At 40.1% G+C, this 72,089-nt stretch overlaps 2 protein-coding genes across 2 annotated transcripts in view; both read left to right on the forward strand.

The window, feature by feature from the left end:
* The first annotated feature begins 3,050 nt into the window (after positions 1 to 3,050).
* On the forward strand, positions 3,051 to 34,208 carry LOC118750490 (nuclear migration protein nudC). The gene is made up of 6 exons (XM_036485203.1): positions 3,051 to 3,189; positions 3,249 to 3,442; positions 17,553 to 17,709; positions 22,570 to 22,764; positions 33,600 to 33,802; positions 34,097 to 34,208. Exons 1-6 carry the CDS (start codon positions 3,115 to 3,117, stop codon positions 34,146 to 34,148), a joined length of 876 nt encoding a protein of 291 aa, XP_036341096.1. The 5' UTR covers positions 3,051 to 3,114; the 3' UTR covers positions 34,149 to 34,208.
* Positions 34,209 to 49,235: 15,027 nt separating this feature from the next.
* Positions 49,236 to 72,089, forward strand: part of LOC118750491 (ferredoxin-dependent glutamate synthase 1-like) — a gene marked incomplete at its 3' end in the record, with an annotated part of 53,695 nt that continues 30,841 nt past the window's right edge. Inside the window, 2 exon segments of the mRNA XM_036485204.1 lie at positions 49,236 to 49,331; positions 49,730 to 50,025. Coding sequence (XP_036341097.1) covers positions 49,783 to 50,025 — 243 coding nt within the window.

Here is a 72,089-nt window from a genome sequence, read left to right on the forward strand (position 1 = left end):
TTCCTTTATTGGTTTTCAGAAGGTGCCCTGCTAACTTCCACGGAAGTTAGCAAGGCACGCGATATTTTTTCAAATGTTTCCGCGGCAAGATAATTCTTTTAACGGATAAACAACGGATAATTTACGGCAAATTATCAGATAGTTAGTTTGGATTTAGCTGGTTTCCTTTATTGGTTGCCAGAAGGTGCATGGAAGTTAGCAGGGCACGCGAAATTTTTTGAAATATGTCCGCGGCAAAATTATTCTTTTCACGGATAAACAACGGATAATTTACGGCAAATTATCAAATAGTTAGTTTGGGTTTAGCTGGGTTCCTTTATTGGTTTTCAGAAGGTGCCCTGCTAACTTCCACGGAAGTTAGCAGGGCACGCGATATTTTTTAAAATGTTTCCGCGGCAAAATAATTCTTTTCACGGATAAACAACGGATAATTTACGGCAAGTTATCAGATAGTTAGTTTGGGTTTAGCTGGTTTCCTTTATCGGTTTTCAGAAGGTGCCCTGCTAACTTCCACGGAAGTTAGCAGGGCACGCAATATTTTTTAAAATGTTTCCGCGGCAAGATAATTCTTTTCACGGATAAACAACGGATAATTTACGGCAAATTATCAGATAGTTAGTTTGGGCTTAGCTGGTTTCCTTTATTGGTTTTCAGAAGGTGCCCTGCTAACTTCCACGGAAGTTAGCAGGGCACGCGATATTTTTTAAGATATGTCCGCGGCAAAATAATTCTTTTCACGGATAATTTACGGATAATTAACGGCAAATTATGCGATAGGAATTTTTGCTTTGAGAAAAAGTTGTCCTGCCAAGTTCAGAGAGGTTTGAAAATGCCCACAAAAGAAAAAGAAAAGCCAAAAAAAACTCTGACCTAGATCGATCCATATGGTACCATTATAGAAACGTAAGTATTGCATAAAATACCAAACATGTGGTAAGTTTTGAACTAAAGCGTTTTTAAATTTGTAGAAATTAACCATTCTTTACTTGCAGCATGAATTAATGTCCGCATTTCACACGCACTGATCTCAGTATTTCAGACGCCTAAAATTAAAATACTTGCCTGCTACGTAAGTCCCTAGTTTTAAAAAATCATCAAGCGTCTTTTATACAAATATAAACTTATTTATTTGCAGGCAAGTAATATGATTTATCCAAAGGCCCTTTTCAGGGCTGCCAATTAATTAACAAAGAGATTAAAATTTTATGCTTAGATAAATACATATATACCAATCAACAAGAGGCCCTTTTCAGCGTTCCCACGACAGTCGGGTCTACGTAACCGGAACGACCCAGATTTATATTTGGCCAAGGACTGTCACTCTAGCAACGCTCCCCAAAAACCCTTTGGGGAGCTTGTATGCTGCTACAACAACAACAACAAAGGCCCTTTTCAGGGCCGCAATTAAGTTGACAAAGACATTAAAATTGTATATCCTATATATATTTATGTTCTTAACGTATATATGTATGCATGTATCTTTTTAATAATTATCATTTAAATTGTGTATTTTTTTACTTAGATTTAATAGCAATTACTTGGTTTTACACATCATTTTGCTTCGTTATAGTTAAACTTAACTAAGTTGATCAATGAAAATATAATATACTGCAAATATATGTATATAATATACTGCAAAATAAAGACTATAGTAGTAAAAATTTCAAATCGAATAAATGTTTATTAAAACTATACCTCATTGCATTAGCTTCCAAAAACAGAGAAGAAAAATAACTATGACGTACTGAGCTCTGGTTGTTGATGCAAGACTATTTTGCTGAGACTGACGCGACACACACCAATACACCAGGTTGGTTTGCAAAACAGAAAGGAGAATTCTACTGCCTGAGGGTTATAATCCCTAAGTGCGGCCGAAGGCCGCCTACGCAGAAAGGTGTTCTCTGCAAAAGGTGTTCAGCTCCTTTTCTTCGTAAAACAGAAAGGAGAATTCTACTGCCTGAGGGTTATAATCCCTAAGTGCGGCCGAAGGGCGCCTACGCAGAAAGGTGTTCTCTGCAAAACGTGTTCAGCTCCTTTTCTTCGCAAAACAGAAAGGAGAATTCTACTGCCTGAGGGTTATAATCCCTAAGTGCGGCCTAAGGCAGCCTACGCAGAAAGGTGTTCTCTGCAAAATGTGTTCAGCCCCCCCTTCATCGGCAACACAGAAATAATAATTTTACTAAGTAACAATTCCGAATTAAAAATCCGCTTTTATTATTCAAAATTCCAGTCTGGTAGCACTAAGTTGTATGTTATTTTGCTATTTTATTCATCGTTTATATGAAAACTTTAACAATAAATTATATAAGAACTATAGGGTTGCTAGAAAAAAAGGGGATATTTTTGAAATCAGGGGGTCCTATTCTACCCCCTCTCATCACCCCTTTTTCTAGAATTTGCCGTCCGTCTACTAAAATTTTCCCAAAGTTGATATTAATGCGACACAAATTTGTTATTACTGCAACGTACTCACCAAATTAAATGATTCCACAAGCACAGTGCATGATTTACAAGGCGGCAACTTAGTTGATTTTTCCTTTTGGTCCTTTGGAGATTTGTCAAAAGCTTCCACAGCTTCACAGTTCTCAAACAGCAACACCACCCCACATACAATTGAAAGCACCACTTTTAAACACGACATGTTAAGTTGAAAACGTTGAAATACCACAATTTACAAATTAAAATCGGAGGTAAGCAAGCATCGACCACTTTCTGCAGGAAAACATGCGATGCGACAAGATATTATCACTTTTCCGGCACCTGCAATTCAAACACAAAATTCTTTCTATTCTTTTGAACAGATTTCAAGAGTGGTTGTATAATTTTTGTTAACGTTGTGCTTAATTTGCTATAAGATGGCTTGAAAAATTGGTGAATTGTAAAGAAAACACGTTTTCTCATTGCAAATTCACAACCGTTAACTCTGTTCTTCGCCAAATTCTTTGTTTACCCGTTGCCGCAAATGTCTCTGCGGGAATGCGCAATCTTGTATTCTATCGTTCTTGGATATTTTCTGCAAAATATCGATATTTTGATAAATCGATATTTGTAACCCAGTTCTATTTCAAACAACTTGGATATTGAAAGACGTAAGTTTAGCACGTTAATGCAAGGATGTCTAAAGAAGAGGATAAATTCGACGGATTGCTATTAGCTATAGCGGAAAAACATACAGACGGGATACCTCAGGTGAAATCTAGTTATATGTACATATATGTCTAAAATTTTGTTAATGTTTTCTGCTTTAGTTTTTAAACACGGTTGCCAGTTTCTTACGTCGGAAGACAGATTTTTTTACTGGAGCTTCTCAGGCACAATGGGAAAAGTTGCTTTTAAGTGTTTTCCATAAGCAGTCTAGTTTAGCAATCGCGACTTCTAATGAACAGAATGAAACATCTATTGACATGGATATCACAAAGAAAAGGCTTACCAAAAACAACAGGTATTGCAAAAATTAATAATGCTCGCAGTGACTGGAGGGATAATTTTCCTATCCAGAATCAGGTTTTCGATAACATTAAAAATTAAATTTATTACAAGTTTTCATTATTCATCGAAGTGTTGATTTTATAAAAGAAAAAACGCTGTAAAAACAGGAGTGTTATTATATGCATTCAACATACATGCAAGCTATAAAAGTGTATACCGTGATATTTTATAAATTGCATTTGTCCTATGAAAAAGCCGCAAAAGCCATCAACAAAAAAATATTAAAAATCAACGCGATTTTTTAGGCGGTTGAGATTTGCACTTCACCAGATTAAGATTGTATTGGATAAAAAACTGCATACTCAAACATTTTCTAAAAATTCAGATTGAGAAAATAAAAAATTGGGATGACATTTAATTGAATTTTTCCCTGCTCTCTCTGAAAATTTAAACTTTGCTTAAAAATTTGATTTTATTTTTTATGAAGATATACCCATAGTTCATTCCATGATACAACTATCGATAAAGAGTACAAGTTGTGATAGTTTGCCAGGGTTCATACCTTACGCCTATTATTTTGTGGACAACTGTATGTAATATTAAAAGCCTAACATAAATTTTGTATGATGCATACCTTCTTTTATTTTCTATCACTAGACTATATCTTATCTACATAGATATACATATGGATTTGTAATATACATAAATATGTACATATATATATGTATATTCGAGAGCATCACTCTTCATAAAAAATTGGCACTGTTTTTCCATCGGAGTTGTAAATTTTACTATATGTTAAGACTTTCGCCAAAATATTTCATAAAATATAAAGATTTACATGAGCTATTTGAAATATACAGCCAGCATCAACAATACACCAAAGGCGTTTAACACCGTCTGCTATTCCACGCTACTAGAAGATATAGAGGCCACCTCTCTCCCACAGAGGCTCAAACGGTGGTCGGCAAATTATCTGAGTGGTCGACATTCGTCGGTAATGTTTAGAGACAAAACGAGCAAACAGAAAAATAAAACAGGGGGTTCCGCAGGGTGGTGTCCTTTCCCCGCTACTGTTTAACTTTTACATTTCAAAGCGCCCTCAACCACCAGAGGGAGTCTCGATTGTCTCTTATGCCGACGATTGCTCGATCATGGCGACTGGGAATGGAATTGATGACCTGTGTTCGAAAGTAAACGGGTATCTCTCCGAACTTTCTCGCTTCTTCACTGCAAAGTGTCTAGCCCTCTCCACTACGAAATCCTCCGCGACCCTGTTCACAACCTGGACGAAGGAGGTCAGGCTACCGCTGAAGATTCACGTCGATGACACACCAATTCCGACGGTGAATAACCCCAAAATACTCGGAGTAACATTCGACAGCCTGCTCTCCATCTCTGCGCACGCAACCGCTATTGTCAATAAAGTACAGAGCCGCAACAAGGTCCTCAAGTCGCTAGCCGGCAATACTTGGGGCAAAGACAAAGAAACGCTGCTGGCAACATACAAGGCAATAGGCCGGCCAGTTTTGAACTACGCAGCGCCAGTGTGGTCGCCGGGGACTAGTAGGACGCAGTGGACGAAGCTACAGACTGCACAGAACACCGCACTCAGGACAGCGACAGAATGCCTCCTGATGTCGCCCGAACACTATCTTCACGGCGAGGCGCAAATGCTCCCCGTAATGGAGCATAACATCATGCTCTGCAAGCAGTTGCTGGTCGGGAGCCACAGAAGTGGCCACCCAAACAGACAGCTGCTTGCAGAGGAGCCGTCGCCTAGGCACGTCAGGAGGCATCTATATGAACTGACGGACGAAGTCCAGAGGTTCATCAAGCAACCTCTGGACCCGACAGCTTATCGACTGGCCCTGAACGGCATTCACTGGGAGTCAGTCTCGAGTTATGTAGACTCTAGACCTGTGAATGCCGTTCTAGACATACCGCCCCCGGACACAGACGCGACGGAGCTTCATCTGCCTCGGGAGACGCGAACTACACTAGCACAACTTCGCTCCGGCTACTGCAGCAAGTTAAACTCCTACCTGAGTAGATTGAATGAGGATGTGCCAAATGAGTGTCCGGCATGCGGAGAGACCCCACATGACTCGAAACATCTCTTCCCATGCCCGGAAAACCCGACAACCCTAACGGCCTTGTCCCTGTGGACCAACCCCGCAGAAGCTGCATGCTTCCTAGGGCTGCCGTTAGTGGAACTTGACGACAACGACTGAGATACCAACCGACCTGAGCGGGGTTGTTGTAGCTGCTACAACAACAACAACAACAACAACAACCTATGCTGACTTTAGTATCAGACCACCTACCCATAGTCATCTCGATAGATAAACCAACCGACTTTGCCTCCGCTAAACACCGACCTATATTAACTTCTCTAAAGCTGATTAGAAAGGTTACGCGGATTTTACTGAAAACACCTTCACTGCGCTTCCCACACCAACCGACGTCCATCTCGGTGAACGTAAGTTTCGCAGGGCTGTCACTGCTGCTGCAGCTCGCTTCATACCGGCAGGATGTATAGCGAACCCACGTCCAAACTTCGTCAGGCCGATTCTGGAGATCCCCGTATGAGGGATCTCAACGCGGAGATTCGGCAACTAGTAAACGTACATAAGCGGGGTAGCGTACCTAACGGAGGTCTCCAATTTGTCTATGGCCACTCTCATCATCCCAGACATCTGGAAGGTGGGGAGAGTGGTCCCACTGCTCAAAGCGGGGAAACCTGCCAACATAGGAGATTCTTATCGTCAGATAACACTCCTTTCCCCGGTAGCGAAGACACTCGACGCCCTACTACTCCCGTATTTCACAAACCACTTGACCCCAGCGAAGCATCAGTATGGTTTCCGTAAAGTGCACAGTACGACAACAGCACTTAACGCCATAAACAGTCAGATAACTCGTGGCCTTAACCGAAACCGTCCCTGTGAGACAACGATTCTAGTAGCGTTGGACTTGTCAAAGGCGTTTGACACCGTCTGCCATTCCACGCTACTAGAAGATATAGAGGCTTCCTCTCTCCCACAGAGGCTCAAACGGTGGTCGGCAAATTATCTGAGTGGTCGACACTCGTCGGTAATGTTTAGAGACAAATCGAGTAAACTCAGAAAAATAAAACAGGGGGTTCCACAGGGTGGTGTCCTTTCCCCGCTACTGTTTAACTTTTACATTTCAAAGCTCCCTCAACCACCAGAGGCAGTCTCGATTGTGCCGTTCGGAGTCGGCGTAAAACTGTAGGTCCCTCCGCTTTGTGTGACAACATCAAGGCGCACGCCACAAATCGGAGGAGAAGCTCGGCCAAACACTAATATATGTGTAAGCGCCCATCTAAAAAAAAAAAAACATTCGACAGCCTGCTCTCCTTCTCTGCGCACGCAACCACTGTTGTCAATGAAGTACAGAGCCGCAACAAGGTCCTCAAGTCGCTAGCCGGCAGTACTTGGGGCATAGACAAAGAAACGTTGCTGGTAACATACAAGGCAATAGGCCGGCCGGTTTTAAGCTACGCAGAGCCAGTGTGGTCGCCGGGGACTAGTAGGACGCAGTGGACGAAGCTACAGACTGTACAGAACACCGCACTCAGGACAGCGACAGGATGCCTCCTGATGTCGCCCGAACATCATCTCCACGACGAGGCACAAATGCTCCCCATAAAGGAGCACAACATAATGCCCTGCAAGCAGTTCCTGATCGGGAGCCACAGAAGTGGCCACCCAAACAGACAGCTGCTTGCAGAGGAGCCCTCGCCTATGCACGTCACGAGCAATCAATATGAACTGACGGACGAAGTCCAGAGGTTCATCAAGCAACCTCTGGACCCGTCAGCCCAACTCCGCTCTGGCTACTGCAGCAGGTTAAACTCCTATCTGACATGATTTGAAACATCTCTTCGCATGCCCGGAAAACCCGACAACCCTAACGGCTGTATCCTTGTCGACCAACCCAATAGGAGCTGCACGCTTCCTAGGGCTGCCGTTAGTGGAACTTGACGACAACGACTGAAATACCAACCGATCTGGGTGGGGTTGTTGTAGCCGCTACGACAACAACAACAACAACATCTTCACATGGATGCAGTCTATACATCCAACGACTTTTGGGAAATTTGCAATCTGATGAAAACTACGATTACCAATTTCCAATTCTGCACTGTTTTTTGGCATTTTAATATACTGGCCGCTGTGGTGTAGTGGTAAGCAGTGCGCGCTTCCACTCCGCAGCACTCTGGTTCAAACCCTGGTCAAAGCAACATCGCAAATATAGAGAAAAGGTATTTTCTTAACAGTGGTCGTCCCTCGGCAGGCCTTGGCAAACCTCCGAGTGTATTTCTGCCATGAAAAACAGCTTCTCATAAAAATACAATCGCCGTTCGGAGTCGGCGTAAAAAAAAGAGCACCTAAATGCTCTAGGAATATTTCTGCATCCAAAAGAAAATTTTAAAATAAATGTCGCTTACGTTATTTTGGCGGTTAGGGCTCGATATGTTCCATAACTATAAAAATATGCGTGTAAATTACAATACATTTATTTTGGATATTTTTGACAGCAGTCAGATGTCACTTTTTGATCGGTGAGCAGCTAACCGGTGGCCATCGCCTGGTAAACAATCGGTTGTTAACCGACGAATTTTGCTAAACTGGCATTGAAAACCCGCTTTTGAGGTTGAGGGAGCTTTGAAATATAAAAGTTAAACAGTAGCGGGGAAAGGACACCACCCCTGTTTTATTTTTCGCTGCTTACTCGTTTTGTCTCTAAATATTACCGGAGAGTGTCGACCACTCAGATAATTTGCCGACCACCGTTTGAGCCTCTGTGGGAGAGAGGAGGCCTCTATATCTTCTAGTAGCGTGGAATGGCAGACGGTGTCAAATGCCTTTGACAAGTCCAACGCTACTAGAATCGTTCTCTCACAGGGACGGTTGCGGTTAAGGCCACGAGTTATCTGAGTGTTTATGGCGTTAAGTGCTGCTGTTGTACTGTGCACTTTACGGAAACCATGCTGATGCTTCGCTGGGGTCAGGTGGTTTGTGAAGTACGGGAGTAGCAAGGCCTCGAGTGTCTTCGCTACCGGGGAAAGGAGTGTAATCGGACGATACGGATCTCCTTTGTTGGCGGGTATCCTCGGTTTGAGCAGTGGGACCACTCTCCCCACCTTCCAGATGTCTGGGATGATGAGAGTGGCCATTGACAAGTTGAGGACCTCCGTTAGGTACGCTACCCCCGCAGGACCCAAATTTTTCAGCATCAGCATACATATTCCGTCGGGACCCATGGCTTTGGAGGCTTTCGCCTTCCCGATGGCCACCTGAACTTCACCGCAAGTGAAAGCAAGGGGGGCACAAGTTGTTGGCAGTTTGTGCAGCCTTCTGGTCACTCGACGCTTGGCTTTGTCCACCGGAGGATGCAGTATGAACTGCCGGCTAAAATAGCTCGCGCATCGCTCCGGGTCCGACGAAGCATGGTCGCCGAAGGAAATTTCGACTCTGTCGTCGTGCTTCGTCGGATTAGACAATGACCTCACGGTTGACCAAAGCTTGCTCACACCCGAGGTGAAATTACAAGTCTTCAGGTGCTCCTCCCACTTCTTCCGCTTATGTACGTTTACAAGTTGCCGAATCTCCGCGTTGAGATCCCTGATACGGGGATCTCCGGGATCGGCCTGACGAAGGCTATCACGCTCATCAGCTAGAACAGCCGCTTCGGCAGGGAAGTTTGGACGTGGGTCCGATATACATCCTGCCGGTATGAAGCGAGCTGCAGCAGCAGTGATAGCCCTGCGGAACTTACGTTCACCGAGATGGACGTCGGTTGGTGTGGGGAGCGCTGCGAAGGTGTTTTCGGTAAACTCCGCGTAACCTTTCCAATCAGCTTTAGAAAAGTTGATATAGGTCCGGTGTTTGGCGGAGGCAAAGTCGGTTGGTTTATCAATCGAGATGACTATGGGTAGATGGTCTGATGCTAGAGTCAGCACAGGTCGCCACGTTATGCTGTTTATCAGACCAGCGCTGACTATTGTGATGTCTGGCGAGCTACTGCAGTTACCCATAATCCTGGTGGGTGCGTCATCGTTCATTGTGCAGAATGTCGAATCGTCTATCTGCTCAGCCAAGTCTGTTCCCCTACGATCGTTTGACAGGCTTGAGTGCCAAAGATCGTGGTGCGCATTAAAGTCACCTACTACCATTCGGTTTTCACCTCTGAGGAGCGCACCTATATCAGGGTGATATCCTGCCGGGCAGCAGGTGACAGGGGGTATGTATATGTTAAATATTTCGAGCTCGACATCGCCTGACCGGATAGCGATGCCCTGACATTCTAGGGTGGTATCCCTGCGGTCGATGTCTGCTTCGATAAGACGATACTGCACGGTGTGGTGCGTGATGAACGCTAAGCCACCACCATTATCTCGCTCGCGATCTCGACGGTGCACGTTGTACCCGGCGCAACTGTGCAACTTCGTCTCTTGGACCGCAGCTATTAATATACCATGCCGACACATGAAGACGGTTATCTCCTCAATCTTGCTCTGTAGCCCGTTACAGTTGAAGTGAAGGAGCTTTATGTGGTTCGGGAGACGTGTCGTGATGTGGGGTGTGAGTGAAGTGTATGTTCTTGCCGCCGTTGGCTGTGTGTGCTGCTGAGGAGATTGCCGCCCTGTGGTGGTGGTGGGGGGCGTCGCAATTGAAGTCTGCGACCGAGCAGCGCAACACGGGCCCTCTTAACTCCTCCTTGATTATATGAGGCCCCACTGCAAGGAAGGGTTCAGGGCCTATGGGTCGAGTGGCTGCGGCCTCTTTTGCTAGTCTGTCAGCCTCCTCGTTTCCCTGTATGCCTTTGTGGCCCGGGACCCACACCAGTTGTAGTGTGTGGTTTTCCCCCAGGGTGTTTAATCTCGCTACACATTCCCATACCACTCGTGATTTAATCTCACACGAGGATATGGCTTTTAATGCGGCCTGACTATCGCTGCAGATAACTATATGCTGCAGTCTTGCTTGTCTCTGCAGAATCGTTTCCGCGCAAACACTTATGGCGTAAACCTCCGCTTGAAATATACTGGGGTAGTTTCCCAGGGGGATGGAGATCTTAGCCCTAGGGCCAGATATTCCAGCTCCTATCCCTTCGTCGGTTTTTGAGCCATCTGTGAACCACCTTTGGGTGTGAGCCCTGAAGGTGTTTTCTAAGATTGTCTCATTCCAGGTCGCCTTGTGCGTAGTTCGATCCTGAATTTCTTCTCAAAGATTGTCGTTGTACTCATGTCATCTCTGTTGAGCTGGGAGATAGGGATCTTAGATCTAATTTCATCTCCCAATCGGCTCGAGATCACTTTCCCTCTGCCAATGCCCTCCTTCAAGAAGTTGAGGATGGCTTTTTTGGCGATCTGCTCTATAACTATGTGCAGTGGCGTCAGGTCCAAAATGACCTCCAGGGCTGCGGTGGGGCAGGTGCGCATGGCCCCCGTTATACATGTGCACGCCAACCGCTAGAGCCTAGAGAGCGATGCTCTCACTGTGTTGAGTGTGGTCCTCTCGGACCATGCCACCGCTCCATATGTAGCTATTGGCCTGACTGGAACTGGAACAGCGCAGTGTCCGTTGACCTACCGGCCCGATAGGCATGTTGCCCATGGTGTAACGGTAGCGAAACCAGGGTGGTGGTTCTGATGTGGTTGTCTAGGATTTTCTCCATCGCCTTTAGAACAAACGATGTTAGGCTGATCGGGAGAAAGGATTTCGCCTCTGAGTAGTCTTTTTTGCCGATTTTGGGTATAAATTTGACATTGGCCCTTCTCCACAGTTGTGGGAGATATGCCAGTGCCAGACTTTCCCGCATGACATTGGTTAGGATCGGGGTTAGGAGATCCAGTTCTTTCTGGAGTAGAATCGGCCATAGACCGTCTACCCCAGGGGTCTTGTAGGGCTCGAACGAGTTAATAGCCCATCGCACAGATGACCGGGTGAACAGACGCCTTGCTGTCCCCCAGTCTTCCGCAGCGGGTCTATAGGAAACGTCGCTGTCTTCTGCTACTGGAGGCAATGCTCCTGGGAAGTGGGTTGTTAGTAGAGCCAGAGCCCTCTCCTCCTCACTTCGGGAGTAGCTTCCATCTGGTTGTTTTATTGTCATATGGCTTTCAACTGTGCCTCTAGCTAATGCTCTGTGTAATCTGGCCGCTTCCGGAGTGGAGCTGATGCCTTCACAGAATCTCCTGAAACTATTTCTCTTGGCTTCGCGAATCTCTTTGTTGTAGATGGTTAGGGCTGACAAGTAGTCGTCCCAGTTCCCAGTCCGTTTTGCCCGGTTAAAGAGTTTCCTGACCTCTTTCCGGCGGCCTGAGAGTTATTAGAAGTGGGCTTTAACCACTGAGACTGGTGCTAGCTGTAGGGTTTAAACCTACTCTAGTTCTATACTTTAGAGAGTAGATATAGCGAGAGTATAGCGAATAAAGAGGCTGTAAACTTGAAGCGAGTGTGTTCTAATTTCTTGAGGAGATAGGGTGTTTACTCCTTACAGGACCCTGGACGACCGAGAGCTACGCCCAGCACTCAGGAAAGTCCGTTACAAAGTTGAAAGATATCTTTATTAGGGCTGGGACTATCCGCACATTCGCATATCCGGATATCCATGCGGATTGTCCGTTGACACGAATAAAATCCGGATAGTATGGATATCCGGTTAATATTCGCTTTTGCTAGTATTCGGATATCCGGATTTACGAAGATCCGGTTAATATTCGTATTTTCAGATATCCAAAAAAATCAACAAAAGACTAATAATATTCGTGAATTCAATTATGCACACGATAGAGTGAATAAGCTCTTGACGGACTTGAAGTTGACCTTTTGTTTTGTATCGTTTTGTCACAATATAAACAAATGGCACTATTCTTGTCATCAATTTTAGAAATGCTACAATTTGGTAAAGCATTCACCATGACCAAGAGTATCGTAACAGCTTTCATTATTCCATCCATGATATTTTAAAGCCATGAAAAACCTCTCGCGGTCAATTTTATTTTATTTTTCATTTTTACGAAACGATACTTTAATTTGCCAATACCAAGCGGTCATGCATATGAAGTAGCAAGTTTTCTATACGCATATATTTGTTTGTTGAACTTTTTAATTCGTTTGTAGAAGCCTTTGAAATTATAAAGTAGAATTTAGGAAATTTTAAAATTTATACAAACAATTTTGTGCGTAGAAATAGAAAACTTGTTACTACAAATTTATGAGCGCCAGGTATTGGGAAATGAAAGTATCGTTTTGATAACGAAAAATCCGGATATTCGGATAGCCGAATATTATCTTAGCTTCCAGAGTAACCGGATTTTTCATTTAGGTATCCGGATATTCGAATATTCGGTTTATCCGGATAGTAGAAAAATCCGGATGAAGTTCCCAGCCCTAATCTTTATACATAAAAATGAATTGCTGTTCGTGTGTTATCGCATCACTCAAGAACGGCTCAACGGATTTGCTTCGTTTTTATCTCGTTTTGTGTCTTTCTATCTGTAGAAGGTTTGTAAAGAGAAAATTGGCAAAATGGTGTTGCCAGATATCTGCAATATCAGAATAAAAAGTGAATAATAAATAAATCGCAATAATGCTATTTCACTGAGAACGCATAAAAAAAAAAACTAATTCGGAAAAAAATTTGGATAGGTTGCCACCATTCAAAAAAAAGTTTTTATATAAAAATGGATTTCTTTCATGTGTTATCGAATCAGCCAAGAACGGCTCAACGGATTTGATTAGTTTTTATTTGATTTTGTGTTTTTCTGTCTGTGGAAGGTTTGTAAGGAGAAAATTGGAAAAATCATGTTGCCAGATATCTGCAATATCAGAATAAAAAAACATAAATGAACCTCAATAATGCTACTTCACCGAGAAAGTACTAAAAAAAATTTATTCAAAAAAAATAATAATTGGTAGGGTTGCCATCATTCGAAAAAAAAAAATATGTAAATATGGATTGCTTCCGTGTGTTATCACATAACTCAAGAACGGCTCAAGGGATTTGCTTCGTTTTTATTTCATTATGTGCCTTCCTGTCAGTAAAATGAATGTAAAGAAAAAATTAGAAACCCGGTTTTGCCACATATTTCAAATATCAAAAAAAAAATTAAATTTTCATAAGCTGCAATAATGTACATTACTGCTTCGTTTTTATTTAATTTTGTTCCCCTCTGCCTGTAGAAGGTGAGTAAAGAAAAAATTTAAGAACCGTTGTTGCCAGGTATCTGTAATATCAAAAAAAAGAAACTAAATTAAAAAGCCGCAATAATTATATTTCACTGCATAAAAAATTTAATATAGAAAAAAATTTGGATAGGGCTGTATCAAAAAAATGTGTATTTAAATAAGCCGCAATAATGCTATTCTACTGCGAACTTTTGGGTGTTAAAATGCCCCCGTGGGTCCGCCACTGACTGGCACGTAGTTTAACACACAAGCTCCCGTGTATTCCGATTGGCCCAATGAACGTGATTTGCGAGCTTCATTCGGATACCCCAGGATTGAGTTGTCCAGGGGTCAGTCTCAAATGACCAGCACTAAATCTACCATCAGAACCATTACGCTACTTGATAAGAGCTTTAAGGTACTTCGACTGAAATAAGTCTGTGTATATTGGATTCCTGTAGAACAACGATACTCACCAATTTTTAAATTGTCACCAACTATACCATAGAGTTTCAAGAACAGATTCACCATCGAACCGGATCATTGTTGCTGCCAGGGAGTGAATGGGAAAAAGTTCTTCAAATTTATTTCGTTTTGCGATTAACCGTGCTGTTAAACTCCAGATCGTTGGAGAATTTCAAGAACTTCTTCACGAATATACACTTTCGTTAGGTTATTAAAGACGACAATGGAAATATGCCTTCTGACAACCACCAAAACGTTATATTAGCAGATAAATGTATCACTTGAAATCGTGAACGTGAATTGTTAGTGAAAATGTTGGACCCAAATATTTCAGTAAAAAAAATTAATTTTGTGCGGGACGAAGTTCGCCGGGTCTGCTTGTTTTAAATAGATACGTACGGGCGTTTCAATTTGGAGCGTCATCAGGGTTTTTTTTCTACATTAACCTGGTTGCAATTTACATGGTTGCATTTTTAGTGCTCACTATAAGCTCATACTCTGAGGGCAGCAAAACAATTTTATCAAAAATCAACGGACATTTTTAGCCACTTGAAGTTTTATTGGAATTGAATGCGCCACTGCTTACTCGAAAAGTTTCTAGAAGTTCTTATTAAAAACTTTAAAATTTGATAATTTTTTTAATGGGTTGAATTTTCATGAATTTTGTAAAAATATGTTGTAGAATGAACCATGATACAAAAAAGAAGGTAGTTTCATTTAATAGCATTCGTTGTTGTTGTTAACTTGTTCGTTGTTGTTGTTGATTTGACTTTTAACAAAATTATGACATTTCATCAAATTCATGCTACCTGATCACTAGAAGAAATTGTTTTTTTTAAGCAGAAGATTTTATCAGTACATCAGTACAAAAGTGTGGAATACGATGAACTAGAAAATTGTGCCGGTTGCAAGATTTCGAAAATGGGGTTGACGACAAGGTTTCAGAACGCATGAAGAAAGTATATACTTACATATCGTCGCTTAAAGTACAAAACCGCGTATCGTCGTTCTGCAAAACCGCGTAACTGACATTTTTTGCCAAAAATTGGATTTGCTGACACAAGCTCTTGGCTCAAGCCTTATCCATTCGTCCTGAAATGCGATTTCTTTGTAAAAAAGAGAACCATTTTGAAATATAAGTGTTTTTACTCTCTAGAAAATAATTTTATGCAACCTCACATACGCAGTTGTGCATTTTGTTGATACACGATTTTGTACTTTAAACGACGATCTCTTAGAGGTTTATCGGAGGGCGGTCTGTTCAAGCCGATTTCAGGTGTTTTGCATAAATTAAAAATTTGTGAAATTTAATTATGATGCGCTAATCACAAAGTTTAATTTTTTGCAAAATCTGATGAGAAATTTAAAAGCAAATTTGAACCAAAATATAAAAAGGTTTTATTTGCGAAGAACATTCTTTAGAATTCGATTTTTAAATCGCAAGATTGCATTCAAAATAAGAAAACAAAAAAAAAATAACAGAATAATGTGAGCGTGGTTTTAATTGCAAAATGAAAAGAACAATTACGATAAAGTCTCCTTTAACAGTTTATATTTTAAATATTTTTAATAAAAAAAGGTGCGAACCACGTAAGTAACAAAAGTGCCAAGCACTAATAATGGTTTTTGATTTGAAATGTTATTACATTGGTATAAATATTGGAAAGAAAATACTCCGATTTATTGATTCAACATTATCAAAGTGGCAAGGCCATTGATAATACTCACAATTTATGAAACTTCAGAAAATTTTATTATCCGTCAAAAGTTGTTTATTGAAATTACCCACAGTATACAGTAATCCAGATAGCCAAAACAAAAAAATGTAAATATGCTTATTTGACATTTTGTTTGAATGTATTGGTTGATATTTTTTCACAGTTGTCGTTTTCGTTAACCCAAACGAAATCCCATTTAAATATTTTCTTATAGTGAAACATATTTTCAAGTCACATAAAATAAAATAACGAGAAAAACAAAATTCCAAGCAAATCAAGCTTGAAGCGTAAGCGATTATAACCGGATGCAGTTCCTACATAAGTCAAACCGTGTTCCGAACACAACTTTGAGTGAGTAATGGTGGGCTGACTTTTTAAAATGGTCCCATCGATTAGGCGGTAAAACAAATATTACTTAGCTTAAGGTAGAACTCTCTAATTTTCAAATGCGCGAAATTTGTATGTATTTGTTCAGCCGCTTATTCACATTTGAAAGAGGATAATGCATGAATTAATGCAAGTAAAGACGGTTTATGCAGATAAGCAAGCGCGTTTGTTAACCGTATAAAATGTATGTACATATATACACATATGCATACATATATACCAAAATATTCAGAATGACGAGATGAACTAGTTCAGCCCTCTCTGTTTGTAAACACGCTAACTCGAACAAAATTTAGATATTTTAACGAAAGTCGGTGTCGAAGTTGCCTTTGGTATAAGTTGGTTAGTGTTAAACTTTGGCGAAATCTGCCAATAACCACGCCCACTTCCCACGTAGTAATAAAAAATCTTTTTGTTTTATTAGTATTTTTTTACGAATATTGCTGTTCAAATTTACATGTCAAATATATCAACAAACATTTGTGGATACTTGTGCATCAGTCGCTACCTATGGGTTAATGACAAATAAATCCTATACATTCACAATATTTCACGTATTAATTTTCAAATAAGCATATTGTTAATGGCTGGTTTACTGTATACTGTGGAAATTACCTTTTTTTTGTATCATGGAATGAACTATATTTTCATAAAAAAAAATAATGACAAAATTGTTCATGAAAAACATTGTCAATATTATATTAGAACAAGGTGTTTGCTAATTTTTGACTCTGGCCGTATATGTGCTAGGCATTTTCCTCCATAATGCTCCAAATGCTCAATACCGTCAGCAAAAAATTATTTCACGCGATTTTCTAGCGTCTTGAAATTTTCATTTTAACCTACTAAAATTTAATGGGCTATACAACTGCATACCTTAAATTTTTCTCAACATTTTTAATAAAAATTTAAAAATTTTGGGTGTAGTTAAAGTTTGTTTAATTTAAGTTGTTATAAATTTTATGCGAAGTTTGATATGTGGATTTATGTGATACTGGTTATGTAATGTGTTAAACTTTTATAAAAATGTAAAAACATTAAATAGACAGAAAAAATAGCCAAAACTGGTCAAAATGCCACTTAACTTACATCAGCTGTCCACAAGGGTGTGTACATAGATTACTTAATAGTCTCATTCATTATGATTAATTTGTTTTTTAACTGAAGAAACAAATTAAGGTTATTCGATTTTTTAGAATTTTTCATTGTAGATATCCTTTTTTATACCCCCGTCCGCCTTGCAAATTTCTGTGAACGGGCCTGTCTATCATTCAATATTATTATAGATGTGAAGATTTATCTTAAATCTGCTAGGCCAAAATTTTAATTAAAATTGTTTTTAATATTTTAGGACTGAGGAAAACATTTGCGAAGAGGACATATCCAAACCTATCAATGACATAGATGACGATTCTGAAAAAATGGAAATTGGCAAGCTTAAGCCAAACACTGGAAACGGTTGCACGCTGGATAAGTATTCGTGGACGCAAACTTTACAGGAAGTTGAGGTACAAAAATAAAATGTTATGGGTTCAAATATGGCACATATGTACATATACATACATACATACATATGTATACAGGTCGGCGTATTTCACTGCGCCGTAAAATCGTTTTCGTGTCGTTAGTCCCTGCCACAACATCCAAAGCTATTAGTTAATATTGTCTATCGACTTTTTCCTGAAAATTCAATTTTCAATATACTGAACTCGAGTCTGCATATCGCGCTGAAGGTAAAATTTGTAGTAGCAAATACATATGCATATTGTGTAAGAGCGCTGTAAGTGATCACACCGGCTGCCTAGAATATTCTTCTCCATTTTGTCAAATAAGTCAATAACAAATCCTCCGAACCATCGGAAATACCTCGAAATTTCCTCTTCTGCTTATAGTCCCTCAAAAGTTAGTCTATTTGTCTTTAAAAAATGCATTTACGCCATATCAACGCAAGTCGATAACATCAAGCAACTGAATGACGGATCCCTGCTTATGTTGGCCCGAAATGGAAGAGTAGCTGAAAAGTTCTTATCCAATCTCTGTCCAGTTACTGTCAAACTTTATGACAACCTTAACACACTGGCACTTCCGGCGGCTCAGTCACTCAAAAAACGTCAAAAAGTCAAAAAGTCACCAGGGTTTCGTGAAATGATAATTTTTTAGCTGTTAAATAATTCAACAGATACATATCGGGGCTGGTTCGTTTAAAATCGCTTAAAATTCGGTATGAGTAACCACGATCGGCAGTCGGTTTTAATTGCACACGCAAAGAAAAGTTCTATAAACAGCATGGCCGAGACGCAATGTGTCGTTGGCCGCTGTAGCCGAAGGTCGACAGCCGGTTCTACGTACCGGAATGACTCGGGTTTTACCCGACCATGGGCTGTTGTTTCGGCGATTCAACCCCGTTTAGGTCGGCGAAATCCCTCAAAAGTTTTACGCCCATATTACTACATCTTCTTCGAATACTTCTGCTCAGGGCTGGCTTGAGTCAAACCCTGGAGCAGAAACATACACCTGCTACGTGTGCCAGAGACGATTACACCACAGGTCCCCCTCCATCAGATGCACAACAGAGTCCGCCTGAGCAACTCAACACAAACACAACCGTACCACAACACAATAAAATAGATAATACCACAGACACATCAGACCACACCACAGATATAACTGCACGCCACCGCCAACAACTCCTAGTTCTTCCGGAAATCTGCACGCTGTGTCAGTCCAGGATATTCCGTAATGTGACATCAGTCAAGTGCAACACCTGCCTTGGCTGGTGTCACTTTAGGGTATGCTCAAGACTGCGCACCACGCGAGATTTGACGGGGGACTGTGCTGCTCGTTCGCAATCCCCAACTGCGACGCTGCCCACTAACACCACAGGGCAACCGCCTCAGCAGCAGCAAGCACAGCATTTGGCGGCTCGGCAACGTGCATCACTAACACCCCACATTCCAATAAGTCGAAGATTTTGCAATTCAACTGTAACGGACTTCAGAGCAAGATCGAGGAGATAACAGTCTTCATGGGTCGTCACGGAATATTAATAGCTGCGGTCTAAGAGACGGAAGCTGCACGGCAATACAACACTGTTGAATTGCGCCGGATACAACGTGCACCGTCGAGATCGCGAGCGAGATAATGGTGGTGGACTACCGTTCATCACACACCACACCGTGCAGTATCGTCTTATCGAAGCAGACATCGACCGCAGTGATACCATCCTAGAATGTCGGGGAATTGCTATCCAGTCAGGCGATGTCCAGCTGCTCGGCAGGATATCACCCTGAAATAGGTGCGCTCCTCAGAGGTATGGTAGTGGCTGACTTCAATGTGCACCACGATCTTTGGCATTCAAGCCTGTCAACCGATCTTAGGGGAACACAATTGGCTGAGCAGATAGACGATTCGACATTCTGCACAATGAACGACGACGCATCCACCAGGATTACGGGGAGCTGCTGCAGCGCGCCAGCCGATGAGCGCGACAACATTCGTCAGGCCGATCCCGGAAATCCCCGTATTAGGGATCTCAACTCGGAAATTCCGCAACTTGTGAACGTACATAAGGGGAAGGAATGGGAAGAGCATCTGAGGACCTGCAACTTCGCCTCTTGTGTGAGTAAGCTTTGGTCAACCGTGAGGACATTGTCCAACCCGACGAAGCGAGACGACAGAGTTGAAATGGACTTTGGTGACCATGCTTCGTCGGGGTCGGGCCCGGAGCGATGCGCGAGCTATTTTAGCCGGAAGTTAATCTTGCATCCTCCGGTGGATAAAGCCAAACGTCGAGTGACCAGAAGACTGCACAACTGCAGTGTGAAGTGAGGGTAGCCATCGGAAAGGCGAAAGCCTCCAAAGCCATTGGACCCGACGGAGTATGCATGCTGATGCTGAAAAATTTGGGTCCTACGGGAGTAGCGTACCTAACGGAGGTCCTCAACTTGTCAATGGCCACTGTCGTCATTCCAGACATCTGGAAGATGGGGAGAGTGGTCCCACTGCTCAAACCGGGAAACCAGCCAATAAAGGAGAGTCCTATCGTCCGATAACCTCCTTTCTCTGGTAGTGAATACACTAGAGGCCTTGCTACTCCCGTATTTTACAAACCACCAGACCCCAGCGAAGCATCTGCATGGCTTCCGTGAAGTGCACAGTACACCAACAGCACTTAACGCCATAAACACTCAGATAACTCGTGGCCTTAACTGTAAACGTCTCTGTGAGAGAACGATTCTAGTAGCGTTGGACCTGTCAAAGGCTTTTGACACTGTCATCCATTCCACGCTACTAGAAGATATAGAGGCTTCCTCTCTCCCACAGAGGCTCAAACGGTGGTCGGCAAATTATCTGAGTGGTCGACACTCGTCGGTAATGTTTAGAGACAAATCGAGCAAACGTAGAAAAATAAAACAGGGGGTTTCACAGGGGTGTGTCCTTTCCCCACTACTGTTTAACTGTTACATTTCAAAGCTCCCTCAACCACCAGAGGGAGTCGCGATTGTCTCTTACGCCGACGATTGCTCGATCATGGCGACTGGGAATGGAATTGATGACTTGTGTTCGAAAGTAAACGGATATCTCAATGACCTTTCTCGCTTCTTCACTGCAAAGTGTCTAGCCCTCTCCCCTACGAAATCCTCTGCGACCCTGTTCACAACCTGGACGAAGGAGGTCAGGCTACCGCTAGGAATTCACGTCGATGACACACCAATTCCGACGGTGAATAATCCTAAAATACATTCGACATCCTGCTATCCTTCTCTGCGCACACAACCGCTATTGTCAATAAAGTACAGAGCCGCAACAAGGTCCTCAAGTCGCTAGCCGGCAGTACTTGGGGCAAAGACAAAAAAACGTTGCTGGCAACATACAAGGCTATAGGCCGGCCGGTTGTAAACTACGCAGCACCAGTGTGGTCGCCGGGGACTAGTAGGACGCAGTGGACGAAGCCACAGACGGTACAAAATACAGCACTCAGGACAACGACAGGATGCCTCCTGATGACACCAGAACACCACCTCCACGATGAGGCAAAAATGCTCCCAATTAGGGAGCACAACACGATGCTCTGCAAGCAGTTTCATGTTGGGAGCCACAGATGTGGCCACCCAAATAGACAGCTGCTTGCAGAGGAGCCCTCGCCGAGGCACATCAGGAGGCATCTATTTGAACTGACGGAGGTTCATTAAGCAACCTCTGGACCCGACAGCTCATAGGCAAGCCCTGAACGGCACTCACAGGGACGCAGTCTCGAGTTATGTAGACTCAAGACCTGTGAATGCCGTTCTAGGCACACAAACACCGGACATTGACATGACGGAGCTCCATCTGCCTCGGGAGACCAGAACGACAATAGCCCAACTTCGCTCTGGCTACTGCAGCAGGCTAAATTCGTACCTGTGTAGGTTAAATGCGGATGTGCCGAACGAATGTCCGGCATGTGGAGAGACCCCTCACGACTCGAAACATCTCTTCGAATGCCCGGAAAACCTCACAACCCTAACGGCGTCGTCCCTATGGACTGACCCCATAGAGGCTGCACGCTTCTTGGGGCTGCCGTTAGTGGCACTCGACGACAACGACTGAGATATCAGCCGATCTGGGCGGGGTTTTTGTAGCCGCTACAACAACAACAACAACAACAACAACAATGAAAGAGGTGTGAATGTATTAGTGATAAAGTGTGAATGTATTGCTATTGCCTTCGCAAAATTGTCTCATGTAAACGCCGTGTAAAACCGTTTGAGAGATGAGTTGTAAACTCCAATAAATTAATGATAAAAGATTTTCCTTTAGAAAACCCGTATTGAGATTGCGAAATTGATGAAGCTATACACCCTCATTGCGAGAATCGTGTCGAATGCAAGTCGTTTTTCGAGAGTCGAATCGTATCAAAAATTTTGTAGGTTTTACGGGTTTTACAATAATGTAGTCTCTATCTATTATTTAGGTAGAACTGCTGGATTGCAATAACAATTTGTTATTCCCTAATCCACATGAATCTTGGTCAATAAAGAAATTACTGTGGTGTAGTGGTTATCAGTGCGCTCTACCATTACGCAGGGCCTGAGTTCAAGCACAGTTTCCGACCAATATCAAAAAATCAAAAAACAAACAAGTTTATTCTATTTCGCCCCTTGGCAGGCAATGGCAAACTTCCGAGTGTATTTCTGTCATGAAGAAAACTTTCGTCGGCGTAAAATTGTGGATCCCTCCCCTTTGTGTGAGAGGCGCACGCCACAAATCGAAGGCCAAATAATAATATATTGCTTAAGCTAAGCGCTAATATATTATTATTATTAGCATTTTAAAACACTTCAAGCATTTGTAGTTAATTCATTATCTCAATATTTTTTATCTTACAGGTTAAGATCCCTCTAAGAGTTTCATCTAATTTGAGAGCTAAAGATATTTCCGTTACTATAGGAAAAATGTCACTCTTCGTGGGCTTAAAAAACGAGGAACCTATAATAAACGGAGTGCTCTGCGCTGAAATCAAACAAGAAGATTCAGTCTGGGTTTTACAAGACAACAAAACTTTGCTCATTACACTTGAAAAGGTAAGTCACAACTAATGTAAGCTCGTGAAACTAATCGAACATCAGGTATTTTTAACCGAATTAAACGGGGAGGAAGGCTATCTATTCATCGGAATACTTTTATACCCGAGCGCGCTTGTGCACAAGGGTATTATAACTTTGTTCGCATAGCGGTTGTAACAGCCAAAAAGAATCAAGATAGATATAGACAAATGTATACATAGATGCTCAGCATGAAAAGAGAAATCGATTAAGCCATGTCTGTCCGTCCGTTCGTCTGTCTGTCCGGGTACACGATGACTCGAGTAAATATTGAGATATGTACACGAAATTTGGTAAGTAAGTTTCCCTTTTTACCTTCCTTTTATTAGCTCTGGATGTAACTATGTAATATTGATGCGCTTAAAAGATGCAGCGATTTCTGTTCTCAAGTTACATACCTGATGACAGTACGAATGACAAGTATAATAGGGAGGGTTTAGTTTTTTAAACTATAATTTTATTCCAAGGTAGGTTGGGATTGAAAAGGGGCGACATCGGGCCATGGGCGTAGCCAGGCCCTAGCCCTAATTTCTAAATTTTTGGCTAGATATTGAAATATATTACCACGAAATGCTTGCTTAATAATTTCGGTCCCCCCCTAACTTTAAGGTTTTTCCTATATATATACTGTATAACAAATTATACTCCCAACGCTAACCAAATAATTAGTAAATTGATTAGAAAAGTGGATATGTGGATCATCCGGTTCCGTATCAAGTTATTCTCTCTATGTTCAAAGCACTTCCATTTAAAAAGGTTAAAAGCCTGGCTGCAGTCGACAATGAGCAAAAATTTATAGTTCAATTGGTTATTACTTTGTCTTTATGTTTGTGTCATTTCTAAGCGTACAATCTGAGATTATGGATAAAGATATAGGCCGGTTGGGTGAACAGCCAAGACGTTTACTTCTTAAGTGTGACAAAACAAAATCAAGTAATATATTTTGCATAAATGAATATACCAGAATACAAAATCTGCATACTCAAAATGTTCAATACGTCCTCATATTTATACATACCTATGTGTATAATTTAAGATATTTCGCTGCAAAGCAATGATTATAAATTGTTAGTTTACCTTACAAAATTGCGGACGAATATTACAGAGTATGCGGAAAAAAGTTTATTTTTTTTCATTTTTTATTTTGAATAACGTCTGGTCCGGCTATTTGGTTTACCATACAGGTATGTAGAGCTATGAATTTAAAAAATACATCAGGGTTTAGTTGAGATATTCGCTTTTGACCACTGTGTTTTGTACATTTCCCAGTACTGCAAAGCTTTGGACTGCCATTCAACTGGGAGTGGCCCGCGTGCGCTGGGTTTGGGTCCCGCCACGTTGAAACCTTGCCCAATGAAAAAAAAAACATGCCTCGGATGATACCCCCTTTTTTTTGATGACGATCACGGCAAACATAGGAAGGAATATGATTTTAGGGTATGCACTTGGAATATCCGAACCCTTAATCGGGATTTTGCCTCTGCCCGGCTGGTTGATGTCCTAGGGAAAAATAAAGGATGACATCACCGCCATCCACGAAATGCGATGGATGGGGCGAGGAAGGTAAGCGTGGAGCCTTGCGACGTCTACTACAGTTGCCACGTAAAGGAGTACAATTCAGTGTTGGATTTGTGGAGGGAGAGAGACCGGCGTTCACTCTAGTGGACGAAAGTCTAGCCACAATCCGCATCAAATCGAGATTCTTCAACATCTCATTCATATGTGCCAATGCCCCGATAAAAGAGAAGGACGAGGCTTCCAAGGCTCTCTTATCTTAGAGCGTACATATTAGCTGAGGGTGATCGACTTCGCCTGGGCCCGAAACTTGGCAGTATGTATTACTGGGCTCTAGCATAAAAATACCCATCAAGCTACATGGATATCTCCGCATCGAAAAACCGGAAGCCAAATCGAGCATGTTGTGATAGACGGAAGGCATTCTTCCATGTTTTAAATGTAACAGATGAAACATCGACTCGCACTACTATATTGATGCATCCCGCTCATTACTGGTACTGAGGAGTGTGAGAAAATGCTTGAAATGCTGGCCGAAAAAACACCTGAAATTTTTAGTAGAGAGTTGAGCGAATTACGGAAGGTTTCAAGACTCTTGTAGGAACAACCATGGCGACCTAGTGACCGATGTCCAGAACGTACGCAGATTATGGAGGGAACACTTTTCGACCCTTTTGAATGGCAGAAGCACTGAAAGAAGTGGAGAAGACGAACCCGAGGTCCCAGTCGATGACGATGGAGTCGATATCCCAGCGCCTGACTATGACGAAAAGTGCCAAAGCTGCTTGAGCTGACGGCCTGTCAGCTGAGCTATTTAATTACGATGGCAAGGAGGTAATAAGGTGCATGCCGGACGACTGGAATTCAAATGCGCTCTGTCCAATCCATAAGAAAGGCGACCCCGCCATGCGTGCCAACTACCGCGGGATCAGCCTTCTAAGCATAGGTTGCAAGGCCTTATGGAATGTATTGTCTACCATAGACCAGGTACAATACGCCAAATCCTGGAAAAGACCCGCAAGATAAGGATCGGCACTCACCACCTATATGTCGACTTTAAAGCTGCTTTCGACAGCACTAAAAGGAGTTTCCTATATCCCCTCAAAACTCATACGGCTGTGAAGAATGACCTTGAGCAATACCACCAGCTCTGCTCTGTTGCCGTCCCCACCAGACGTGGTTTCAGACAGGGCGACTCTCTTTCATGTGACTTCTTTAATCTGATGTTGGAGAAGATAATAAGATCTGCAGAACTGAACCGCTCAGGAACAATTTACTACAAGAGCGTACAATTGCTGGCTTATGCCGATGACACTGATATCATCGGTAAGAAAAACCGCGAAGCCTGTCCTGGCTATTCCAAGTTGGACAAGGAAGCAAAGCGAATGGGTCTGGTGGTAAACGAGGACAAGACGAAGTATCCCTGTCATCAAACAAACAATCAGCACATTCACGCCTTGGCACCGACGTCAATTTTGACAGTTATAATTTCGAGAAAGTAGAGAATTTCGTTTACTTGGGAACCAGCATTAACACCGATAATAATGTCAGCATGGAAATCCAACGCAGAATCGCTCTTGCCAACAAGTACTGCTTGGGACTGAGTAGGCAACTCAGGAGTAAAGTCCTCTCTGTACGTACGAAAACCACACTATAAGTCACTCATCATGCCCGTGCTTGTATATGGCGAATTAAAATACCGCGGTTCAACTGGCTTGACCATGTCGTTCTAATGGACACCGACGCCCCAGCTCTGAAAGTATTCTGGCTTCACTTGGCATTTCCAATTGGCGTCAGTTGGCTAAAATCGCTTTGGCGGTTACAGCGCCAAATAAGGAGAAGAAGAAGTGAATAGATCTGTAACCTTATCAGTCACACAGTGTTATAATCCCCACGAAATCCTTGACGGTGGTACCGAGAGGGAAACGATACATGACGATAGGAAGTTTAGTTTGGGTTAAAGTCTCACACTGACGGGGTTAGGCTTTCGATGCTTCCTCCTCGTAAAATATACATGCTCAGTAAAAAGTTAACAATTTAAATCGACGAATAGTTTTATACAGTTACAACAGTTAGTTACAACATATTCACCTGTATTGGTTACCATAATTTTAAGCTATAATAAACAATTTTTTAGTAAGTAAGTTATTGGTTTTGAATTTTTTTTTTGTATGGCCCCCCCTCTTAATTTCGTTCTGGCTACGCCCATTCATCGGACAATAACCACGCCCACCTCCCATATAACGGTATTTTCGAAATATGCGAAAACTAAGATATTTCCGTAAATACTGGATCCAAATTATTGAAAGTTGGTACGCGAAGTAGAATTTTGGCATGAAAGAAAACAGTTATGAAATTTTTTGAAAATGGGCGTGGCACTTCCCACTTACGATAAAATGCTGTATCTCTGTAGTCCCTTTACCAATCCCCACCAAACTCGGTACGAGCATTACTCAGAGCCACACTAAGAAAGTCTTTGAAAATTTATGAAATCAGGAACCATGCCCACCTCCTATATAGCGGTAATTTACAGAAATACGAAAACTGCGATAAATTACTAACTATTTATGCTAATTTACTCAAAATCGATATATATAAGAAAATTCCGATATTTCAATAACTAAACACGCCAACTTACAACAATCTCTTAACAAGACACATTACGAAAATTCCGATATTTCAATAACTAAACAGGCCAACTTACAACAATCCCTTAACAAGACACAATATTATTGATTTTTGTAAAATGGGCGTGGCACCACTCACTTATGACTACATACAGTGGTCCACAAAATAATAGGAGTGCGTTATTTTGGTCAGGTTTTGCTATTTGCCTTTTGTTTATTTAATTTTTATTATTTTTATACAAAAGTCAAGCTGGGTATACAACAAACAACGACTAAATTCAGATTTCAACCTTTGTACAAAAATTATTAAAATTCTGTAAATTTTCACCAAAATATCAAACTTTTTAGTCAGAATCTTCAGAGAAAATTCTGGTATGCAGTTTTATAGCCCATTCAATTCTAGTCTGAAGAAGTGCAAGTTTCAAGCTGCTAAAAAATTCCGTTGATTTTTGGCAATTTTTTTTGCTGGCACTGTCCCCATATAAAAGAAAATTGTCGAACATACTTTGTATGGAAAAAACGTAAAACACCTTCAACCGAAAAAATTCTCAAAAATCAACGGAATTTTTTAGCAACTTGAAACTTGCACTTCTTCAGACTAGAATTGAATGGGCTACAAAACTGCATACCAACATATTTTCTAAAGATTCTGGTTAAATAGTTTGAAATTTTGGTGAAAATTTGCAGAATTTTTATAATTTTTGTACAAACTTGAAAATGTAAATTTATATGGTGTTTGTTGTATTACCAGCTAGGCTTTTACAAAAAAATACGAAACATTAAATAAACTAAAGACAAATAGCCAAAACAGGTTAAAATATCCCACTCCTATTATTTTGTGGACAACTGTACATAAGAGTATATTGATAGCCCCTTATCGATTTCCCCCAAACTTGCTCCAATTATTTCAATATCTCATAGCATATTATCGAAACAGTTTGACATCGGGAAAAATACTCTTGCTGTCATGCAGTTTACTGAAAGGTGAAAAAACGATATTTAATACGTGCGCTGGGTTCGGTTTCGCCCGAACTTATACTTTACTTGTTTTATTTATGTATGTTACCGGATAACTGTGGACCTCGTGAACGGTTTTCGATAATTTTTGCCAGAAAGGTATCTCAACGGTGGTCCCATACTAATTTTGTTAGTTTCGATCATTGGATCATAAGGAAATTAACGGTACTTCCAAAGCTTTATATAAGCATTAAAATCGGTTGTATTTTTTACTTAAACATTACTTGTTTATAAAATTTTATTTGCATATTTTGTCCCAAAATCGATAAACATTAAAATGTGAATGATTGGCAAAGTGTTATCCGCGGAACTCTAGTGAATATAAGCGCTTCGGAAGGAAACAGGTAGTAATGACAAACTTAATTATTTGTTTCTACATAGAGAGCGAGGAATTTTTAAACGATAAAAGCGTAAAATATTTTTAATTATGTTCAGTAGTACCAAAATAGAATACCTATGTCCTTATCATCACTCCAAACTAGAGCTTCAGATACCCGGGTATCGAGCAATGCGAGTAGCTCGAAACTCGTTCATTGCTCAACTGCTCAAATGTTTGTTCAAAATTTTCGAGTTTTTGAACAATTTCATAAACAAAAGAAAATTTGTAAATTGTATTTGTCAGCAGCTGCTCTCTAATTCATGTTAAATAAATTATATTATTAAATACCAATGTAACAATCTTTGCATTATATATCAATAGTTTGAAAAATTTAAAAAGTTGCTACCAAAAATGTCAATATAATAAAAAAACATTGCTCAAATTACTCGAAAAAACTCGAATTGCTCGAGCTCATGCTCAAAAATTTTCGAGTAATGAGCATTGAACAAGTGTGCGAGTACTCGTTGCTCATATACCCGGGCTGTTTGAAAATGTGCGAACAAAATCGAGAGCTCTACTCCAAACCCTTAAACTTTATGTCAACAGCAACATACCCGGGTATGTTTTGCGTTTTCAAATTGCTATATCTTGGAAACTATACATCAGATTAACTTGAAATTTCCTGATAACCACAACAAAAGTATTCTACACCATATTCCCATGTCTGAGTGGAATTGCACCGCCTGGACCCTTACGTCAACAGCTGCATACCCTGGTACATGGACGTACGCAGGGCTAGTTTTGGTAAACTGCTAGTTCCTCGATAATTTTATCAACTGTGAACGTCCTTTTCAACTTACTTTTGTTAGTCTGATAAACAGTCATTTACTTAAAAAAGGTAAAATAATTATTATCTTTTAAGATTTTCTCTTAGTTTGTACTTGAATTTAGGTTTAGGTATACTTAGCGTTCACAGAGGTTTTGTAGAAAAAACCAAAAATGAAATCATCACTAAAAAAATTTATCGATTTTCAGAAGACGCTCGAAAAGTATTGTTTAAATCAGGGCTACTCACAATTTTTATATTGAAGTGAAATCACAACATAATTTATACATAGATTTATACATAGATTGGCGCTTACACATATGTTAGTGTTAAGGTTAAGTACATAACCCGCTTAAATAACCAACATTTTTGTGCACCGTGAATTTTTTGATGTAATCTGAAGAAAATCCCTCTCTTAAGTACCTCTCCGCTTATTTACCCAACCCGCCTAAGTACCTTAATTTTTCGTACCCCATTTACCATTTCACTTATAATTTTCCCCTTTTACATAAAGTCAACGGTAATTTTTAGCCACTTGAAACTTGCACATTATGCCTGATTTCCAAACGTATCAATACAATGTTTGGAAACTGTTATACTGCGGTATCCAAACTGTTTGTATATGCAGAGTTGCGATACATTGCAACCATATACATTGCATATTTTAAATATGCAGTATAGCAGTGAACAATTTTTCTGAATTTTTCATTTTTAAACCACCAATGGTAACCAATAACACCGAAGCATCATCATTTGTTTCTGATGCCCTGACTGCTCTAGCGATGCGTTTTGATAACTTTTCGAATGCGTTTTGGAAAGGTAGACATTGTCAACCAATTGTAGTTCGGCGTTGTGGAAAACTATACTTTGTACGTATGCAAAGCAATTGACGTTTTGGAAGTCAGCCTATTACACTAAAATTGAATGGGCAATAAAAGGCTGACTTCCAAAACGTATCAATACAATGTTTAGAATCTGTTATATTGCGGTAATCAAACAGTTTGTATATGCAGAGTTGTGACACATTGCAACCATATATTGCATATTTTAAATATTCAATATAAAAATGAAGCATTTTTCTAAAATTTCCATTTCTAAAATACCAATGCTAACCAATAACAAACGAAGCATCAACTTTGTTTCTGATGCGCCGATTGCTTGAGCGATGCGTTTCGATAACTTTTCGGCTGCGTTGTGGAACAGTATACATTGTCAATATTTTGTAGTTCGGCGTTATGGAACCTTATACTTTGTACGAATGCAAAGCAATTGACGTTTTGGAAGTCAGCCAAACTGTGTATGTACTCAAAACACACTTCTGAGAAAAAATTTTAAAATTTTGATGATTTTTTTTAAGTGTTCCATAAAATTTTAAGCTTAGGTTTATATTGTATATTTATACTGGCTGCATTTCTTTATTCATTCTGAATGTTTGGAATAAACTTTTTTGTTTATTTATTCTTTAGAACGTTCCTGATGATATTTTGACGTATATTTCAAACGCATTCTGTTTATTCCGGCTGTGAAATGGGATTATCCGGAATGTATAAAGAAACGCAGCCATTATAAATATGTATAATCAATAACCTTTTAAATAATTTAATTCTTGTAAAAATTACATACCATTGCTTTATCTATTTTTTTATAATTTTCTTTATTTGTTTATCTATTTAAATAATGTTAAGATCTTGGTTTTGAACTACGTATACTTCATTCAATCTTCATGTTTTAATCAAGGATTTACATATTTATGCAAGTTGACAAGAGGATGTATCTACATCAATAATTATGTTCGCTTAAGTACCCGCATCGAGGTACTTAAGCGGGTTCTTTTAAGTACCCAACCCGCATAAGTACCTCAAAAAGCTGACATTTTTCGTGAGGTACTTAAGCGGGTTTTACTGTAGTTCGTTGCACTTATTAAGATATAAAAGCTAAGAAATATGTTATTGTATTCATCAAATAGAACAAGCTGCGTGTATCTTGTGGTTGATTTTGTTGTCTAAAATGTCAACAAAGGTAAAAAAATCGGTTATTTCACAGTAAATTTTAATCAAAATTGAAAATGCATGGATCACTTCGAATGAAAAAATGCAAATTTCAACCCTCTGCTGGTGTTACTTACTCAATGTCTCTTGGACCAACCGGTGATTCAAAGCAAAATAATTTCTGTAAACTACTACAAGGCTAATTCAGACAAGGTAGTATGAGTAGAGTTAAAACAAAATATTAATAAGAAATTATAGCATACTGACAGCCATGGTAATTGGATCTGAATTACCAATAAATGAGGTAATTCACTCTCAAAATTTTGTATGGCGAATTACGTAGTTCGAAGTGTAATTGGAGTGCGAATTACGAATGAGAGCGGACTACATAATTGGGGTGCCGTGGGAAGCCGTATTAGTATTTCCGCAGCCGCTGTGCGATGAAGGCTATGGGAGTGGGGATATGTGAAGATTTGAATGTATTTTTTACACCCAATTTACTCTCAGAACTGCTTTAGCACTTGCTGGCTCTTTAATTGCTTTAAGAGCCAAAAAATCTGTTCATCACTGTTCTAACCCAAAAGAAAAAAATTGACACAACTTTTGCCTTAAAAATTGGTAGGTTCAGAAGGCCCAGCAGTTGAGCGGAACCGTTGCTAAAGAAAATCAGTGAGGCGTCTTCTGAACGACTTCATACTTCAAATTCAACTGTCAACGGTACACAAAACATGTTGTCTTATATGATCAGAAAAATATTACGCTCGTCTAACACTCAACTGTTCAGTTTTTTTATTTTTTCAATTCCGATTATTCTTCGCTTAGATATAAAAACTTAAAGTATGCGATTGAAACAATGCAACTTCAAATGGCAGACCGAATATTTTAGTTTAAACCGCATACTTTACATTTTTATATTTTAAAAGCGAAGAAGTGTACTTTAAGGTAAAATCTATGGCATCATTCGAAAAGTTTTTTCTCGATTATGTCAGTTGTTGAAATTTGTCAAAAAGACTATTTTCACAGCTATACATCGGATTTCGATTCAGCACAAAAAATTGCATAGGAAATAGATGATCTAGTTTTTGGTTCTGGGATTTTCTAAAATTTTGTTGACTTGTGTATTATTTCCTGGAAATAATCACAAGTTCTTATACGTATTTACCTACCTCCAAAGGTTGAGGGAATATTTCTTTCTTCCCACATTGCCTTCGAAGAGATATGGTGAAGGCTCAGTAAGCGTGGATAAACATAATCTGAATTAATGATGTAGTTTTAACGAGATATATTTCTTTTTTGCAATCATAAAAACTAATTCATAAAATGACCCCGTCATTTCAAAAAGGTTTATCGTCAATGGAGGCACCCGATATATTCCTTTTAACCCCGAGCGCACTTGTGCACAAGGGTTTTATAACTTTGTTCACATAACGGTCTTTTGTAACAGGCAAAACGAAGCGAGATAGATATAGACAAATGCATACATAAATGATAAGAATGAAAAGAGAAATCGATTAAGCGGTGACTGTCTGTCCGTCCGTCTGTGCAAACGATAACTCGAGTAAAAATTGAGATATCTTAACGAAACTTGGTACGTGCACTTCTTTCGGGCGTAGGACGGATGCTATTGAAAATGGGCAAAATCGGACAATAACCACGCCTACCTGGCATATAACGGTAATTTTCAGAAATACGAAAACTGCGATATTTTAGTAACTACTGAAGATTATTCACTCAAAATTGATACTTACAATAATTTTTAGACAAAAAAATAAGAATATTATATATTTTTGGAAATTGGGCGTAGCCACGCCCACTTATGGTTACATGTATATATCTTGGTAACCGCTGCATCAATTTCTTCCAAACTTGGCACAGTTGTTAGCCCTGCTACATACGAAATGGCCGAAAGTTTTTAAAATCGGACAATGATCACGCCCACGTCCCATATAACGGTAATTTGGAGAAATACGAAATCTTAGATAATTATTAAAGATAACTTATTCAAAATTGATGCTTGCAACAGTTCTTTACCAAGAAATACGTTTATGATAAGAATTTGGAAAATGGGCGTGGCAACGCCCACTTATGATCACATATATGTATCTCGGTAACCGTTCTACCAATTTGTACCAAACTCGTTATGGTTATTGTGCTTGCCACATAAAAGCAAAAGGTTGAAAATTATTGAAATCGGACTAAAATTGAGGCCGCTTTTCATATAACGGTAAATTTCAGAAATGCTTGAAACTTCAATATTTCGAAATTTAAAGACGCTAATTTACTCAAAATTGATACACCCCGGCTTAGTATTTAGCGGTAGCTTTCGGAAAGGTGAAAATCATATATTTAATACTTGCGCCGGTTATTTAATGTTCGGCTCCGCCCGAACTTAGACCTTACTTGGTATTACTAAAATTACACTTATTTTTGTTTATGCTTCTTTTAACTATGTACATATTTTAAGTAATATTTGCAAATAATAGTAATGAACGGTTTTTTGCTCTTTTTAATATTTCTGTTAGCTTAACAAAATGAATTGGTGGGACCGCTTGACAACTGCAGATCCTCCAATTTCAACACGTAAAATAAACCCTGAGCCATCAAAACTTTCTGATCTGGACGGTGAAACTCGAAGTTTGGTTGAAAAAATGATGTATGATCAACGTCAAAAAGAGCTGGGTCTCCCAACAAGTGAAGATAAAAAGAAAATGGAGATATTAGAGAAGTATGAGCTACATAGTTACATTTGAGGGATTTACAATGGTGTCGTAAGTGTCGTATTGTTGTACGTCGTAAACTTTAAAACCTTTAATAAATGGTTAGAGAACTTGAAACTACAACGAACTATTTTTTTAAACTGGGAAAATTCATAATATCATTTGACGGTACTTTGCGAACCCCCTTAATATATTTATTAGGCGTTTAAAGTTTACGACATACAACAATATGACACTTACGGCGCCGTTGTGAATATCCCAATTATCTAACAATGATTGATTAATGTTATTTTTTTTTTTAGATTTAAAATGCAACATCCCGAGATGGACTTCTCAAATTGCAAATTCAACTGAAATGATGTTACACATATTTATCGTACATGTACCGTAATAAACAGATTATCTACAAATGTATATGTGAATATTTGTTAAGTTTTATGGCAGCATTTTGTTCAAACTCCACCTCGTTGTGGCTATGCTTACTTGTAACTAATGTACCAATGTATAACTTTTTTTACCGCGGTTTTTTGTCGATTTAATTCCGGTGTTCACTATGTATTTTTTTGACAACATATTTTGACGCAACTTTATCTTCTTTTTTCATACCGTTACCGATTACATCGTGTCACAGTCGATTTTACACACGAAAAAGGCAATATGTTCACAAAACTGGGGGCCAAATATAGTAAAACTGCGTTTTTAGTTTTTCTCTCTGACGTCAGGATCTTTTTAAAAGGACTTTCAAATTTCTAGAATATGATTGAATAAACAAATTATTCAAAAGATTGGATGCATTGTAGAATAAGAATATGGCTATCATTTAAAAGGAAAAACTCTGTAGAATAGAAAAAAAATCAATTTTTGGGTGCACCAGGACGATTAAGTATTGAAAATGTCCTTTTAAAACTTTATACTTGAACATCCAGGGAAATTTCCAATATTTATTTTTGAAAAAAATATATGTCAAGGACTAATATGTTAACTACCACATCCTCGAATTTGTTTATTTTATTAGTTTTACATCAAAAAAATTGTACACTTCTCTTTATAAGATATTGATAGTTACAATATACTGGAAGATACTGGAAACGTTATTTTTGAACCATGTATGCGCTCTAAAAGAACAAACTGACCGCATGATGTGCGGTGTAAATAATTTAATTGTTTTGTATACAAGGGCGTAGCAGGAGTTCATATAGAGGGAAAAAATGTTTTTAATAAAATTTTTTTTCTTTTTGTATATAAATAAAAATTTTTGGGATTAGGAAAGTATAAGTTTTGTGGTATCCTTTACAACGATACCAATTTTTTAAAAATCGGTTTGTAATTCTTTTGTTTAGTCTTTTTTTATAAAAAAAAAAGTTTTTTTTTGCTTTTAAGTGTTGTTTCTCAAATTTTTATATACGAAGTATTCAAATATGCATACCAGGAGAAAGGGTATTTAATCGCCTTTATAAAGATACCAAATTTTTAAAAATCGGTTAAGTTTTTTGGTAATTTTTTTATAAAACAGGTATTTTTTAATTTGAAGTGTTTTTTCTGAAATTTCTATAAACTAAGTATACAAATACGCATATCAGAAGAAAGAAGGTTTGATTGTGTTTATAGCGATATCAACTTTTTAAAAATCGCTTAGTAGTTTTTTGTTTAAAATATTTTTTTTATAAAATAACTATTTTTTTCGTTTTAAATGTTGTTTGTCAAATTTTTACATACAAAGTATACAAATATGCATATAAGAGAAGAAGAGGGTCTAATCACGTTTAGAACGATAACAACTTTTTAAAAATCAGTTCGAAATTGTTTGAAATATAAGGTTTTAAATTTTTCGAATATCCGACCTTTGCCCCCTTATAGCGCTGTAATACAACTTGGCAAAAAAAGTTATAAACCATTTAAATAAGAGCAAAAGGCGGTCTACGACTGTATTTTTAGTGTTTTTATTTATTTACATATAATCATAAAAAATAATTTTGTACCAAAGATCCTATTTCGAACTTCGAAGGCCCATATCTCGATTTCGGAGGCTAACTTCGAAAAACGGAGAAATTACTTTTTTACCTATGACTCAATCTCTTAAAAAAAAATTGGTTTGGTTAAGTGCCCAGCGGAGTGCTGTACAGTGTAATGATTCTAGTTACTTCATTTATGTACATATATTGTAACTATCAATATCTTATAAAGAGAAGTGTAAAATTTTTGTATCTAAGACTAATAAAGTTGGAAGGACGAAATTCGAGGATGTGGTAGTTTACATATTAGTCCTTGACATATATTTTTTTCAAAAATAAATATTGGAAAATTCCAAGGATATTCAAGGATAAGGTTTTAAAAGGACATTTTCAACATTTATTCGTCCTGGTGCAACAAAAAATATTTTTTTTTTAAATTCTACAGAATTACTTGTTACTCTACAATCCACCAAATCTTTTAAATATTTTTTGTATCCAATCATACCCTGGAAATTTCAAAGTCCTTTTAAAAAAACTCCCGGTGTCAGAGAGAAAAATTAAAAACGCAGTTATACTATATTTAACTCCCAGTTTTTAGAATATATTGACTTTTTCGCACCGTGTTATATTATGTGCCAAAAACAGACTGATAGCCAATTAAGCCGCACGTGCACACTAGAGTGGTCCAAGAAATCCTTTTTTTTATTATTATTCGGTGCTCACGCAAATTTGTGTTCCTTTTGCTAAAAAATGAAAATACATAACTTGATTTAAAAAAAAAAAAGTAAAATTAGAGGTCCCTCAAGTCTATTTATGTCCATACTCGTTTTTCAATCCTCGCGTATGCGAAATCCTTGAAGAAATTTAAGTTTTGTAAGATCTTATAATATGTTTTCGAAGCCGCTGAATATACTAGGAAATTAATTTTTTCGATCAGGCTGCAACGTTTTAGATATTACGAAAAACTTAAAACCAAACAAGAAAAGGTTCCGAAATTTTACTTTAAAAGTTGATTATTTCTTAGAAAAATAGTACTGAATTTTATGTCAGCGATGGTATTTATACCCACATCTTTAGCGAACCAAATGAGCCATCGCAGAGGATTTTACGTTCGTTACTGCTCGAGATATAGGCAAATTTTTGAACCTGAATATAGATGCGTGGCTAATACCTGTATTTAGAAAGCGTATCGCTTTAAGTTTTCGGCGTTTGCAAGATATTTTGAGGTGATATCTGATATTTTCAAGGTCACTAAGGGTGCTGAGTTAGTTTTTCTACGCCATGACCCGAGATATTGAGAAAAACTAAAAAAAAAAAACAGAAAAAATAAAAAAAAAATGTTTCTTGATTCCTGAAGAGGTACCTTAGTAACCTTAATGGTGTTTATGTCGTATCGATTCTTATGTCAAAAGTTTTAGATTTTGTGGAAAAAAAAAATGTTAATCATTTTCCATTTGGTTAGCATTATTAACTTGCATTAGCTTAATGAGTTCTAAAGCAATGAGTTCAGCAAGAAGTAGTAAGTAGTATTTTTGTTCTTTTTTTCTTTTTCAAACAGTTAGAAAGAATGTATAAACACCTCTCCCACTTAAATCGAATTAGAGAACAGCTGTTCGCTTAAATTAGCATATCGGAAAATAAAATATTAACTAATTTAATAATATATTTGCTTGCAAATCATATATCTCAAATAATGTTTATATCAGACATTCTTCTTCTTCTTATTTGGCACTTCAACTGTTTGTCGGTTTGGGCCGAGACCAAAAAGCTTTTCCAATTGCTTCTCTCCTGCGCGAATTTGCGCTAGTTGGTTATCCCGAGCGCAGACAGGTCCTTCTGCACTTGGTCCTTCCATTGCGTTCGTGGGTGCCCTTGCTTTTGTTGTCCACCCATTGGCGCGGAGTCGAAGGATCTTTTCACCGGAGAGTCGTCATCCATGCGAACAACATGTCCAAGCGAACTCAATCGCTGTATTTTTATGCGCTTAACTATGTCCATGTCGTTAAAAAGCTCATACAGTTCGTCATTCCATCTTTTTCGATATCCGCCATCCATGAAAACAGGGCCGTAGATTTTGCGTAGAATAGTTCTCTCGAAAGCCCCCAAAGCCTTCTCATCTTTGTTCGACATCGTCCAAGATGAGAGATTTGTAGAGCGCGGGTTTCGTTCGTCGAGAGAGGGCTCTGCTTTTCAATTGCCTACCGAGCCCAAAGTAGCACCTGTTGGCAAGAATTATTCTTCGCTTGATCTCCAGGCTGACGTTGTTGGTGGTGTTTATGGTGGATCCTATATAGACAAAGTCCTTCACTACTTTAAAGTTATACCTGCCAACAGTGACGTGTGTCCCGTAGCGCGTGGACTCTTTATATGTTGCCAGGAGGTACTTTGTCTTTCCCTCGTTCACCGCTAGTTCAACATCTTTAGCTTCTTTTTCTAAACTGGAAAATGCTGCGGTTACGTCCCTTTGTTTCAGACCTACGATATAGATATCATCTGCATACGCCAGCAGCATCGTTCTTTTGCTATAATATGGTGCCGCTGCGATTCCGATTGGCAGCTCTTATTACGCTTTCCAGCATCAGATTGAAAAAGTCGCACGAGAGTGAATCGCCTTGTCTAAAATCTCGTTTGGTCTCAAACGGTGCGGAGAGGTCCTTCCCAATTTGGACGGAGCTGAAGGTTGTGCTCAACGTCACTCTACATAGCCGTATTAGTTTTGCGGGGATCCCAAATTTGGACCTGGCGTCGTACAGGCAGCTCCTCTTCGTGCTATCAAAAGCAACTTTAAAGTCAACAAAAAGATGGTGTGTGTCGATTTGCTTATCTAGTGTCTTCTCCAGGATTTGACGTGCTGTGAAAATCTGGTCAATGGTGGACTTAGCAGGTCTGACGCCACACTGATATCAATCAGCTGGTTCGTGAACGGCTTCAGTCTTTCACACAGTATCGTCGACAGGACCTTGTATGCAATATTAAGAAGGCTTATTCCGCGATAATTGACGCAAACGGCGGTATCTCCCTCCTTGTGGATTGGGCAAAGTACACTGAGATTTCATTCTTCGGGCATGTATTCATCAGACCAAATTCTGCTTAAAAGCTGGTACATACGCCCCACCAACTCTTCGCCACCGGCTTTGAACAGCTCAGCCGGTATACCGTCGGCTCCGGGGGCTTTGTTGTTCTTAAGCCGCTTTATTGCTGTTCTCACCTCGTCTAGGGCCAGTTGAGGGACGTGAGCTTCGTCCCTATACATTGGTTCGGGTTCTCCTTCATCAAACGCGCCATCTGTTTCGCCATTTAAAAGCAATGAAAAGTGTTCCCTCCATATCTCAAGTGTACTATGGACATCGGTTACCAGGTTTCCATCTTCATCTTTGCAGGAGCTAGCCCCGGTCTTAAAACCATTTGATTGCTGCCTTATTTTCTGATAGAATTTTCGAGAGCAACTATCAGCACCTTCGTTGAAAAAAAGATTATTTGATACCACGCTAGATATATTCTGACTACTAAAAGCGGCATCATTAAAAATAGTAATGCCCCTTGTTTGCTATTTGGAGTAGCAAAAGGGAGCGCAGGGTGCGCCAGAGATTTTATTTCCGGTGAAAAGAAAAGACGAGGAATTTCAAAATTACAATTACTTCCCAAATGTTTTTATTGACTTCAATAATTCAATTTAGTATTAAAATAGCTAGGTCATTAAAGGTATGACAAAATTATTCCTGAGTGGCGTTATATGCAAAAGATGAAGAAAGGTGCGATGCGGCTGCGACGGCGCGTAAAAAGATACTGACTGTAGCAATTTAATTGCGGGCACGAGTCACCCCATGGCCCCGCTTACAATTACAACAAGAAAGCTATTTCACCTGACTGATTCACAATGGTGTACAGTAAAATGGCGTTGCCAACCGCACGCGGATTATGAAACAATAAGCATTAATTGTACAATTCAAACGTTATTAATCGAATTCGATTAGATTTGGACTCATGTCCGCAACATGCCGGCCCGCCTGCGCCGGTGCCAGGTTGAGCAACTCTTGCAACTTCTCGAGGGTCAGCACCGCCCGGTTGAATAAATCGCGGATGCGCCGTTGGACCGAAGTATTGCCGCTTTCAGATTGCTTTGCGGCTGGTTTGACCACACGGCTGGCTAGCGTCGATCGTCCACGGCGAACTTGTGCGTGCGAGTTAGTACGGCGAGTGCTTTCCGGTGGTGATGATGGTGGACGATGCAGCATTGTGTGATACGCCTTCCCACATCGGTGACAGCTGTCGGCTGAGCTGCAGGAGCCGGTTGAATGCTACGTCGCCAAGCAATTGACGCAGTACTTGTGTACACGCGCAGACTCGTACCGCCCATCAGGCGTCATTGAAATGCGCGGCAAAACCGCAACGGATGATGGCGGCACTGGCTGAGCTCCATCGTATTCTTGGACATCTGTGGAAAGAAGAAAACATCGAAGACGGAATTAGTTCCATGCTATGGTGGAGTCAGCTAGAGGGAGGTGTAGGTGTGGAGTAGTAGTGTTTGATGAGGCATGAAGTATGTAAAGAGAGTTACTACAGAGGGGGCAGTAAACACAACTTTGCAATATTTCGAGTGATTGTTCCGGATTGAGTGTAAATATCAGCTACCCGAACATTATGATCATGACTGGGGTGAAGTTTCACAACGCGCCCGAGTATTCACTCGTTTGGGGGTAGAAGGTCGTCTTTGACGACCACGAGGTCTCCCTCCTTAAGGTTGGGTTCTTGTCGCTTCCACTTGTGCCTTCTATGGAGTTCCTTAAGATATTCATTTTTCCAGCGCGTGCTAAATTGCTGATGAATAACCTTCAATTTTTGCCATTTGTTTACTAAAGACAGATTGCCAGAGTGGGGTTCAGGCCTAGAGAGGAGCGGGGCACCACGCAAAAAGTGTCCTGGCGTTAAAGCCAGCAGATCCGTAGGATCCTGGGACATTGGGGAAAGCGGCCTGGAATTTAACACCGCTTTAATTCGAATAAGGAGAGTGGTAAATTCTTCAAAGGTAAACATGTGATTTCCGGCTACCTTTTGTGAAATGGGTTTTGAAGCTTTTTTCAGCAGCTTCCCAGAGACCGCCCATATGAGGAGCATAAGGGGGGATAAACTGCCATACAAATCCTTGGGTTGCGTATTTTTCGGCGATATCAGTAGCCGCTTCTTTAAGAAACTTGGAGAATTCTCTTTGCAGCGATCGCTGCGCACCTACGAAAGTTTTTCCGTTGTCGGAGATAATTTTGTGGGGGAATCCACGGCGGCCGACAAATCGAGTAAAAGCTGCCTTGAACGCTTCCGTTGTCAGATTTGAGCATAACTCTAGGTGTACTGCTTTGGTGGAGAAGCACACAAATACACACACATACGCCTTTGCGTGGGGAGCTCGTCGGAGGGAAGATGTTTTCACAAGAAATGGTCCAGCAAAGACAACACCTGTGGTATGAAAGGGGACTGTATGGGTGGATCGTTCAGGGGGGAGCGCGGCCATTATCTGTGAACGCATCTTTTGTTTATAGATTGTGCAGGCCTTGCACTGAAAAATGCATTTTTGTATCTTTTGCTTCAACCTGGGGATATAATATTCTTGCTGCACCATTCGAATCATTAGTTGTTTGTCAGCGTGGAGAAGAGTTGTATGGAGGAAATCGAGCAGTAGAGCACAGAGCTGTGAGTTTTATGGAATTATGATCGGGTGACGTTCATTGTAACTGAGAACTGCATAAGCTAAACGTCCATTCACGCGCAGAATTCCCGCTCTATCCACCATCGGATTAAGAGTCAGTAAAGGGCTTTTTTTGCTAATAGATTTCCCTGCATTTAATGAGCTGATTTTGTTGATGTAGTACTGTCTTTGAATCTGAACGACAATACGCAATTTAGCTTGGTTTATTTCCTCGTGCGTTAAGGGGAGAGAAGTGGGTATCGGTTGCTTTCTAACTGCGTTTATAAACCGATACACAAACGCTATGACTCGCAACGCTCGGGCAAATAGGAAAACCGCTCAAGTATATCCACTGATTCAATCGTGTGCAGGGATTCAATGCGTCGTTGTTCGGGTGGTGACGAATGTGGAGATGCGTTTTTTGGCCACAAAGTGGGGAGTTTTTGCAGCCATTCTGGGCCATTCCACCATAACGCGCATGTCGCCAGATCCTGGGGATGGCATCCGCGGGTGCCTAGATCGGCAGGATTATCTGCACCAGGCACATGCCGCCAAGTGGCATTGCTCACATTTTGTAGTATGAGCGAAATTCTATTGGCAACATAAGTTTCCAAGTATGTGGCGGTTTTTCTAACCACGCCAACACAATGGAAGAATCTAACCAGAGGTACAAGTCATGAGCAGGTAAATCTAGTTGGGAGTGAAGTTGATTAACCAGCTTGGACGGCTCCACAGAGCTCAAGTTTGGGGAGGCTGACTGTTTGCAGGGGGGCTACCTTACTTTTAGCTGCGAGTATGTGTGACGACCAGGAGTTTTCGTCAATTTGTACTCTTAGGTAGACACAGGCGCAATAAGCTTTTTCAGAGGCGTCTTAAAACCCATGAACCCGGTGAGTAGGGGAGAATTGCACCCAGCGGGGAATAACAATTTCATTAATCGCGGGGAGGTTTTCGCGCAGTGTTGCATGTTTGGAAAGCGCCGGGTTTTACGTGCTCGTCCCATTCGGTTCCTTCCAACCAGAATTGCTGAAGGAGCATTTTTGCGGAAATCATTATTGGCGTTAGCCATCCTGCCGGGTCAAACAGTTTTGCTACCGCCGATAATATTTGCCGTTTTGTCCTTGCGTTGGCAGCGGGTACAGGGTCGTACGTGTAGGAGAAGGAGTCCGTTAGTGCGTTCCATTTTATGCCTAGCGGTTTTGTAGAGCTAGTGTCCTGAAACTGGAGAAAATCAACATCAAGGACCTCGGAGTCTGTGACTGATTCCAGGATTTTTGGGTGATTTGAAATGATTTTTCGTAGTGGAAAACCTGCAGATTTTAGGGCGTCTTTAACTTGAGATAATGAGCTTATAGTGGACTGTATATTATTCTTGTGAATCAAAGCAACTGTCGAAAATTTCCAGCTGTAAAGAGTTACGAATTGGCCATCGTACAGTTCCATAATAGGGCATTCGCACGCTCCGATTTTACAGGCAACAAAAGTTGAATACGAAGTTGAATGAGAAGTTGAAAGAGAAAAAGTTGCCATCTCTATTCAAACGAGGCGATTTTCGATTCAACATGAATCGTTATTTACATTATTGAAAATGAATTTAAATCGCAAAATTGTATCAATCGGTTTAAATTTGGTCAGCCAAGCGTTGGTAGAAGTGCTTTTAACGAAGCTGATAGATAAAATAAGGTAAAAAAGTAAAAAAGGAAAAAAACTATGTTTACAGAACAGTGTTGGCATTTTTGGTACAATTGTACTTGGTTGTTACAATTTCATTTACCATATACTTCCCTACTACGCAGTACTTTTTAGTACAATTTTGTAATGAATACTAAAAATATATAGCTCTGCAAATTCACAGCAAGAAATTTTTTGTATTCTCTTTTGTTCACCTGTTCGTATTTACCTTTGTAAGTTTTTAAAAATGGCTTGAACGAACCAGTATAATATAGCCTAGGCAAATTTTTAAAAAAACTTTTCGATACTAAGTTTTATTAAAACAAAATGTCGAAGTCAGCTTCATAAAGAAACAAAGTCTTCGTTAGTTATAAGAAGATATTTTCTTAAATATAATACTTTTACGGCACTCACATATTGACAAGATTTTACTATTTATTTTATTATTCTTTAATTTTAATTATCTGCTTATAAAATATAATGTATTCCTTAAGAAAAATTTTTTAAACCAAGAATAAATCTTTGCAAAACATCCAAAAACCAACATACTTTCGAAAAATTTCGAGCTTTATTAATATTCTTTAGTTTTTTTAGCCCATCCAATTTTAGTATAACAAAATGCAAGTTTAAAGTAGCTGGGACTTACCGTTGAACTTGGCAATTTTTTTTGTCGACGATGTCAGCCATTTTCTTCCATACGAAGTGTGTTGAACAATTTTTTTATATGGAGAATATTAGCAACACCTTCATCAAAGAAATCTTAAAAAACTTAGTTAAACTAATATTTAATGGGCTAAAAAATCGCACACTCAAAATAATTCTAGGAAATCGAATTAAAAAGTTCGAAATTTTTACGAAAGTGTGTTGGTTTGGAAAGGTCCAATTTTTGTATGGATTTCGTACTGAAGGAACAATGATACAGAATGTAAAAAAACACAGGGTTGCAAGGAAAAAAAGTTGAACGATCTCAAAGTTGGCTGGCGACCAACTTTGTTGAAAGCGATTAATTGAAAGGCCGCTCGGACGGGGCGATTTTTGCTTTCCATTAAAAGTTGCCTGAATAATCGCGTCGTGCGAAAGCCCTATAAGTAACGTAAAGGCCCGTTTACATACAACTTTGGCGTTGCGTTGGCGTTGGCGTCGCTTCGACAGCTGACTATGAATACATGCATTTATATGAAAGTCTCCATATAACCAAAGTTGGGCAACGCCAACGCCAACACAACGCAGAAAGATGGCCAACTCTCAACTTTTCGCGCGCGTCGTTCGTCAGCTGTTCTAAATAATCAAAATTATGTGATTTAATTTTAATTTTTAATCAAATGCGGGCAAGAAATATAGTTTTTAATGCAATTATTGATGTAAAAATTTTGATTTATCAGCCGCTAGTATGTTAATTTAGTGACCAAAGTATTCTGTGCTAAGCGTTCATTGTAGCAAGCACGGGCGTTACGCGCGCCGCTGTCAAAGCGACGCCAGCGCCAACGCAACGCCAAAGTTGTATGTGGACGGGCCTTAACTCTTCCCCTTATCGTTTTTTCTGACAGGCTGTAGGTGTGAGTTTGGCAGGCTGTAGGAGTGTTTTTGGTTAGTGTATTGGTGTTTTTGGTTGAGTGTATTAGTGCATTTTGAATAAATCGTAATAAAAATTTAAGAAATTGTAATAGAAATCAAAGAAATTGTAAAAGATGAGCTAATGCCAAAAAACCGGTGATCTCAACTGTAGGCGTTCTTTGGCAATCAGCTGATAGTGATTTTACTTAGGAAACTGTACGATGGAATTGGCACAGCAGAAATGTAAAATATTCTCACCATAGTAAAAAGTTTTTTCCACCAAAGATCTTTTCTACTGATTAGCACAGGCCCTTATATTTTGATAAATATACCATCTTTGCAATGTTCAAAATGGCTGTAGTGGTGCAAGACCGATAGTATACAAGCTTGCGCTGATTGATGTGAAATTCGGGAGATTAACGTGAATATTACGTCATCGCAGATACGCTGGTGGAGAGAGCTGAAACTATGTTCACATTACCAACATAAAATACTTAGTTTCCTTTAAAACACCTCACTAAATTAAGTGCGTTCATACTCGCGATTCTTTATTTGTCTTGACAGCTTTGTAGCAACCCTGTGTTATTGTTTATTTAACCAAAAGAGGTCGCGAATGTGAGTATTTGCGTATATTTTTATGTTCCGAGTTGTTTGTGGTAATTTTTTAGATTTTAGATGAGTGATCAAAAGAGAAAGCTTCTGGAAATATTTTACAAACTACTACGCGCGATTATTAAAAACAAAAACGTGCAACACAATGAAATATCAGAAATGGGACACTACTTTTTTCGATTATTATCGATAAAATTAGAGCCTACACTGATTTGTTCGTGATTTGGTTCTTGGTTTAAGATAAACTACGTACTTTCAACTTAATTTACTGAGAGACGTTACAAGGCGAAATTACTTAGTTTGTACTTAATTTATGCGTAAATTAAGATTGACCTCTAAATTACGCCAATGGGAACATAGTTTGAGAGAGATCTATCAGTATGTATATGTTTTGCAAGTGTGTATGTATGTATATGTATATCACACAGGCAACACACAAAATCTCCTATGAAGTCATATTTCTGTCAAAATTTTCAAGAGAGAGCTAGCGGTATCACAACCAGCGATACCTACTGTATTCGTTTCACCAGGGTAATGGTGAATACAGAGATACTACCAGATGTTCAAAAATTAAACAGGTACACTAAAATGAAGGGATATTACACAATCTACTTCTGTTTCATAATGAGCTTGATACAATTAGGGCCGGTTACTCAATGTCTTGTTAACACTAGTCTCCGGTAACACATTGTTATCGACGTATTCGACTCCATTCATACAACAGGGAGTCGGTAACGTCGATAACTATGTTTAACCGGAGATTAGTGATAACCAGACATTGAGTAACCGGCCCTTAGTGAAGATTTTTAATAAAAATTCCGCGACATTTTTTTTACTATTTTCATCATCTGGCAGCACCATAATCTGTGTTCATTTCCAGCACTTCCATGTAATGAAATTTTTATAGTGAATTGCGCAGTTTGGCTGAGATTTCCTATAATGGACCATTTTCTATATCATTCAAAGTATTACGAATTTTTTTATGAAATTCGCAGGGGGTGTTGTAATGCTTATAAAGGTGTTCTTTAAATATTTTTCTGTTCTCAAAGAATCGTAAACACACAATTGTTCAGCGATGGCCGCCATGAATGAGGTGCCACATCGTTGAACATGTGAATGTTGTTGTTGTAGCGTCACTACTAAGCCCAGCTTTTTTCGGGTCTACGTTCAACTAACGGGAGGCCCAGGAAACGAGCTGTTTCAATGGGTTCGGACCAGAGGGAGAGGGGTGTTAGCTGAGTCGGATTGAGTTAATAGTTCTTTTTAGCCAAAAATACTTTGTGATGCAAATAGTAATTACGGCGCTTTTTTCTAAAAAATCCAATACTTCCATATATCTTGAAAATTTCTAATAAAAAATCGCGCGATGCAAATAGTAATTACGGCTTTTTTTTCTACAAAATTCAGTACTTCCATATATCTTCAAAATTTTCACGTGCGACCCTTTTTTTATCAATTCTTCCATATATAGTGAAAATATCCAATAAAAAAGCTATAACATATATGTACATGTCCACTTTATTATTTACGTTTTCATTGATTTCCTTTTCAGCACTTTTTTTACACATTTTTTGTGTTGTGTGGCAGCACCGCAATTTCAGTTCACTCGATGTACAAAGGAAAATGTGAGGGTGGGCTTTAGCAGTCAGCCGCACCTTGTGTTTTAAGAAAACCAGGTGGAATTAATGGCTGATTCACATACAACTTTCTTCGCTTTGCTTGATAGTTCTTTGCTTTGACATAGAAGATCGATGTAGGCATATGCATGAGTATGCTCACATAAAAAACGCTTGAAGCAAATCAAAGCAAAACGATGCAAAATCTTGGGCAACTCTCAACTTTTGCTCGCTTTGGCAATCAGCTGTCTACATGTATCTTTTCTCGTGCGCTTGCATTTGCATTTAATGACAAAAATAGAGTAAATAGGAATTTTCATTGCTATTATTAATGCATATTCTTATATTGTTATCTATTTTACAGATAAAATATATGGAGGATAAGGAGAACGCAAAAGCTGCCAAAGCGTTTATTGTAGCTTACCTTCTGCGTTTCACACTTTGTTGTCAAAATTTGAACTGTCAAGCAAAGCGAGGAAAGTTGTATGTGAATGGAACTTAACAAATGAAACTTGGTCAAGTTGTTAAGGGAGGTATCCTCTAAAACATGTATAACTAAAAAATATAAACAATGTCATTGTTTAAAAGTTATTTGTTGTTAAAACTTCTTAAGTCGTTCCACTTGGTTTCCTTAACAAAAAGTGCATTTGTAACATACTTTCATATACATAAATGCACATAACATTGTACTTAATACTTTACACACTTTTATTTTATTTTATCTTGTTTATAAATCACTTTAATTCAACTTTTATCGACTCGTAAATTACATTGAATTGCACACATATTTACAATAACACATGGTTGCAAACTGACACATGATATGTGTTGCAATATTGTACAAAACAATACATACAAAGAAAGCAATGTTTGAAAAGGAATACAGGGGAAATAAATACAAAAGAAAATGAAAATTTACCGCTACTTTTATTCTGGGCGTGTATTATTATCAATGAGGGTGTACGGTCACAAACCCCTGCGCAAAAATATTGCTCATGACGTAGGCGGTGTTGGTCCCGCCCGATTTGTTTGCTTTAAGTTCGGCCGAAGGCCGCCTACGCAGAAAGGTTTTCTCTGCAAACGGTGTTCAGCTCCTTTTCTTCGCAAAACAGATAGGAGAATTCTACTGCCTGAGGGTTATAAGTCCTAAGTGCGGCCGAAGGCCGCCTACGTAGAAAGGTGTTCTCTGCAAAAGGTGTTCACCCTACGCAGAGAGGTGTTCTCTGCAAATGGTGTTCAGCTCCTTTTCTTCGCAAAACAGAAAGAATTCTACTGCCTGATGGTTATAATCCCTAAGTGCGGCCGAAGACCGCCTACGTTGAAAGGTGTTCTCTGCAAAAGGTGTTCAGCTCCTTTTCTTCGCAAAACAGAAAGAAGAATTCTACTGCCTGAGGGTTATAATCCCTAAGTGCGGCCGAAGGCCGCCTACGTTGAAAGGTTTTCTCTGCAAAAGGTGTTCAGCTCCTTTTCTTCGCAAAATAGAAAGGAGAATTCTACTGCCTGAGGGTTATAATCCCTAAGTGCGGCCGAAGGCCGCCTACGCAGAAAGGTGTTCTCTGCAAACGGTGTTCAGCCCCTTTTCTTCGCAAAACAGAAAGGAGAATTCTACTGCCTGAGGGTTATAATCTCTAAGTGCGGCCGAAGGCCGCCTTCGCAGAAAGGTGTTCCCTACAAACGGTGTTCAGCTCCTTTTCTTCGCAAAACCGAGATAAGAATTCTAATAGGTGAAAATTCGGAATTAAAAATCTGCTTTTATTATTCAAAATTTCAGTCTGGTAGCACCAAGGTGTATGTTATTTAGCTATCTTATTCATCGTTTATATGAAAACTTTAACAATAAATTATATAAGAACTATAGGGTTGCTAGAAAAAAAGGGGATATTTTTGAAATCAGGGGGTCCTATTTCAACCCCCCTCATCCCCCTTTTTCTAGAATTTGCCGTCCGTCTACAAAAATTTTCCCAAATGTGAAGTTAAATTTCACTTTTTTTACAACTTTAACAACGAATTACTTAAAAACTATAAGCCTCCGGAGGTGGATTTTCAGAGTTAAAATCCCAAAAAGCCGCTCTAAACTCCCTCATTTTTTTTCAAAGCCTGGTCCATTATTGGAAAATTTTCCCCGCAATTTTAAAAGCTAATAACTTTTTAAATAGAAGCCTACGCGCTCTAAGGTTTTCACTATTAGAATCAGAAGAAGCTCCTCTACACGCCTTCATTCCTCATTTTCCACTCAAACAGGCAGTTACTAAAGAAATGTGTGTACTTAAGCAGCTTGTGCACTTATAAAGAACTGTACTTAAAAGTGGTTTATTTATATCGACTTTTGATGTATTCGGATTATTCAGACGATTTAATAGTGATGGGAACATTTGAAGCCCATCAATGTGTCAATTGTTGGTGTTAGTTTGACCATTCGTTTTTGGAAAATCTGAAGTTCTAGTCGTGGAAAGTATGTATCTGAGTAAAAATTCATGAACTAGTGTTATATCGTATTATTGTTAAAATGTTTTTTTGCTTGTTTGAATGTTATCAAACAATTTTACTGAAGTTATTGGGTGGTACTCTGCTCCATTTGTCCTCTATCCTATGGGTGAATCGGTAAAAGCTATAGGAAATTTTGAGAAATAACACATTTCTTATTATGAGATATATTTACGTTTTTCTTATTATATTGCCTTACGCATACGGAGCTGTTTAAATCTATTTTATTTGTTTATGAATTGGGGTGATGCTGTTCACACAGACTTAGCTTTTGGCCACTAACTTCACAAGTTTTACTCTTTTACCGATTTACTCACACTCGTGTTTATACTATTTATTTACCAATTTCTTTTTCTACGTATATAGGGTTTTAAACGATTTATAAAGTAAAAAAAGGATACATAGTGATTATAGACGCCATGACAATGAGTTTCTCCAATGATTATGATTCAGTTATCACCGACATAAGTCCTTCCAAGGGAGACGAAGATAATTTAGGAAGTAGAACCGAAGCATATATTGAGTTACTTGAAGGAAAGTCAAATATTGGAGAAGACTTATGGCAAACTCCTAAAGCGCAAGGCTTGTATGATCCGCAGAATGAACATGAAGCATGTGGAGTAGGCTTTATAGTTTCTATAGACGGTACACCATCACATAAGGTAAGAATAATACATAAAATGTTGTCATTGAAAAAAATTTTTGTGGACATGTTTAGTTATTTGTACAACGTTCTTGTTGTGGGGGCGAAAAGAAGGGGGAGGGGGCCCTAAACCCTCTTAACGAAAGAGGATGAACCGCACTTTATTGCCCAATAATAAGGGCTGAACACCTTTTGCAGAGATATTTCGTGGATATTTTTTGTGTTTGACAGCTCAGCTCGGAAATTTGCAAAAAATACCATACTTCAAAACGAAATTTTTAATAAATTGGTACCCAGATATAGAATTTTTTTGGGAAATCTTTAGCCATGATACAAAAAAGAAGGTAGTTCCATTTAATGACATTCGTTGTTGCTAACCATTTGACTTTTAATAAAATTATGACATTTCATAAAATTCATGCTACCTGATCACCAGAGATAATATTTTTTTTTTTGTAAAAGTAAACAAAAATGTATGAAAATGAGTGAAGTTTAGTGAAGGTTTTGAACATATATGAAAGGAGGGCTGCATGACCATCCGTCACCTCTCGAATTCAAGTACAGATTTCGATCATACCTTCTAGGTAATTATTTAACCACTTAAAGAAATTATTGTTGTTGTCATAAAGATTCTAAATTGTATGCATGAACTTTATTAGGGCGAAACGAAACTGTTTTGAGCACGGAAACAAATGTTGAGTCTTCAAGTGAAGTAATGTTAAAATTTGAAGAGGAGTTGCTCAGTGAAAATGTTTTCAAACCACTTAACGATATTGAAATATCCGCAGAAGAAGAACTCGAGGTAAACTCCTTACCCTTTCGTTTTTATTTGATTTCTAATTTTTTTAAGTAGCTCGCAGAAGAGCATGAAGCAGAAGATTTCATCAGTCCACTCAAAGATGTGGAATATGATGGACTTGAAAATTTTGCCGGCTACATAATTTCGAAAATGGGGTTGACAAAACTAGGCTTCAGGACGCAGGTAGAAAGTGATCAAAATTATACGTATGTTAACTGTTTGTCGGAGGGCGGTCTGTACAAGCCTAATTCAAGTTTTTTGCATACATTGGAAATTTTGAATTCAAAATTTGTTGAAATTAATGGTGATTCGCTAACCACAAAGCCAAAATTTTTGCAAAATCTGATGAGAAATTTAAAAGTAAATTTGGACTAAAATATTATAAAAAGATTTTATTATAAATCGCAAGATTAATGAAACGAAAATTGTATATCAAAATAAGAAAATGAAAAAAATAACAACATAATGCACTAATGGATTTTATTATAAAATAAAAAGAATAATTACAATGTAACAGTTTACATTTTATATATTTTTAATAAAAGAGGGGCAAACCACGTAAGTAAAAATATATCAAGTACTGATTGTGAGTTTTGATTTGAAATATTCTCACATTGGTAAAAATATGGCAAAGAAAATACTCCGATGTATTGTTTTAATATTATCAAAGTGGCAAGGCCGTTGATAATACTGACAATTTATGAAACTTCAAAAAATGTTATTATCCGTCAAAAGTTGTTTATTGAAACTACCTTCTCTTTTGTATCATGTCTTTAGCTATTTGTACAGCGATTGAGGGTGGGTGGCGGAGGGGGAGCGGGCGTGGCGCCCCTAAAGACCCACGACAGCCGGTTCTACGTACCGGAATGACTCGGGTTTCACCCGACCAAGGGCTGTTGTTTCGGCGATCTAACCCCGTTTAGGTCGGCGAAGTATCTTAGAAGTTGTCCGTCCATTCTCCTACTCAGGGCTGGCATCGAGTCAAACCCTGGGCCAGAAATATACACCTGCTGTGTATGCCGAAGACGATTACACCACAACTCCACCTCAGTCAAGTGTAATGCCTGCGAGGGGTGGAGTCACCTCAAGGTCTGCTCGGAACTACGGACACACAGACAGTGGACCACGTCGTACGTGGCCCCCTGTTGCTCAAACAGAGCAGCCTCCACGGCTAACCATAGTCCGCCCGAGCAGCCCCACATACTCGCACAGCAGCCACACACAGTCACCACAACACAACAACATAATAACACCACAGACCGTACCACAGCCACCACAGACCACATAACACACCCAACCGCACCACCACCCACACGCCGCCGCCAACAACTCCTGGTTCCCCCTACAATCTGCACGGTATGTCAGACCAGGATATTCCGTAATGTGACATCAGTCAAGTGCAACACCTGCCTTGGCTGGTGCCACTTTAGGGCATGCTCAGGTCTGCGTACCACGCGAGATTGGACGGGGAACTTCGATGGCCCGTGTTGCGCTGCTTGGTCGCAGGCTTCAATTGCGACGCCCCCCACCTCCACCACAGGGCGGCAATCACCTCAGCAGGACTCCCAGCCAACGGCGGCAAGAACATACACTTCACATACACCCCACATCACGACACGTCTCCCGAACCACATGAAGCTCCTTCAATTCAACTGTAACGGGCTACAGAGCAAGATTGAGGAGATAACCGTCTTCATGTGTCGGCATGGTATATTAAAAGCTGCGGTCCAAGGGACGAAGTTGCACAGCAATTCAACTTTGTTGAATTTCGCCGGGTACAACGTGCACCGTAGAGATCGCGAGCGAGATAATGGTGGTGGCTTAGCGTTCATCACGCACCACACCGTGCAGTATTGTCTTATCGAAGCAGACATCGACCGCAGGGATACCACCCTAGAATGTCAGGGCATCGCTATCCGGTCAGGCGATGTCGGGCTCGAAATATTTAACATATACATACCCCTTGTCACCTGCTGCCCGGCAGGATATCACCCTGACATAGGTGCGCTCCTCAGAGGTGAAAACCGTATGGTAGTAGGTGACTTTAATGCGCACCACGATCTTTGGCACTCAAGCCTGTCAAACGATCGTAGGGGAACAGACTTGGCTGAGCAGATAGACGATTCGACATTCTGCACAATGAACGACGACGCACCCACCAGGATTATGGGTAACTGCAGTAGTTCGCCAGACATCACAATAGTCAGCGCTGGTCTGATAAACAGCATAACGTGGCGACCTATGCTGACTAGCATCAGACCATCTACCCGTAGTCATCTCGATTGATAAACCAACCGACTTTGCCTCCGCCAAACACCGGACCTATATCAACTTTTCTAAAGCTGATTGGAAAGGTTACGCGGAGTCTACCGAAAACACCTTCGCAGCGCTCCCCACACCAACCGACGTCTATCTCGGTGAACGTAAGTTCCGCAGGGCTATCACTGCTGCTGCAGCTCGCTTCATACCGGCAGGATGTATATCGGACCCACGTCCAAACTTCCCTGCCGAAGCGGCTGTTCTAGCCGATGAGCGTGATAGCCTTCGTCAGGCCGATCCCGGAGATCCCCGTATCAGGGATCTCAACGCGGAGATTCGGCAACTTGTGAACGTACATAAGCGGAAGAAGTGGGAGGAGCATCTGAAGAGTTGTAATTTCAGATGGTGTGAGCAAGCTTTGGTCAACCGTGAGGTCATTGTCTAATCCGACGAAGCACGACGACAGAGTCGAAATTTCCTTCGGCGACCATGCTTCGTCGGACCCGGAGCGATGCGCGAGCTATTTTAGCCGGCAGTTCATACTGCATCCTCCGGTAGACAAAGCCAAGCGTCGAGTGACCAGAAGGCTGCACAAACTGCCAACAACTTGTGCCCCCCTTGCTTTCACTTGCGGTGAAGTTCAGGTGGCCATCGGGAAGGCGAAAGCCTCCAAAGCCATGGGTCCCGACGGAATATGCATGCTGATGCTGAAAAATTTGGGTCCTGCGGGGGTAGCGTACCTAACGGAGGTCCTCAACCTGTCAATGGCCACTCTCATCATCCCAGACATCTGGAAGGTGGGGAGAGTGGTCCCACTGCTCAAACCGGGGAAACCCGCCAACAAAGGAGATTCGTATCGTCCGATTACACTCCTTTCCCCGGTAGCGAAGACACTCGAGGCCTTTCTACTCCCGTACTTCACAAACCACCTGACCCCAGCGAAGCATCAGCATGGTTTCCGTAAAGTGCACAGTACAACAACAGCACTTAACGCCATAAACACTCAGATAACTCGTGGCCTTAACCACTTACTCCTTACTCGGAGTAACATTCGACAGCCTGCTCTCCTTCTCTGCGCACTCAACCGCTATTGTCAATAAAGTACAGAGTCGCAACAAGGTCCTCAAGTCGCTAACCGGCAGTACTTGGGGCAAAGACAAAGAAACGTTGCTGGCAACATACAAGGCAATAGGCCGGCCGGTTTTGAACTACGCAGCGCCAGTGTGGTCGCCAGGGACTAGTAGGACGCAGTGGACGAAGCTACAGACGGTACAAAATACGGCACTTAGGACAGCGACGGGATGCCTCCTGATGTCGCCTGAACACCACTTGCACGGCGAGGCGCAAATGCTCCCAGTTAAGGAGCATAATATAATGCTCTGCAAGCAGTTCCGGATCGGGAGCTACAGAAGTGGCCACCCAAGCAGACAGCTGCTTGCAGAGGAGCCCTCGCCTAGGCACGTCAGGAGGCATCTATATGAACTGACGGACGAAGTCCAGAGATTCATTAAGCAACCTCTGGACCCGACAGCGTACAGACAGGCCCTGAACGGCATTCACAGGGACTCAGTCTCGAGTTATGTAGACTCTAGACCTGTGAATGCCGTTCTAGGCACACCACCCCCGGACATAGACGAGACAGAGCTTCATCTGCCTCGGGAGACACGTACTACCACCGCTCAACTTCGCTCCGGCTACTGCAGCAGGTTAAACTCCTACTTGAGTAGGTTGAATGAGGATGTGCCGAACGAATGTCCGGCATGCGGAGAGACCCCACATGACTCGAACCATCTCTTCGCATGCCCGGAAAACCCGACAACCCTAACGGCCTTGTCCCTGTGGACAGATCCCACAGAAGCTGCACGCTTCCTAGGGTTGCCGTTAGTGGAACTTGACGACAACGACTGAGATACCAACCGATCTGGGCGGGGTTGTTGTAGCCGCTACAACAACAACAACAACCCCACACGACTCGAAACATCTCTTCGCATGCCCGGAAAACCCGACAACCCTAACGGCCTTGTCCCTGTGGACAAACCCCACAGAAGCTGCACGCTTCCTAGGGTTGCCGTTAGTGGAACTTGACAACAACGACTGAGATACCAACCGATCTGGGCGGGGTTGTTGTAGCCGCTGCAACAACAACAACCCCTTGGGAGCTGTTTGAAACCAGCGGAAATTTGGATTTTTTCCAAAACGATTATAACCCTCACTACTCGTTTCTCTGTTGCCCAAGAAGAGGGGCTGAATACCTTTTGCAGAGAGCACCTTTCTGCGTAGGCGGCCTTCGGTCGCACTTATGGATTATAACCCTCAGGCAGTAGAATTCTCCTTTCTGTGTTGCCAAAGAAGGGGGGCTGAACACCTTTTGCAGAGAATACCTTTCTGCGTAGGCGGCCTTCGGCCGCGCTTAGGGATTATAACCCTCACTAAGTAGAATTCTCCTTTCAGTTATGCTTAAGAAGAAGGGCTGAACAGCTTTTGCAGAGATATTTCGTGGATATTTTTTTTTTGACAGCTCAGCTCGGAAACTTACAAAAAATACCATATTTCCAACCGACATTATTAATAAATTAGTGCACAGATATAGTAAATTTTATTTTTGTAATAAAGCGCCGGCCGCTGTGGTGTAGTGGTAAGCAGTGCGCGCTTCCACTTCGCCGCACCCGGGTTCAAACCCTGGTCAAAGCAACATCGCAAAAAATATAGAAAAAAGGTTTTTTCTTAACAGCGGTCGTCCGTCGGCAGGCAATGGCAAACCTCCGAGTGTATTTCTGCCATGAAAAACAGCTTCTCATAAAAATACAATAGCCGTTCGGAGTCGGCGTAAAACTGTAGGTCCCTCCCCTTTGTGTGGTACAACATCAAGGCGCACGCCACAAATCGGAGGAGAAGCTCGGCCAAACACTAACATATGTGTAAGCGCCAATCTATTATTATTAATAAAGCGTGAACTGTTGTCTACAAGTTGTTTAAAAGGTTTTTGATTCGATTCACTCGTTTAGGCACAGCAACCCAAAATCGTTGTACAAATTCATAGAGAACCAATTTTTTTAAATTGAGGGTTGATTCTTGTCTACAACTGTAAAAGTTTTTTGAAGCGGGTCACGCGTTTGGGCACAGCAACCCAAAATCGTTGTACAAATAACATATTTATATGGTATGGACTCTTTATAAGCTATATCGGCAAATCGGAGAAATAGGCAACCAAAACAATAAAACGTGTAATTCCGAATTCCCACGAATAAGGCTACTTATTCCAAGTATATACATATGTATGTAGTTTTTAGCTGCAGGAGCTTTATAGCTTTTGAGTTATTTGTTGGTTGTAAATTTAACAAACCTTAACATTCTCATTCTGCGTGTTGGTAACAAAAATGTTGTTACCGGTAAATAAAGTTCCTGCCAATTTTTAAACCTCTTGCAAATTTTGTTACTATCTCATAACCAGGTAAAAAAATCTCGTCCCGTGATGGATATACAAAACTACATAGCCGAATTGCTGAATAAACTAAAACGCTAATTAAACGCCCAATCTAGCTGGGTTAAACCGAGCTTAAACTATAGGCTGTTAAGTTAGTTGTATATTTGAAGTCAACTGCCAAAATTTACATAAAAGAGGAGGAAAAAAAAATTTAAATTGTTTGCGAAATACACGAAAACAGACTCATACGTATAGCGGCACATTCATAAATAAGCGAAATGTTCATACGTAAGATGAAAATTATGCACAAGAAAATTAACAAACGACACTCGGAGTTGGAGTTTACAAGCCTAGGGCAATTTGGTGGGGGAAAGCATGAAGCATCTAAAAAATTCTTTAAATTTCGGGCTATAATCTTTCAGCACTTTAAACGCGATCGTATCATACGCTACGCTACGAAAAACGAAAAATCCACATGCTGCAACCCTTGCGGAAACATGTGCAGCATTGCCAGCTATCAGTTGTTTTTCGAAGATAGTTGAATGAAGGAAAACAAAGTGGAAAGGAATTAAAAAAAAAAACACTCATTATGTGCTTGTTTATTGTTACTTTTACATATTTTGAGGAAAATTATGGATTCTGATGTATTTGCAATTATAGCAGCAGATTAAACGGGCGCTATGGCAATGGATTCACAAAGGTATGCGGAGCTGTCGGGCATAGTTACCATGGGCGCATCTATGTCAGCTTCTGGTTGAATTGTTGAACCACAAGCCAGAATTCCTCCTATTCCTGAAGCTCTGGTTCTCAATCCAGTTAATGCAATAACGGCTTCTTCCAAGCCATTGAAAACATGCACTTTGTTAGGTCCACCACCTGTTGCGCTTGCTTCTGCCTTCGGCCGCGCTTAGGGATTATAACCCTTACTGAGTAGAATTCTCTTTTCTGTGTTGCGGGGAAGAGGGGCTTCCGCATGTCGAAGGTATACAACATTTCTTGTGCATACACAGTATTTTTGCGCAGAACCCACGTCGAAATTTGCAAAAAAGTGCATAGTGCAAACCGAGTTCATTAATAAGCTAGTGGTAGGAGATTTGAAACATTTATCTTAAATAAAATGTGAATCTTTTGATTACACGTGTATGTTAAAGTTTTTGGATTCGGGTTATGAGTTTGGACACAACAACCGAAAATCTTTGTACATTAACTAAACCGGACCACAGTTTCTCCATAAGAGGCAACGAATATTCTTTTTTGCTCGTTTATGTAAAGCAGTGGATAAAAATATACGTATGTGCGAAAGGCAAATTAATCTGTTTAACTGAACACCACCAATATTTCTTTCAAAAACATATCGATTTACATCTTTTATATCGCCTCCGACGCAGAATTGTTTTCGTACAAAATTACGCAAAAAAGCTTACTGGTTCGTTTTTAGGCATGCCATTGTTACGAATTTCGAAAGTTCGAAAATACGGTTCGGATTGCAGCATACTATTTCTACGATTCGTTGCAAAATCCGAATACGAAAGAGTTGCAGAATAGGGGTGTATGTCTCGGGATGCACGGAGAAAAATTTCTGTTTTGAATTATTTATTATAAAAACTTCGGTATGTATTTTAGCATTTTTTCATTGGGCGATATTTTCTAGAGCTAAACACAATAGAAACATAAAACATAGAAAGAAAGTTAATGGCCCTAAGTAGGAGAAAAGTTGGTAAAATTTTTTATGTATTTTTATTTTTTTGGAGATAACTTAAATGTGGATTTCTGAGCAAAAAAGCTAACGTGCTTCGAGCACCCTGAATATTAAAAGATTATTTCGTTAATTTCAAATAGAAGTTAAATATTATTATTATTATTAATATTAAAATATTTTTATTTTTTTGGAGATAATTTAAATGTGGATTTCTGAGCAAAAAAGGTAACGTGCTTCGAGCACCCTGAATATTAAAAGATTATTTCGTTAATTTCAAATAGAAGTTAAATAAAAATATATGTTTCTTTTTGACATTTAAAAACAATTTAAAGCTACGACTAAACGAAAAGATAAATAACAAATGTATGTTTTAATAGAGGACTAGTCTGGTATTTAAAAAAATTACATAATTCACATAATTGTATAATTTAATTATTTTTTCAGATCTTGAATTACAAAAGCTTTGGGAAATTCAAACAAGCTTTAAGATTAAATTTAAAATTTAAATTGAAATAAAAAAAAGATTATAGACAATAACAAGTGCTTGGCTGGCATTGCTCTACAGAAGTAGATTCAATATTACCGATAAGAGATGGTCATCTTCTCTCTTTTACGACTGAAAGGACGAAAGTCCCTATAGTCAGGTTGTTTCTCCAGGTATAGTGTACTCAATAAGGTGTGTAGCTGCTGATGTGTCCACGGTATTTCCACTGCTACACAAGGTAGTACCGCCAAAACCCGTGTAGTAGCTTCTGCTTGTACTGTTTATATGCGGTTGTTTCTCCAGGTACGGTCTATTCACTGAAGCCGTGTGTTAAAGCTTAAAGAGCGAAATACACCACACAAGCGGCTTGTCAAACATTCTTCAAACCTACTTTTCCCATTTCGCCATACACCATGCAAACATGACTCGTTCAAGCAAAGAATTTTAGTTTTCTTCCAGTTCGCAATGCTAAATATTGTGGTTTTCTTTCATTTTCCTCTCTTACGTCCTTACTCGGTGAAAATTTCGTTGCGAATGAGGCGATTTTGCTATACACAACGCAAGCGGTTTGATCAAACATCAACATGGCGGCCAGAAAATCAAAAAATTTTGATTTTTGCTCAAATTTCCCTCAAGCGGTTTGTCAAACCTTCAAACACCCCCATACACAGCACAAATGGCTTGAAGCAAAGGGAAATTTCGCTTGGTTTGTCAAACCGCTTGTGTGGTGTATTTCGCTCTTAAGATTATGTAGTTGATGTGTAAAGAGCATGTGCGAATCAGGAGGCAGTTGTGAATGCCATGTATCTTCAGTAGTATTCGCGATAACGGACTATACAGGCTTGGGCTAGGTGGAACGATTAATAATAGATCATTTCCTTATCTTTTTGGACTAAAATCTGAAAAGTGTCAAAATGCAAGAGCGTAAGCAAAATGCGCTCACTAAAAGAGAATAACAGGAAAAACTTAAGGAACGCAAAACACCAAATTTTTAGTCCAAAGAATGGCAACACCAAAACTAACGTCAAATAAGAAGAGGAATGTATGTGCAAAACATTCACACAAGCACAAGCACAATAAACCCTTACTATATCAATTATTTTTTGCCTCCTTCCACTTTCAATTCACTTTTTTTACTTTGTATTCTTTAATTTCCGTTAATTTAAATTCAGTTGAGTTTGACACTTTTTAAGACTTTGCCAGCAAAAATTCTTCTGGCTAAGTGTAGCTCTCTCTTTTTTGCTGTCATTTTCTTGTTAAAAAACGCTTTTTGGACTAAATCTGACTACTTCGGACTTTTTCTGACTATTTCTGGGACATAAGGAACGCAACTAATATAAACATGATATGTGACGAATAGCAAAATTAATTTGGGGTGAAAATGCACCAAACTGGTTAGAAAAGTTAACGAATATTTTTAGAATCAAAATGATATGGCCTTTTGAAAAAATTTAGCAAGTTAAGTTATCTTGGCTAGATAATTGTTCTGAAAAATTGTTTGAAAATCGGTAGCATTGTTGAAATATCAAATTCAGCTCTAATATTATCGAGTCTTCATGGATGGTTTGATGAATATAGTCGTCTAATTGACCACAAAAACAACGTGGCGAGTTTAAGGCATTAATTTTAAACAAATATGCCTTATCATACGTGTGCCCTGATAGGACTTTGTTTAACGTTTTAATGAATGTCGGTGATAATGTAAGTTTGTTAAACCAAGCGAAATTTTTTCTAAATGGAAAAACAGATGCAAACAGGTTGGGTTTCAATGAGGAGTAGTTTAAGAACTCATTGTACCATTCGTCAAAGATGGTATTTTTAATCTGCCTGATGGCTTCGTCAACTGTATATTTGGCCATTAAAGAGGAACCTTCTATACTGGCTTTTTTAGCTAGTTCATCTGCCCTTTCATTCCCCAGAATGCCCACATGGCGTGGGGCAAGTATATTTTTATGGATTTGTTGTGCAGTCGAATTTTTTGTTTGAGTATTTTTTAATATATGGCAAGAGAGTGAATATAACAACCTTATCCTGCTTATCTTTGATGGCAATGCTAATTGCTTCATTGATGGCATGAACCGCTCCAAAAGTTGATGAAGACTTAAAATCAATACAGAATAAATGATCAGAATTTTGGGAGTAAAAAATTCCACAACCGGTGTTATTTTCAGTCAGGAAGGCATCACTATACAGAATATAAAAACCTCTTTAATTTATAACTGTTTAAAATCATAGTATGATGGGTCTTTATGCTCTCAATTGTCATATTTAATTTTTTGTCAGGTAACATACTATTATCACAGATATGAATATTAGGGATATGGAAATTGCAGTCATATCAAAAAACCAGCTGTTCTGGAATTCACCCTCGAAAACGTTGGAAGCTCTAAGACTATTAGAAAAACATTTGAACTAAGGTTGAGCGTTTCAATCATTAGTGTATCAAAATCAGACTTAAACATTACTTTTTTATATTTGATGTTGCGTTTTATGGCAATTGCCATACCCCCATACCCATCAGTACGCTATTTTTTAATCATATTGTAGCCAATTAACCTCCTATGGGAAGAGTTGGTTGTAAGAAAAATTTCATTAAGGCATACAATATCGAATTAATATTTGTTGATGTAAAATTCTAGAGAATCTATATTTGCTTTTATAGATTGAATATTATATTGCAAGATCTTCATTTTCAAGGAAAGAGGAATTATTAGAGGATATCTTGTGTGAGCTGGTTCTTGTCTAACCTGACGTTTTTTAAGAACAGCTATACGATTTTTTTGTTAGATTGCGATTTATATTAAAATCTTTATTTATCGTTTCACCAGTCTGATCGCAGACTGAAGGAAAGGTAGTTTCGTCCTCCTCAAAAATTCTGAATCTATTGTTGTTTTTTGGATAATAAGTATCCAGAACTTCTTTATGTGACATCTTCCTTTTCTTAATGAGGGCAGCGGAGCTTATCTTTTGCTGTATGGCCACTATTTCCACATAGAATGCAATCTGCACTCATTTTTGCCACATTTGATACATCTAATTTTTGATTTGCAGGACATCTGGGTATGGACCTAGTTGTTGTTGTAGTTGTAGCGGCTACAACAACCCCGCCCAGGACGGTTGGTATCTCAGTCGTTGTCGTCAAGTTCTAGGAAGCGTGCAGCTTCTGTGGGGTTTGTCCACAGGGACAAGGCCGTTAGGGCTGTCGGGTTCTCCGGGCATGCAAAGAGATGTTTCGAGTCGTGTGGGGTCTCTCCGCATGCCGGACACTCATTCGGCACATCCTCATTCAACCTACTCAGGTAGGAGTTTAACCTGCTGCAGTAACCGGAACGAAGTTGTGCAAGTGTTGTGCGTGTCTCCCGAGGCAGATGAAGCTCCGTCTCGTCTATGTCCGGGGGTGGTATGCCAAGAACGGCATTCACAGGTCTAGAGTCTACATAACTCGAGACTGAGTCCCTGTGAATGCCGTTCAGGGTCTGTCGGTACGCTGTCGGGTCCAGAGGTTGCTTAATGAACCTCTGGAATTCGTCCGTCAGTTCATATAGATGCCTCCTGACGTGCCTAGGCGAGGGCTCCTCTGCAAGCAGCTGTCTGCATGGGTGGCCACTTCTGTGGCTCCCGATCAGGAACTGCTTGCAGAGCATTATATTGTGCTCCTTTACAGGGAGCATTTGCGCCTCGCCGTGCAGGAGGTGTTCAGGCGACATCAGGAGGCATCCTGTCGCTGTCCTGAGTGCGGCGTTCGGTACAGTCTGTAGATTCGTCCACTGCGTCCTACTAGTCCCAGGCGACCACACTGGCGCTGCGTAGTTCAAAACCGGCCAGCCTATTGCCTTGTATGTTGCCAGCAACGTTTCTTTGTCTTTGCCCCAAGTACTGCCGGCTAGCGACTTGAGGAACTTGTTGAGGCTCTGTACTTTATTGACAATAGCGGTTGAGTGCGCAGAGAAGGAGAGCAGGCTGTCGAATGTTACTCCGAGTATTTTGGGGTTATTCACCGTCGGAATTGGTGTGTCATCGACGTGAATCCCCAGCGGTAGCCTGACCTCCTTCGTCCAGGTTGTGAACAGGGTCGCGGAGGATTTCGTAGGGGAGAGGGCTAGACACTTTGCAGTGAAGAAGCGAGAAAGTTCGGAGAGATACCCGTTTACTTTCGAACACAGGTCATCAATTCCATTCCCAGTCGTCATGATCGAGCAATCGTCGGCATAAGAGACAATCGAGACTCCCTCACCACCAGAGCTTTGAAATGTAAAAGTTAAACAATAGCGGGGAAAGGACACCACCCTGAGGAACCCCGTGTGTTATTTTTCGCTGCTTACTCGTTTTGTCTCTAAACATTACCGACGAATGTCGACCACTCAGATAATTTGCCGACCACCGTTTGAGCCTCTGTGGGAGAGAGGAGGAATGGAGAGGAGTAGCGTGGAATGGCAGACGGTGTCAAACGCCTTTGACTAGTCCAACGCTACTAGAATCGTTCTCTCACAGGGACGGTTTCGGTTAAGGCCACGAGTTATCTGAGTGTTTATGGCGTTAAGTGCTGTTGTTGTACTGTGCACTTTACGGAAACCATGCTGATGCTTCGCTGGGGTCAGATGGTTTGTGAAGTACGGGAGCAGCAAGGCCTCGAGTGTCTTCGCTACCGGGGAAAGGAGTGTTATCGGACGATAAGAATCTCCTTTTTGTGGCAGGTTTCCCCGGTTTGAGCAGTGGGACCACTCTCCCCACCTTCCAGATGTCTGGGATGATGAGAGTGGCCATTGACAAGTTGAGGACCTCCGTTAGGTACGCTACTCCCGCAGGACCCAAATTTTTCATCATCAGCATACATATTCCGTCGGCCCCATGGCTTTGGAGGCTTTCGCCTTCCCGATGGCCACCTGAACTTCACCGCAAGTGTAAGCAAGGGGGGCACAGGTTGTTGGCAGTTTGTGCAGTCTTCTGGTCACTCGACGCTTGGCTTTGTCCACCGGAGGATGCAGTAGGAACTGCCGGCTAAAATAGCTCGCGCATCGCTCCGGGTCCGACGAGGCATGGTCGCCGAAGGAAATTTCGACTCTGTCGTCGTGCTTCGTCGGATTAGACAATGACCTCACGGTTGACCAAAGCTTGCTCACACCAGAGGTGAAATTACAGGTCTTCAGATGCTCCTCCCACTTCTTCCGCTTATGTACGTTTACTAGTTGCCGAATCTCCGCGTTGAGATATCTGATACAAGGATCTCCGGGATTGGCCTAACGAAGGCTATCACGCTCATCGGCTAGAACAGCCGCTTTGGCAGGGAAGTTTGGACATGGGTCCGATATACATCCTGCCGGTATGAAACGAGCTGCAGCAGCAGTGACAGCCCTGCGGAACTTACGTTCACCGAGATGGACGTCGGTTGGTGTGGGGAGCGCTGTGAAGGTGTTTTCGGTAAACTCCGCGTAACCTTTCCAATCAGCTTTAGAAAAGTTGATATAGGTCCGGTGTTTGGCGGAGGCAAAGTCGGTTGGTTTATCTATCGAGATGGTCGCCATGTTATGCTGTTTATCAGACCAGCGCTAACAATTGTGATGTCTGGCGAGCTACTGCAGTTACCCATAATCCTGGTAGGTGCGTCGTCGTTCATTGTGCAGAATGTCGAATCGTCTATCTGCTCAGCCAAGTCTGTTCCCCTACGATGGTTTGACAGGCTTGAGTGCCAATGATCGTGGTGCGCATTAAAGTCACCTACTACCATACGGTTTTCACCTCTGAGGAGCGCACCTATATCAGGGTGATATCCTGCCGGGCAGCAGGTGACAGGGGGTATGTATATGTTAAATATTTCGAGCTCGACATCGCCTGACCGGTTAGCGATGCCCTGACATTCTAGGGTGGTATCCCTGCGGTCGATGTCTGGTTCGATAAGACGATACTGCACGGTGTGGTGCGTAATGAACGCTAAGCCACCACCATTATCCCGCTCGCGATCTCGACGGTGCACGTTGTACCCGGCGCAATTCAACAAAGTTGAATTGCTGTGCAACTTGTCTCTTGGACCGCAGCTATCAATATACCTTGCCGACACATGAAGACGGTTATCTCCTCAATCTTGCTCTGTAGCCCGTTGCAGTTAAATTGAAGGAGCTTCATGTGGTTCGGGAGACGTGTCGTGATGTGGGGTGTAAGTGAAGTGTATGTTCTTGCCGCCGTTGGCTGTGTGTGCTGCTGTGGTGATTGCCGCCCTGTTGTGGTGGCGGGGGGCGTCGCATTCGGGGTCTGCGACCGAGCAGCGCAACACGGGCCCTCGAAGTTCCCAGTCCAATCTCGCGTGGTACGCAGACCTGAGCATGCCCTAAAGTGGCACCAGCCAAGGCAGGTGTTGCACTTGACTGATGTCACATTACGGAATATCCTGGTCTGACATACCGCGCAGATTGTAGGGGGAACCAGGAGTTGTTAGCGGCGTCGTGCGGGTGGTGGTGCGGTTGTGTATGTTATGTGGTTTGTAGTGGCTGTGGTACGGTCTGTGGTGTTATTATGTTGTTGTGTTGTGGTGATTGTGTGCGGCTGCTGTGTGAGTGTGTGAGGCTGCTCGGGCGGACGGTGGTTAGCCGTGGAGGCTGCTCTGTTTGAGCAACAGGGGGCCACGTACGACGTGGTCTACTGTCTATGTGTCCGTAGTCCCGAGCAGACTCTGAGGTGACTCCACCCCTCGCAGGCATTACACTTGACTGAGGTGGAGTTGTGGTGTAATCGTCTCCGGCATACACAGCAGGTGTAGGTTTCTGGCCCTGGGTTTGACTCGATGCCAGCCCTGAGTAGGAGAATACGTAGTGAATGTAGCCCTATGGACGGACAACTTCTGAGATACTTCGCCGACCTAAACGGGGTTAGATCGCCGAAACAACAGCCCTTGGTCGGGTAGAACCGGCTTTCGTGGGAATGGTATGGACCTAGTCTCCCACAACTGTTGCATTGCTTCAAAGGAGGTATATAAACATCTACATCAAGATTTGTATATTCGTATATAATTTGCTTGGAAATATCATTGCCCGAAAATCCTATTTTTAAGCTAGTTTCATTGGTAGCAGGGTCCTTACGCGTAAAGCGTCTGACAGACCTGATAGGAATACTGGATATGGCATTATTTAAAACATCAGATTCACCGAAACATATGGGTACAACTCTAACCATATCATATATTTCGAGTGCAGGGCGTGGAATGAAGGGTTTCAGGCCTCTTTTTAGTAGTTTGTCATCAAGAACAAAAGTGTTCGCCGCATAAGTATTTTTGAAAGTTACTTTATATAGTGTTTTACCTAAAGCATAAATATATTCAACATCTTTGTGGTGCATATCTTTGATTTGACTCAGCAGAGTTAACCCTGTGGTTATTTTTTCATTTTTAATATTGGTGCATTCAGATGAATTCACCAAAACGAAAATTTGCCCTTTAAATGTTTGCGGGTACAGCACTGTCTTTTGTACATTTTCATTTTCGTTTCCTTTTACTTGTTGGCTTTCGTTAACTACGGCTAACGGAGCTTTTCGCGACTGCTCGCTTTCTGGAAAATTCTCATATTCCATGCTACCTTCTGTTTCTAGATTTTTCCCGCCACTTTTAGCTCTTTCTACATTATTCCCGACATATTCATCATTTTCTAAATATTTCCCGCCATTTTCAGCACACACGTCATTTTTCGCGCTACCTTTGGGTTTTATTTGTATAAGCCCTCCACCGCTGGCGAGCTCATAAAAATTAGTTACATCTTTGTTATTTAAAATTTTTTTTAACACACCCTTCAAATGCATAAGACTGCCTCAGACGTCGCCGACCACGAAGTCGACGACGCCATCTTCTTTGCTCGCCCATCTTTCTTTGCTCGCCTTAAGAGGCAGCTTTCTTTTTTTTCAACCGGCACTATGGAATTTTGTTTTAATGAAACCACTATTTAGCCAAGATTTACCTGACCTCAAGTTTGGTGTAACAAATTTATGTTTCAATTAACGCGACGCAAAAATGAATTAATAAAGTTAAAATGCTATTAATAAGCACACACTCGCGCCCACACACAAGGCCTTTGTCACAAAGCAATCAAAAGTAGTCGTCGTCAGGTGCGTACGCGTTTTTTATTCGTCCTGTTTTTGCCTATTCTGTTAAAAGTTTCTAATATATTTCGCTACATACACATGGACATATGTATATGCACTTGCTTACGTCATGACGAACTGTGTTAAATGCAATACTCAGTGCGATGCTGAGTTTATTTGTTGTGGCATATGCAAGAACAGTATCCATAATAGATGTGCTAAATTAAATTCTAGTTGCTTAAATCTGCTAAAAAACAATAAGAACGCGTTGTATACGTGTGACAATTGTATCAACAATTAACCAACGTTCTCTAAAGCGAACATAGTGATGCTTTGAAACATTTGAGCATGTTAAAAAACTTTTCCAATTCTGCTGCAAACATTCACATAAACCCTGGAAGTTTGGGTGAAGGTGATAACAAATCCAATAGAATCCAAACACGCTCTCAATCTAAGGTCAGTGACACCACTGACTCGATTCAACAGCTAGTGCAGTGAAGAGTGCATTGAAACCTAGTGGTGTGACAACAAAACGGTCTGGTGCAAATTCGCCTATGAAAAATACACGCTCTCCTGACAGATGAATTCAGTGGTTAATGCGGGTGGAAATAACACAAGTAATTTTTAGCAAAAAAAACCGACTTCAACTCTCATATAAAAAAAAAATATATATATATATATATATCTTATGATCCGCTGATCGGATCTTAACCAGATTAGTATGGGACCACCTCTTAGACACTACCTTTCCGATGCAAAAAGAATTATCGAAATCGGTTGACGTGGTCCAAAGTTATGCGGTAACATAATACATAAAAAAAAAAAAAATACTGCGACGAACTGATAACCTCCTCCTTTTTTGGAAGTCGGTTAAAAATTAATAACCTACCGCCTAATGACTCTTTGACTTCATTGTCAACATCTACTGTGACGGCCGATCAAATATGTTTACAACCTTCAAATGTCGATGGCGCTCTTTCGTGTGCTGCTAACACATATTCTACCGACAGCAATTATGCGGTGAGCCCAATTCCAAACGCCGCTCTTTCGTGTCCCGCTACTACGAATGCAAATGTGACCAACAATAGTGTTGAGAGCGTAACAGGTGCCGGTTCTCTCACGTATGCTGCTGCTGCTGCCGCAGCTACTGCAGCCTCTTCTGCTGCTTCTAGTTCCCTGTCTCTCGATGCTGGTAACAAAATCAGTAATAACAACAAATGTCCACACGCGAAAGCTAAACAGCGAAAGATTATTATCATGGTGCAATAATACAAGGTGGTATCAGTTGTGACAGCTCGATTTGACACTACCTTAGCTCAGTAGAATGAGAAGAAAAACGGGAAGAATTAAATCCCCATATGGGAGAAAAATATAAAATTTCACATTTTCTCCTTAACAAAATTTGCTTTTTTATAGTATATTCGTTATGAAATGAAATAAAATAAGATAAAATACCTTTTTAAGAAAACAAAGTGTGTATACTGAGAAAAAATAAAAAGCATTCAACTATATTATTGGGCAAAGAATAGTGAAAGAAGTAACACTGTTTCACGTAAGGTAGTCAATATGGCGGAATTAGAGCGAGAAGTTGCCAACTGATAACACCTTGTATTATTGTATCATGGATTATTATTGGATGTAACCCGAGTGCGGAGTTAGCAGTTGCTTCTCCCATGAATTGGTTGCATTTGTCGTCGTTTAAGTCTTCAGTAACTGCGGAGCATATTATTAAATATGTCTCTAAACATTCGTCGATCCCATCAGCAGCTATCTCTTGCTATGTGCTTGTTAAGAAAGATGTGTGTGCTGACTCTTTGAAAAGAGTAAATTTTAAGCTTGGAATCTCTTCTATGTACTATAGTAAGCTACTTAACTCCACAATCTGACCTGCTAATGTGACAGTGCGGCCGTTTAAATTTTTTCAAAAGCAAGGGGGGACACCGCAGTCCACTTAGCGTCGTCGGCTCAACCGTGTCTTGTTACCAATTTCTCTGATTCGAAATATTCGCTTTATTTTCAAAATGTAAGCGGAATGCGAGCAAAATCATCTCAGTTTTATCGCCGCACATCATTGCTTGAATATGATTTCTTGGCCATAACTGAGACATCGTTCAATAACAACATCTCCTCCAGCGAATTATTTGCTCGCAACTATAACGTATACCGAAAGGATCGTAGCTCTACCGCTACGGGTTATGAAAAAGGTGGCGGTGTCATGCTTGCTGTAAGAGCGGATTTGTACAGCAGTTTAATTACATTTGATCTAGTTGATGACTTTCTTGATCAAATTTGCGTTAGGATTAAGTTTTCATATAATAAATCATTAATATTAATACTTTCATATATTCCTCCATATAGTAACATTGGCGCATATTCATAGGCATATTTAGTACTCAACAAGTCGAAACTATTCTAAGTCACAACTAAAGCTATTCATAGTCGCCTTAGTTTCGACTTTTCTGGCTAAGTACCAACTTAAATTTTAGTTTCGGCTGCAGCTGCAACTAAGTCGTAACTAGGAAGAAGTATTTTATCAAATTAAGGGTGATTTTGATAATATTGAATAAACTCCAATTAAAATTTACAAAGATCGATCCATTTTAATCGGAAGATGAAATTAAATGCGTGTTACAATTCGAATAAAGATACATCACAATTTTATAATTGGAATAATTTAGATAAATTTTCAAATAATAAGTCAGTTTCACGCTAGTTCTTTTAAAGTAAATTTGTGCATAACATTTAGATATCTACTATTTGTATGTTTCACAGCATGCTTTCGATAAACATCGACTTCACATCACTGCGGTTGTTCTGGCTATTTCACACAATTAACGAGAAAATGATACCTTGTTCTTTTGCATAATCATGCAATGAAAACAAAAATTTCATAAACGGATGATCAAACTTGATATTATTTAATAAAAATGTAATTTTTCCAAAATATCGTAAAGAAAAATCGATACATTTTCACACTCGTTTTGCTATATCGTAAACTAAGTCGAAACTACTTAGTAGAAGTCTGCAATGCGACTATGAATAGAGGTCAATTTTAAGTTGGTACTTAAATTTAAGTTGCAACTTTGTTAGTTTCGACTGAGTTGCGGGACTATGAATACGCGCCATTGAGATTTATCAAAAACATTTAGAAAATCTGGTTCATATCATCAATATTGGCAAAGACTCCGATGAAATAATTGTTTTTGGTGATTTTAATTTAACAAATATATCTTGGTCTTACCGTGGTAATAATTTACTTCCGCATAACTTCGGATCTGACATCGCCAACCATTTCATCAGTACCTCGTTATCTTATGGCTTTAATCAGCACAACGCGATTTTAAATGATAACGGAAGCATACTGGATTTAGTATTTTCTTCCAATGATTTAAAATTATCTTGTAATAGCTTTCACCATAAGGCGATCTTTGTTAGAATTAATTTCTACACATTTCAAAATAATGAGATCAATCTTTTAGAAGAGCATGACTACCTTATGGCGGATTACGTAGCGTTAAATAATTTTTTTGAATTTTGGTTTAACTCTAAACTCTGCAATTTAAAGAACATAAAAAAAAATTCTATCGCTTGAGAAAGGATTTTGACTGCCTCCATAGTTTTTTATTTAGACATTATATGTATACTGTTGAAGCCAACCTCAAATCTAATCCATCAAGTTTCTGGCACTTTATCGACTCCAAAAGGAAAACAAATGGTTTCCCCACTAGTTTGCACTATGATAGCGTTACCTCCACAAATGCATTAGACTCATGTGATTCATTCGAAAAAATTTTTCCAGAAAGTTTATGAGAACCAAGCCACTTTTTTAACACCAACATTTACATCTACACGTTTGCCTACAATCACATCTTTCACTGTGTCAGAGGAAGATGTTCTGTTAGCAATTTCATCACAGAATTCGAGCTCAAAGTCAGACTCTGAAGGCTTCTCGCAGCAATTTATTAAAAATTGCTCCAACGCAATAGTCTTTCCTATTACCCTACTATTTCAGGAATGTCTTAGTAAAGGAGTTTTTTTAAGCCAATGGAAGGTATGTACCATTGTTCCAGTTTTCAAATCCGGTGATCGTAATGACGTCTGTAACTACAGACCTATAGTTAAGCAGAGCACTCTGGATAAGTTGTTTGACCATATAATTTAGGTTAAATTGTTTGATCATGCAAATAGTGTGATATCTAAATGCCAACATGGATTCTTTCCGGGCAGATCAACCTACACAAATTTAGCCATATTAACAAATCACGTAATTAATGCATTTGAAAGTCGCGCGCAATTGGACGTTATCTATACGGACTTCTCCAAAGCGTTTGATAAAGTAAACCACTTCATTCTCTTGAAGAAGCTGGAGTCCTATGGTGTTAGTGGTAAATTACTTGATTTTTTCGCAAGTTTCCTAACCCAAAGGAAACTCTTTGTTAAAATTGGATGTGCAACATCAAGAGTTACTGTCGACGCGTTGTCAGGTATACCATAGGGAACCCACTGTGGACCACTCCTGTTTTTATTATTCATTAATGACCTGCCTGATTGCTTTAAGTTTTCTAACTGCTTATTGTTCGCTGATGACGTGAAGTTGTTCTCTGTTGTGCGCGACTACTCAGATAGTTGTAAAGTACAACATGATCTCGACGCGCTGGTACAATGGTGCAGATTAAATCGGCTACAACTGAATATAAATAAGTGTTACGTTCTTACATTTTCTAGGAAGGCTAATAATAACGTTGTATATGACTACGAGTTAAATAGCTGCGCATTATCCAGATACAATGAAATGAAAGATGTGGGTGTTATCTTTGATCCGAAACTTACTTTCTCGAAACATATAGACTATATAGTATCCAAAGCTTTTGCAATGCTAGACTATATAGTATCCAAAGCTTTTGTAATGCTAGGGTTTATAAGAAGAAATACCAGAGAGTTTAAGGATCCATTTACTTTGAAATCTCCCTATATTTCACTAGTCCGAAGTCGCCTTGAATATTGTTCTCTAATATGGAGTCCCTATTACGACATACATTCAAATAGAATAGAACGCGTTCGAAAGGTATTCACAAAGATCGCTTTGTGTAAGTTATTGTGGCATAGTTTCCTCTCCTCTTATATTGAGGGGCGGAAGTTACTTGGATTCCAATCCTTGCATGACAGGAGAACGTATTTTTCTATAATTTTTATATACAATATTATTAATGGACGCATTATTTGTACGTATCTTGCAAAGTTGCTCAAATTATATATTCCACCGCGAAACCTGAGGAATAATCGGCTATTTGAATGTACGACGCACTCTACCAATTATGTTGATAATGAACCAATTTCTAGATGTGTTAGGCTTTGTA

This window comes from Rhagoletis pomonella, unplaced genomic scaffold (genome assembly GCF_013731165.1).
Source record: "Rhagoletis pomonella isolate Grant_MI unplaced genomic scaffold, Rhpom_1.0 Rhpom_scaffold_00267, whole genome shotgun sequence".
Taxonomy (NCBI): domain Eukaryota; kingdom Metazoa; phylum Arthropoda; class Insecta; order Diptera; family Tephritidae; genus Rhagoletis; species Rhagoletis pomonella.

Coding starts and splice junctions, on each gene's coding strand:
- LOC118750490 (XM_036485203.1), top strand. CDS start 3,115: ATGTCTAAAGAAGAGGATAAATTCGACGGATTGCTATTAGCTATAGCG. Junction 3,443..17,552: donor AGGCTTACCAAAAACAACAG/GTATTGCAAAAA, acceptor TTAATATTTTAG/GACTGAGGAAAACATTTGCG. Junction 22,765..33,599: donor TGCTCATTACACTTGAAAAG/GTAAGTCACAAC, acceptor TATTTCTGTTAG/CTTAACAAAATGAATTGGTG.